At 42.4% G+C, this 72,089-nt stretch overlaps 3 protein-coding genes and 1 long non-coding RNA gene across 8 annotated transcripts; 1 reads left to right on the top strand and 3 right to left on the bottom strand.

Moving 5' to 3' along the window:
* Nucleotides 1-16,229: 16,229 nt before the first annotated feature.
* Nucleotides 16,230-17,165, bottom strand: LOC120942814 (olfactory receptor 1052-like). The gene has a single exon (XM_040355739.1). The coding sequence runs from the start codon at nt 17,163-17,165 to the stop codon at nt 16,230-16,232; it is 936 nt and encodes a 311-aa protein (XP_040211673.1).
* A 15,521-nt stretch (nt 17,166-32,686) lies between these two features.
* Nucleotides 32,687-39,463, top strand: LOC120942906. 5 transcript variants are annotated; one of them, XR_005750261.1, is made up of 6 exons: nt 32,688-33,075; nt 33,165-33,272; nt 33,667-33,824; nt 36,610-36,732; nt 37,182-37,485; nt 39,245-39,463. It is a non-coding gene; the product is annotated as an uncharacterized LOC120942906 (long non-coding RNA). The 5 variants fall into 5 exon arrangements; XR_005750260.1 differs by having other exon boundaries at nt 32,689-33,272; nt 37,182-37,253; nt 37,379-37,485; XR_005750259.1 differs by having other exon boundaries at nt 32,688-33,272.
* LOC120942905 lies at nt 35,605-40,027 on the bottom strand. Its single transcript, XM_040355858.1, has 5 exons — nt 39,641-40,027; nt 39,239-39,408; nt 39,036-39,104; nt 37,392-37,451; nt 35,605-36,273 (listed from the first exon to the last, which is right to left on the bottom strand). Exons 1-5 carry the CDS (start codon nt 39,880-39,882, stop codon nt 35,897-35,899), a joined length of 918 nt encoding a protein of 305 aa, XP_040211792.1. The 5' UTR covers nt 39,883-40,027; the 3' UTR covers nt 35,605-35,896.
* Nucleotides 40,028-51,692: 11,665 nt separating this feature from the next.
* LOC120942552 (mas-related G-protein coupled receptor member H-like) lies at nt 51,693-52,861 on the bottom strand. The gene has a single exon (XM_040355527.1). It carries the CDS (start codon nt 52,827-52,829, stop codon nt 51,849-51,851), a length of 981 nt encoding a protein of 326 aa, XP_040211461.1. The 5' UTR covers nt 52,830-52,861; the 3' UTR covers nt 51,693-51,848.
* Between the last annotated feature and the right edge of the window lie 19,228 nt (nt 52,862-72,089).

Below are 72,089 nucleotides of genomic sequence, written 5' to 3'. Positions count from 1 at the left end.
CAATATAAAAAAATATATATATTTCATTGCATTTCAGGGGTTCAGACACTACCCCTTCTTCTGTGCTAAAACAGCACAATAATAGAAAAGTTTATAATAAATAATACCATAAAAAGGATTTATAAAAAAATAAATAAACCTAAACTATTTCATATTTGGTAAAAAGGGGGAAAAAAAAAGCTAATAACATTTATACAGTAAAATGATTTATTATTAAAGAAAATAAAATATTTGAAATTTGATAAAAAAGGAAAAAATTACAAAAAAACTATGGGCCAGATTCACAGCGGAGATACGCCATCAGAGTATCTATGCGGCTGGTTCATAGAATCAGTTACGCATAGATATCCCTAAGATCCGACAGATGTAATTGTTTTACACTGTCGGATCTTAGGATGCAGTACCGCGGCCGCCGCTGGGGGGAGTTTGCGTCGTAAACCAGCGTCGGGTATGCAAATTTGGAGTTCCACGACGGATTTTCACGTTCGCTACGTCGCCGCTAGTCTAGTTTCCCGTCGCAAAGTTAGTCGTCGTTTTTGGTGCCCTAACTTTACACAGCAATCGTATTGCTGTATAAAGTATGTCCGTCGTTCCCGCGTCAAAATTTAAAAATGAACGTCGTTTGCGTGAGCCGTCCGGGAATACGGAATTACGCTACGCGCGTCGCCGCTCGGAAAAATTACGTCACTGCGCGCAAAGCACGACGGGAATTGCGAAACGGAGTTTGCACAAAAGGTCCGGCGCGGGCGTGGTCTAGCCGGGACTGAAGATGGCTGCTTAGTTTGATAGCTCCCGCTACTACGGACCTAAATTAGCTGAAAGGAGCGCCGGTAAGCTGCTTTTTTGGGTCGAAAAGACTACGTCGGGGACCCGACTACTCCCAGGCACAATTTGAGTGATTAGCGGCATTTTCTGGGAAAAATTGATAGAGATACAGCTTCTTGTTACATTACTACGGAAGCACATTGACTTTAATGATGGAGACCCAGTTGGGATTATCACACCCGCAAACTATTCCCGAGGGAATACTACCCTTGAATAATGACCGCGATATCGGTACATTTCAGGATTTGACACAAAGACCCAATCTGGGTGATCTCCACTCGATAGCAGCTGATATAAAAACGACGTTGACAGCCGCCATTGCTGAACTTAGCATTGAAGTACGCGCAGTCACAGCGCGAGTTGTAGAGGTAGAGAAAACAACTGCGCAACAGGGTGCTGCACTGCGACATGTAAACCGCAAAGTGGACAATCATACCCTTCACCTGAGAGACCTCCACCGTCAGGTGGAAGATTTGGAGAACCGAAATCGACGCCATAATTTGAGGATTCGGGGTCTTCCAGAAAGTGTGGAAAATGATAGACTTACACCTGTCATTTTGAGCATATTCAATAATCTTTTGGGACGCCCCCCGATAACTGCGATTAAAATGGAACGCATCCACAGAGCCCTCAGACCCAGAGGAAGAGCTGCTGACCCGCCAAGGGATGTTATCTGCTGCTTATGCGATTTCCAGCTCAAAGAAGAGATTTTAAGGAATGCCAAACTCCGCTCCAAATGTATATATGAAGGCACATTAATCCAAATATATCAGGATTTATCGCATATAACACTCCAACATAGAAGAGATTTGAAGCCCCTTCTTGAAGCACTGCGCAGCAAAAATATTATCTATCGCTGGAAATTCCCATTTGGTTTACTGGCAACTAATCAGGGTCAGTCAGCCCTGTTAAAAGTGCCTGAGGATCTGATTCATTTCTGCGCTGCAATGAATATCCCTTATTTGGATGTACCCGATTGGTACGCGGACTTCAGATTTAAATCTTACAGAAAGGACAATACATGTGATGAACCGATGGATGCTGCTCCAACCAGATTCAGAAGACGTCGCTCATTGTCTGCAGAGAAGATAAACACCTCTTCACAGGCTCAGCCCCCTGATATTCAATCACCCAGCTCATCGGAAATCTAGGAGGGAATATTGAGGACTTTCTCTGTATTTTTATTTAATATTTTTGCATATTGTCTTTTAAGATGCTTTCGGAAATGCTGCCTTAATTGTTTTAGTTATTCTCTTTTACCTAATACTACTATATTTATAGACACTAGTATGCCTAAGTTACATATTGATGTCTTGATCTCACTCCTAGATATGTAATTGCTCTGTTACATGAGTGAAACTCTGTAGGACGCATCTAATGTTAGAAATCTTTTTCTGTTATAGTCTTGGATAGCAATATTTACTATATATACAACAGGGAAGTATGTTTCACAAAGATACATGATCTTATTGTTGTTTAATTTGCCTCCTTGTTTTTGTAATTGATACATTAAATTGTATCTTTATTGGTGTTAGAATTTTGTTTGCAGCCGATTACAATTCTTTGCTTGTTATTCTGTTATAAAGTAACAGGTCCTATCTCTAAGAAATGTCATGAGGCAATGATTTTTGTGTAAGTTTCAGTCATATTTAGTAGCAGTGATTTTTCCACAATGTATCTAGGCTCCTAGTAGTTTAAAAACATTGGTGCCAGACTAAATATTACTGTGCCCTGTACGCTTCTGTTTTTTTGAAAGGTATTTACACCGGTCTCTTTTTTCTTATTAATAAATAACAGGACGAGTCCGTAGGGGCGGGTAGCTTGACGATTCTGCGATCTGTTTTGGTCCAGTTTCATTCCAACCCCCAAATAGCGGAATCCTCCGTCCTCAGTCCTATTGGATTTGTGACGGGGAAATTCCACTATATCTTTAACTAGTTCTACTTCCCTAAAGGGTAGTTTTTGTTTAATCTTATTTATATATTTTTTGTTTTTTTTATTTATTTATTTATTTATTTTTCTATTTTTGTTTGTTATTCGGACCACTTATATATTTACATTACTCTCGTTTCAAACCGGTGGTCATCTCCAAAGGGTTTTTTTTTTTTTTTTCTCAATCTCAATACCTAGCTTAATTACCCCCCGTTGATATTTCTTTCCTTGTAACGCCTACTCCTTCTGATATAATGGCTACTTCAGATAAAATCTCATCAAACCAGCTACAAAAAGTTAAATTTTATTCCCTGAACGTAAAGGGCCTTAATGTACCTGAAAAAAGGTCAAAGTTGTTATTGATGCTCAAAAGATCAAAAGCTGATATTGTACTGATCCAAGAGACTCATTTTAAGACTAATGACTTGCCAACGTTTACAGATAAAAGATTCCCTCAAATTATTAACTCTACCACAGCAGACTCTAAAACGAAAGGGGTATCTATTTTAATTTCTAAGAGTTGTCCTTTTAAATTACTAGACACAGAAATTGACAAAGAAGGCAGGTTCCTATTTATCAAGGGATCTCTTTATAACGCACCTATCACAATTGCCAATATATATGCTCCGAATAAGCTACAAGCTCCTTTCTTTGTACGAACATTAGAACTACTTGACTCTTTTGCGGCCGGCATGCTCATTGTCGGGGGAGATTTTAATTTAGCTCTTAATCCCCTTTTAGATACTTCTTCTGGATCCTCTAAAATTTCTTACAAGACTTTGAAAGTAATTAAAAATGCTTTGCACAAATTATCACTACACGATACATGGCGTACCCTGCACCCAGACTGTAAAGATTTCACATTTTATTCAAATCCCCACAATACATATTCGAGGTTGGATTATTTTTTAATTTCTCAAAAACACCTAGATACCCTCTTGGAGGCCACGATAGAACCTATGGTTATTTCTGACCATAATCCAATAACTATGTCTTTAACCTTCAAGGAAAAACCTGTAGTCCCTCCACTTTGGAAACTTGACAACTCTCTACTTAATGACGCTGGCAATGTATCGATATTGGGTACTAGAATTGCCCATTATTTCACTGAAAATGATTCAGAGGATGTTCATCCTATGAACGTATGGTTGGCTCACAAATGCGTGCTTAGAGGGGAATTGATTTCTATGGCTGCTAGAAGGAATAAATTAAGACAGGCTTGCATTAAAAATCTCACGGACAGAATCAATTACTTGGAAAGACAACATAAGCAATCATTGGCTATGGATTCTCTCTCTGAACTTTTGAAAGTTAGGGAAGAGCTTCTTTTACTACTGGAAAAGAAGATAAAACGTAACTTGAATTTCTCACGTAGAATCTTTTATGAATTTGGCAACAAAAGCAGTAAACTTCTGGCTAATTCTATTAATTCAAAAAATGTGAATAAACACAATAACATATATTCTGTCTCGGATTCTACGGGGAAATTACATACTAACTCCGCTGACATAGCACACCAATTCCAAGTATTTTATTCAAAACTATATAATTTACCCACAGTTCCGACACCACAAGATTCACCTGATAGGCATGACTTGATCTCTGATTTTCTGAAATCATATAGTCCTAAACCCATAAATTCGGAGTTAGCTAGTGATCTGGAAAGACCATTAGATTCCTCTGAAGTCTTTTCTGCTCTTAAACAGCTTAACACGGGCAAGAGCCCAGGACCTGACGGTTATACAGTTAATTATTATAAAACTTTCCAAGATATAATTATTCCGAATTTTTTAAAGGCTTTCAACTCAATTCCTGCTCCCCCAACTATTACTAAGAATCTATTAGAAGCCCACATAGCAGTAATCCCTAAACCTGATAAGGATGCAAAGCTAGTTTCCAACTATAGACCCATTTCACTCCTAAATGTGGATATTAAATTGTACGCTAAAATAATCGCCAATCGCTTACTGCCCCTATTACCTGGTCTTATCTCCCTGGACCAGGTAGGATTTATACCTGGCAGGGAGGCAAGGGACAATACCACAAAAGCAATTCTAATTCAAAATTGGCTTCAGAACACTAAATCACCAGGATTTTTGTTGTCCCTTGACGCAGAGAAAGCCTTCGACAGGATAGCGTGGGATTACATGCATGCAGCTTTAAAAGCTCTAGGCATAAAAGATCGTTTGCTTCAATTTATTCAATTACTGTACTCATCACCAATGGCCAAAGTTAAAGTTAATGGCGCACTGTCGGGGGCTTTCTCTGTGTCAAATGGTACAAGACAGGGATGCCCACTATCTCCAATAATTTTTGTGCTTATTTTGGAACCTTTTTTATGTAAATTAAAGGAGAATACGGATATTGTGGGTATTAATATTAAAGACAAGACCTACAAACTAGCAGCATTTGCAGACGACATCCTCTTATTCCTGTCCAACCCGATCATTACAATTCCCAATTTACTGAAAGATCTTTCCCTGTTTCACAATATCTCTAATCTGAGGATTAATTTTTCCAAATCAAGAGCATTGAATGTCTCTTTACCTGTATCTCTGGTATCCCTTTGCAAGCAGAACTTCCCTTTCAGTTGGGAGGAGGATTGTTTAACATACCTTGGAATTAAGTTGACATCTGACGTGAATAATCTATATAACAAAAACTTTATAACTCTGTTTAATACTATCAAAGAAGATCTACTCAAATGGGGATCTGGTTTTTTCTCTTGGTTTGGGAGGGCGGATATAATCAAAATGAACGTTCTCCCACGGTTTTTATATTTGTTACAAACGATCCCCATTAAGATCCCACAAACTTTTTTCAGGAACTTTAGGCAAATGTGTCTGAAATTTATTTGGAATATGAGACAGCCGAGAATTAAGTGGGATAAACTCGTCATCCCCAAACTAATGGGTGGGATAGGATTACCGGACTTACAAAAATATTACTGGGCATGCCATATGACCCGTATTGTAGATTGGCACCTTCATGCTACCCTTAAAGACTGGATTAATCTAGAAGAATCCTCCTACACTCCCTATCTCCCATTGAAACACTTGCCTTGGATCCAACCCCGCAAAATCCCAAAACAAATAAATTCTCACCCGGTCACTGGCAATACTTTAAAAATATTTAGGTTTCTTTGCAAAAAATTTAATATCTCCTCTGTATATGGCCCTATGACCCCATTAGTCCACAACCCGGACATACATTTAGATTTGCTCGCTAATATCCCTACTGCTCCGCATATTGATGACATGCTGAGGGTCAATATGCTCTTCAAGCATGGTTCCATTATTACATATGAATCATTCACTGATAATCACCCTGATACTGGCATTTCCCAACATGACTTTGAAACTATTACACAGTTCGTACACAAACCTAATCCTTGCTATGATTGGCTAAGACCTAAGACTCCTTTTGAAAATATATGTCTTGGAACTTCCCCTCAAAAACATTTAATTTCAATATTGCACTCTTTATTGTACGCAAGTTTTGATTTAAAAACAGATACAGCAAATCTAAAATGGGAAGAGGAATTAAACATATCACTTTCAACAGATCAATGGGAAACTATCTTCCGTAGGTTACATAAAGGCTCTATGAACGTATTGACACAAGAAAACGGCTATAAATTGTATTCGAGATGGTACAGGACACCTCATGTTATTAATAAATATAACCCAAATGTATCAGCATTATGCTGGCGTTGCAAATCTGCTCCCGGAACATTTCTCCATTTATGGTGGGAATGTAATGACATTAAACCTTTTTGGGAAAAAATCCATGAACTGATTTATGAGATCACTACATACGCTCCAGATTATACTGCCCAACAATTCTTATTGCATCATTCATCCTTACCCAACTATGTATACAAGAATTCAATAATCCTTCACCTCATAAATGCTGCGAGACTCTGCATCCCCGCTAAGTGGTTACAACCTTCTCCCCCCTCTATTTCTGATTGGCTATTAAAGGTGCAACACATTGCGAATATGGAAAACCTAATCCATCAATCTTCTGATTCTTCCATAAATTTCCACAGCAAATGGGCATGTTGGTCGCATTTTTCAGAATCCAATAAATTCAAAACTTTACTGAACAACTAGTTCTGGAAAGAATTAGTTCATTCGACTTTTCTTAATGTTTTCAAATTACAAAAAAAAAAAAAAAAAAAAAAAAAAAAAAAAAAAAGGGGAATTTGGATAGAGGAAACCATTCTTATTCACTTATACTCTTGTTTTTATCTGTGAACGCCATTCACACCCACCCCTTATCTTCGTACCCCCATATGTCTCTTTCCTTTCATGTCTAATCAATTAATTTCTATGATTTTATCATACTTATAATTAACCATTATTCTAACATTGGTTGATTGTTTTGTTGTTCTGTTTTGTTTTATAATGTATCCTTTTGTATTAATACGACTTTACTGGATGCAATGTTGTAATATGTTTATATCTTTTGAAAAATCCAATAAAAATACTTTCAAAAAAAAAAAAAAGGTCCGGCGCGAGAGCGCGCCTAATTTAAATGGCACACGCCCATTCGAATTGGCCCGCCTTGCACCGGACGTATTTACGATACACAGCCGCAAGTTTCCAGGTAAGTGCTTTGTGGATCGGCACTAAAACTAAAAACTTGCGGCGGTGTAACGTAAACGGCTTACGTTACACCGGCGCTAATGTACCTGAATCTGGCCCTATGTGAGAATATTTAAGAAAGTCACACAGTATTTTAAATGAGTCTAAAATTGCATTTTTATGAGACAATCATTTAAAAAAAAAAAGAAAAGAAAATGCCAATGTGTTTCAGGGATTCCGATACTCACCCATTTGACAGCAAGATGATATAGAGTTCATAATACATAATAACATGCATAAAAGGGATTTATAAAAAAAATAAACCTAAACTATTTCAGATTTGATAAAAAATCTAATGGTGTGACATTTCCACATGAGGGGCAATTCTAGCACTATTAAAACACAAAATAATAAAATAGTCTCTAAAACATCCAATGGCATCTGCAAAAAAAAAAAAAGGGAATTTGGGAAAAAAGGAAAAAAAAGACAAATAAAAAAAGTCATATAGTAAAAGGCTTTATTATTAAAAAGCTATTTTAAATTAGGAAAAAAGGCAAGAAAAAGTCAAAATGACCAATTAAAAAAAAAAAATCATTGCATTTCATTGGGTTCAGACAATACCCCTGCTTTGGTGCTAAAACATCACGATAATAGAAAAGTTTATAATAAATAATAAGTGATAACACTGAGCAAAAGGATTTTTAAAAAATAAATAAACCTAAACTATTTCAGATTTGGTAAAAAAAAGTAAGAAAAAGTCAAATGATAAAATGTATACAGTAAAATGATTTATTATTAAAGAAAATTAAATATTTGAGATTTGATGAAAAAAGGAAAAATTACAAAAAAACTATGTACAAATATTTAAGAAAGCAACACTGCACCCCTGAAACACATTGGCATTTTCTTTTCTTTTCTTTTTTTTAATGATTGTCTCATAAAAATACAATTTTAGACACATTTACAATACAGTGTGTCTTTCTTAAATATTCTCACATCGGTTTTTTTGTAATTTTTTCTTTTTTATCAAATTTCAAATATTTTATTTTCTTTAAAAATAAATCATTTTACTGTATAAATGTTATTATCTTATTTGTTTCCCTCTTTTTACCAAATATGAAATAGTAAATAGTAAATGAGTCAGTTAAAAAAAAAAATAATAATAATAATAATAATATTAAAATGCCAATGTTTTTCAGGGATTCAGATACTCACCCATTTTCAGGGCTACAACAGCAAGATGATATAGAGTTCATAATAAATAATAACATTCACAAAAGGGATTTATAAAAAAAAATAAACCTAAACTATTTCAGATTTGATTAAATTGAATCGAATTTGATCGAATGTTGTGATACTACCATATAAGGGGTAATTCTAGCACCATTATAACACAGAATAATAAATTGGTCTCCAAAACATTAAAAAAAAAAAATAATAATAAAAAAGAGCAATTATAATAATATGCTTCATTATTATATAGTCGTGGCAAAGCGGACAGTCTCTGCTCACATGATAAAATAGTATGAAACAATATGACCGACTGCATCACAAACACAACAAAACAGTTTGAGACTACATGACCAATTCCCACCATCACATAAATATTTAAAGATATTACTAAAGTTGAGTAAAGGATAGTAAAAAAAAAAATAAACAAAAATAAAGAAAATAAATAATAAAAAAAACTGAAAAATTAAAAGAGTTATTCCTGCATCCTCAAAAAAAATATTTTAAAATATTTTCCTAAATATTCTATAATTTTGTGAAATCTGAGGATCTCAACTTGTGGACCAGGACCTTAAATTTGGCTCCCAGAGACTGACCTCAGTGTTTAATAATGAACCATTGAATGACTTTTCTCCACACAGAGCCTAGATCGCTGCAACCGCTGCCAGAAAGTGAGACCTCACTACAGTAAATTATTATTTTGTGCTGCCTAAATACATATATATATTTTTTTGTTTCAGCCTCTTCTCAGATATTGTCTGATAAATGCTGATGGAAGAGAGGAGGGGGATCGTCCCTGGAAGGGTCAGTTCAGTAGCAGCAGATCTCATATGGAGACAATTTGCTGAACATTTTTACTATTAATATAATAAAAAAAATCAGAGTGACATTTAAATTGTAATCTCTTTTATTAGCTTCACATTCTTATATTTATAATGCAGAAATCCCCCCCTGACATCCCCGGAGCACACAGGGGAGGATATTTTCTCTAAATGATTCCAGACTCATTTTAAATCTTAAAACTTCTTAGTAAATTAATCTCTACAGAAAACAGAACATTACATGAAATAATTTATCCCTCAGCGGAGTACAAGTTAAGTCAATTATTTTATATTACTACATTTTCTAATAAATGTTTCTCCTGAGTTTGAAAGAAAAAAAATGTGATGCTGAACTTCAATTAAATACATTTAAAGGAACTCCAATGTCATTTTTTTTTATAAAATGCAATAAAAAATTGTCATAATAATAATAATAATAATAATAATAATAATAATAATAATAATAATAAAACAATATTATTATTATTATTATTATTATTATTATTATTATTATTATAATTATTATGACCATTTTTTATTGCATTTTATATGTAAAAAAAATGACATATTATTATTATTATTATTATTATTATTATTATTATTATTATTATTATTATTAATAATTAAAAATAATAATGACAGACAACAATTAATTTTTTTTTTGGTTTTCCAGCAGAACTCCATTAAAAAGAGAAGATTACTCTGACCTTAAATCTGTGCCGATGATGGCCGGTATTTTTAATTTGTAAATAAAGACAAATAAATACATTATTGTTGTCTGAAAAATATATATATTTTTTGGGGGGTGGACAATTTAAAAATAAGTAAATAATTTTGTATTATCACATTCTCTGAAAAAAGTTTCTCCCAAGTTTGAAAGGAAAGTATGTGGTACCAAAGTACACTTGAATAGATGTAAAGTAAATTGAATGTCAAAAAAGTAAATAAAAAAAGGTGAATCAATATTGGTTGAGTTGGCTCCACCCTTCAACTCTTCTGGGAAGGCCATCCACAAGGTTTAGGGGTGTGTCTATGGGAATGTTTGACCATTCTTCCAGAAGAGCATTTGCGAAGTCAGGCACTGATGTTGGATGAAAAGGTCTGGCTCGCAGTCTCCACTCTAATTTATCCCAAAGGTGTTCTATTGGGTTGAAGTCAGGACTCTGTGCCGGCCAGTCAAGTTCCTCCACCCCAAACCCCCTCATCCATGTCTTTATGGATCTTGCTTTGTGCACTGGTCCAAATCATTTGGAGGAGGGGGGGATTATGGTGTGGGGTTGTTTTTCAGGGGTTGGATTGGCCCCTTAGTTCCAGTGAAGGGAACTCTTAAGGCTTTGTGGGAGGAGTTTGGGGACGGCCCCTTTCTGTTCCAACATGACTGCGCACCAGAGCACAAAGCAAGGTCCATAAAGACATGGATGAGCGAGTTTGGGGTGGAGGAACTTGACTGGCCTGCACAGAGTCCTGACCTCAACCCGATAGAACACCATTGGGATGAATTAGAGAGGAGACTGTGAGCCAAGCCTTCTTGTCCAACATCAGTGCCTGACCTCACTAATGCTCTTCTGGAAGAATGGTCAAACCTTCCCATAGACACCCTCCTAAACCTTGTGGACAGCCTTCCCAGAAGAGGTGAAGCTGTTATAGCTGCAATATTCAATATTGAACCCTACGGACTAAGACTGGGTAGGCAATAAAGTTCATGTGTGTGTAAAGAGAGGTGTTCCAATACTTTTGACGATATAGTGTATTTTTGGTAGTCCTACAATAAGATGAGTGACGCCATAATGTACAAAACCAAATGATTCCCCCAAACTTTACTCTTATGCCGTGTACACACGCTCAAAATTTCCGACAACAAATGTTCGATGGGAGCTTTTTGTCGGAAATTCCGACCGTGTGTAGGCTTCATCGGACATTTTCTGTCGGTATTTCCGGCAACAAAAATTTGAGAGCCGGTTCTCAAATTTTCCAGCAAAAAAAAAATCAGTTCTCGTAAATTCCAATCGTGTGTAGACAATTCCGACGCACAAAATTCCACGCATGCTCTGAATGAAGTACGAGATGGGAGCGCTCGGTCAGGTAAAACGAACGTTCGTAACGGAGATAGCACGAGGCTGAAAAACGCGAATCATCTCTCACCAAACTTCTACTAACACGAGATTAGCAGAAGGAGCCCAAAGGGGTGGCACACTTGCTATGGAACTTCCGTTTTATAGTGCCGTCGTACGTGTTGTACGTCACCGCGTTTTTGACGTTCGCAATTTCCGACAACATTTGTGTGACCGTCTGTATGTAAGACAAGTTTGAGCCATCATTTCATCGAAAAATTATCCCTGGTTTTATGTCCGATCGTGTGTACGCGGCATTAGAAGCAGCTGACTTCCTCACCGGCATCCCAATCGAGAGCATTCAGCTCATGCCTATAGTCACAGTCCTAGTGTCATTCTAAAGTGTAGTTAGTGTACGCCCCCCCCCCCCCCCCTCTCGTTTTCCACCTTGTAGTTTAGGAACCCTCCACAGAGGATCCATCCAGTTATCTTCTTATATGATGTTGTTTATTATCACTCCTGTTTTACAACCCACCCATGTAAACAACGCCTAGTCAACATTGTATATGCCTAGCCAAATATGAAAATGTCTTATCGTGTACAGCCCAGGGGCAATTTAGTGTACAGCGAAAGACTGTCTTCCAGGGGCAATTTAGTGCACAGCGAAAGTCTGTCTTCCAGGGGCAATTTAGTATACAGCGAAAGGCTGTCTCCCAGGGGCCATTTAGTATACAGCGAAAGGCTGTCTCCCAGGGGCAATTTAGTGTAGAGCGAAAGGCTGTCTCCCAGGGGCCATTTAGTATACAGCGAAAGACTGTCTCCCAGGGGCAATTTAGTGTACACCGAAAGGCTGTCTCCCAGGGGCAATTTAGTGTACAGCGAAAGGCTGTCTCCTAGGGGCACCTTAGTGAACAGCGAAAGACTGTCTCCCGGGGGCAATTTAGTGTACACCGAAAGGCTGTCTCCTAGGGGAAATTTAGTGTACACCGAAAGGCTGTCTCCCCGGGGCAAATTAGTGTACAGCGAAAGGCTGTCTCCTAGGGGCAATTTAGTGTACAGCGAAAGGCTGTCTCCTAGGGGCAATTTAGTGTACAGCGAAAGGCTGTCTCCCAGGGGCAATTTAGTGTACAGCGAAAGGCTGTCTCCCAGGGGCAATTTAGTGTACAGCGAAAGGCTGTCTCCCAGGGGCAATTTAGTGTACAGCGAAAGGCTGTCTTCCAGGGGCAATTTAGTGTACAGCGAAAGGCTGTCTCCTAGGGGCAATTTAGTGTACAGCGAAAGGCTGTCTCCCAGGGGCCATTTAGTATACAGCGAAAGGCTGTCTCCCAGGGGCAATTTAGAGTACAGCGAAAGGCTGTCTCCCAGGGGCAATTTAGTGTAGAGCGAAAGGCTGTCTCCCAGGGGCAATTTAGTGTAGAGCGAAAGGCTGTCTCCCAGGGGCACCTTAGTGAACAGCGAAAGGCTGTCTCCCAGGGGCAATTTAGTGTACACCGAAAGGCTGTCTCCTAGGGGAAATTTAGTGTACACCGAAAGGCTGTCTCCCCGGGGCAATTTAGTGTACAGCGAAAGGCTGTCTCCTAGGGGTAATTTAGTGTACACCGAAAGGCTGTCTCGCAGGGGCAATTTAGTGTAGAGCGAAAGGCTGTCTCCCAGGGGCACCTTAGTGAACAGCGAAAGACTGTCTCCCAGGGGCAATTTAGTGTACAGCGAAAGGCTGTCTCCTAGGGGCAATTTAGTGTACACCGAAAGGCTGTCTCCCCAGGGCAATTTAGTGTACAGCGAAAGGCTGTCTCCTAGGGGCAATTTAGTGTACACCGAAAGGCTGTCTCCCAGGGGAAATTTAGTGTACAGCGAAAGGCTGTCTCCTAGGGGCAATTTAGTGTACAGCGAAAGGCTGTCTCCCAGGGGCCATTTAGTATACAGCGAAAGGCTGTCTCCCAGGGGCAATTTAGAGTACAGCGAAAAGCTGTCTCCCAGGGGCAATTTAGTGTAGAGCGAAAGGCTGTCTCCCAGGGGCACCTTAGTGAACAGCGAAAGACTGTCTCCCAGGGGCAATTTAGTGTAGAGCGAAAGGCTGTCTCCCAGGGGCACCTTAGTGAACAGCGAAAGACTGTCTCCCAGGGGCAATTTAGTGTACAGCGAAAGGCTGTCTCCCAGGGGCAATTTAGTGTACAGCGAAAGGCTGTCTCCCAGGAGCAATTTAGAGTACAGCGAAAGGCTGTCTCCCAGGGGCCATTTAGTATACAGCGAAAGGCTGTCTCCCAGGGGCAATTTAGTGTACAGCGAAAGGCTGTCTCCCAGGGGCCATTTAGTATACAGCGAAAGGCTGTCTCCTAGGGGCAATTTAGTGTACAGCGAAAGGCTGTCTCCCAGGGGCCATTTAGTATACAGCGAAAGGCTGTCTCCCAGGGGCCATTTAGTATACAGCGAAAGGCTGTCTCCCAGGGGCAATTTAGTGTACAGCGAAAGATTGTCTCCCAGGGGAAATTTAGTGTACAGCGAAATGCTGTCTCCTAGGGGCAATTTAGTGTACAGCGAAAGGCTGTCTCCCAGGGGCCATTTAGTATACAGCGAAAGGCTGTCTCCCAGGGGCAATTTAGTGTACAGCGAAAGGCTGTCTCCTAGGGGCAATTTAGTGTACACCGAAAGGCTGTCTCCCAGGGGCAATTTAGTGTACAGCGAAAGGCTGTCTCCTAGGGGCAATTTAGTGTACAGCGAAAGGCTGTCTCCCAGGGGCCATTTAGTATACAGCGAAAGGCTGTCTCCCAGGGGCAATTTAGAGTACAGCGAAAAGCTGTCTCCCAGGGGCAATTTAGTGTAGAGCGAAAGGCTGTCTCCCAGGGGCAATTTAGTGTAGAGCGAAATGCTGTCTCCCAGGGGCACCTTAGTGAACAGCGAAAGACTGTCTCCCAGGGGCAATTTAGTGTACACCGAAAGGCTGTCTCCCCGGGGCAATTTAGTGTACAGCGAAAGGCTGTCTCCTAGGGGCAATTTAGTGTACACCGAAAGGCTGTCTCCCAGGGCAAATTTAGTGTACAGCGAAAGGCTGTCTCCTAGGGGCAATTTAGTGTACAGCGAAAGGCTGTCTCCCAGGGGCCATTTAGTATACAGCGAAAGGCTGTCTCCCACGGGCAATTTAGAGTACAGCGAAAAGCTGTCTCCCAGGGGCAATTTAGTGTAGAGCGAAAGGCTGTCTCCCAGGGGCAATTTAGTGTAGAGCGAAATGCTGTCTCCCAGGGGCACCTTAGTGAACAGCGAAAGACTGTCTCCCAGGGGCAATTTAGTGTACACCGAAAGGCTGTCTCCCCGGGGCAATTTAGTGTACAGCGAAAGGCTGTCTCCCAGGGGCAATTTAGTGTAGAGCGAAAGGCTGTCTCCCAGGGGCAATTTAGTGTAGAGCGAAATGCTGTCTCCCAGGGGCACCTTAGTGAACAGCGAAAGACTGTCTCCCAGGGGCAATTTAGTGTACACCGAAAGGCTGTCTCCCAGGGGCACCTTAGTGTACACCGAAAGGCTGTCTCCCAGGGGAAATTTAGTGTACAGCGAAAGGCTGTCTCCCAGGGGCAATCCTAGATCATTCCAGTGTTGAAATCACCCCCTTATGGGTATTCCATGCGGATGGGTATATAAAACACCATATCAGCATTTATGAGCTGCTGCTTTGTAATCCCTAAGTGGACTCTGGCTCTGCAGCATCAACACTTCTTAGCATGGCTATCTGTTTTATGCCATCTTTGTGTGGCGTCTGCCTTGCCCCTGGTTGGAAACGATCCAATCATTATCCATCTGTGCCAAGTTAGCTGCTTCTTGGTCACCTATATGCAGTCTCTTGGAATTATTCCATTTGTTGGATACTCTTGGTGAACTTCTCTGCTATTGGATATGTGTACACAAGGCCTAGTCTACTACAAGACAGTGAGATCCGTTTTCTCTTTTTTCAATTTCTCTATTGTTTTCTATTCTATTGTCTCTAAGGTCCGGCATATGGGTTACTCTTTGAGTACCCTTTTTTGTTGTTCCCTCTCAAACTTACGGATTTGGCGATGTGAGTGCTCCCCCTTCTATTTTCATTGTTGTCATTATCATATCCTGTAATGCAATTGAATTAAAATGCCCCCCTCGGGTTATACTCAAATCACCTTTTTGCGCCTGATCTCCCGGACTTTGGGGACCCAGTATCGGCCGATCGTAGGTCTCCTGGACCCCAAACTTGGCATACATGTCTTCCTTTACAAGCGTGCAAAGCTTATTGTCCGGAGGACCTACGGCCGGGGTGCACCGATTTCTCAAATCCGGGCACCCCTTTCATAGACTCCCATGTTAAATGGTAATTTCTCTGGTGATTTTGGGGACTCGGTACCGGCTGGTCGTAGGTCTCCTGGACCCGAAACTTGGCACACATGTAGCCCCATTTTTCCTCTACAAGTGTGCAAAGTTTGTTGACTGAGGGACCTACGGCCGGGGAGCACTGATTTTTCGAAGCCAGGCAAAGCCCTTCTATATACTCCCATGTTAAACGTCAGTTTAGTCATGGACACAGTGAGGCATGGGCACAGTGAGGCATGGACACAGTGAGGTATGGGCACAGTGAGGCATGGGCACAGTGAGGCATGGGCACAGTGAAGCAAAGTGAGGCACAGTGAGGCATGCAGATGGACACCCTAGGCTTATACTCGAGTCAATATGTTTTCACATTTTTTTGTGGTAAAATGAGGTGCCTTGGCTTATATTCGGGTCGGCTTATACTCGAGTATATACGGTAGGTTTAGTTACGGTGAATTCTATACTGCGTTGGGGAGGATCTTCTTTAAAACATCTCGGGACGCTTTTCTGATATCCTGGTTCCTCAGACTGTAAATCAGAGGGTTGAGGAGTGGAAGGATCACCGTGTAAAACACAGAGACCCCTTTGTTACCGGCAAACCGATGACTTTCATTTAGCTGAAAATAATTAAAAAATACGGAGCCATAAAATATAAACATCACAGTGAGATGAGGGGTACATGTAGAGAATACTTTACGTCTACCGCCCCCAACTTTCATTTTTAGGACGGTTTTGAATATATAGACATAGGACAGGAAGGTCAGCGTCAGACACCCGATAGTAATGGAGCCACCAAAGATAAAGAGGAGAAGAACGTTGATGGAGATGTCACTGCAGGAAATCTGAAGCAACTGAGGAAGGTCACAGAAGAAACTTTCTATAATATCTGATCCACAAAATGTTAAATTGCAGGTATAAAGTGTGTGAACTAAAGAGTTGGTAAAACTGAGACACCCCACGATGGTCATCAACTGACCACACACTTTCCAGCTCATGATCTGTGTGTAATGTAACGGCTGACAAATGGCAGAAAATCGGTCATAGGACATGACAGCCAACAGAGAAACCTCAGAAGTAGTACAGAAAGTGAAGAAGAAGACTTGGGTTATACAAGCTGATATAGTAATTTTTCTTGTCTCGGTGTGAAGGTCAAATAACATCCGTGGGACGGTTAATGAAGAACAACAGAGGTCCAAACCGCCCATGTTCCCAAGGAAGAAATACATAGGAACATGGAGGTGAGATTCGGTGACTATGAGGACAATGATCAGAGAATTCCAGATTAATGTCAGAAGGTAGATGAGGAGGAAGAAGAGAAACAAAGGGAGCTGTAGAGTCGGGAGGTCAGATAATCCGGAGAGAATTAGATCCTTCAAAATGGTCTGATTTCCCATTGTAACAGTACGGCTCTCTTTTGTTAATTTTAAGTAATATAGAATATATAGTAATAATATACAGTTCACTTTTTGTTGCAATTTAGAGAATTGATTTATTACAAATTCAAAACATTTAATGATACATTTATAAAAACAAATTGTAAACTGGAGATTCAAAACTCAAAATGTTTGCAGAAAACTCGAGTCCCTTATTAATTATAAACAAATGTTATCATTTTTCTCAAAAAATCTCAGATGTTGGTGAAAACATCACATTTTCTGTCCAATTTGTGGTTAAGAAAGTGACCAAAAAAATAAAAGAAAACTATACAAGAAGCATCAAGAGAGCGGAACCAATGGTCAATAAGTCTGAAATGGTATTTTATAAGATAATCAGAAAAATAATAATAGTTGTAATGCATTTCGGAGGTTCAGGCACGGCCCCTTCTTCTGTACTACAACAGCAAGATAATAGAAATATTATTCATAATACAAAAATAATAATAAAATTCATATAGTAAAATTATTTATTTAAAAAAAAAATGGTAAAAAAAGGAAGAAATGTCAAGTAAAAAAATTCATATAGTAAAAGGCTTTATTATTAACCACTTAAAGACCGAGCTTGTTTTTTAGACTCAGTGTTTACAAGTTAAAAACAAGTTTTTCTGCTAGAAAATTACTTAGAACCCCCAAACATTATACATTTATTTTCTACCACCCTAGAGAATAAAATGGCGGTCGTTGCAACACTTTTTGTCACACCGTATTTGCACAGTGGTCTTACAAGCGCCCTTTTTTTTGGAAAAAACACATTTTTTAAATAAAAAATAAGACAACAGTAAAGTTCACCCAATTTTATTTAAATTGTAAAAGATAATGTTACGCCGAGTAGATTGATACCCAACATGTCACGCTTCAAAATTGCGCCAGCTCGTGGAATGGCATCAAACTTTTACCCTTAAAAATCTCCATAGGCGACGTTTAAAAAATTCTACAGGTTGCATGTTTTGAGTTACAGAGGAGGTCTAGGGCTAGAATTATTGCACTCGCTCTAACGATCGCGGCGATACCTCACATTTGTGGTTTGAACACCGTTTTCATATGCGGGCGCTGCTCACGTATGCGTTCGCTTCTGCACGCGAGCTCGTAGGGACGGGGCTCTTTAAAAAAAAATACCTATTTATTTTACTTTATTTTATTAATTTTAAAACAGTTTTTTTTTTTTAATTGGGTCATCTCTTGTAATAGAAAAAAAACATGACAGGTCCTCTTAAATATGAGATCTGGGGGTCAAAAATATGTCACATCTCATATTTACACTTAAATGCAATAAAATAAAATAAAAATGTCATTTGAAAATATTACAAAAAAAATTTACCTTTAAGAGATATGGGCGGAAGTGACGTCACTTCCGCCCTGCTTCGGTATACAGGTGGGGGCCATCTTCCCCTCACTCGTATCCATACCCAGCAATGTGAAGGAGAAGGACCTGATTAGGGTCGACGGAGCCATCGGTAGCGGCGGAGGGAGCGAGAGAGCGGTGGGAGGGGGCCCCCTCCCGCCGCCGATAACGGTGATCTTGCGGCGAATCCGCTGCAGAGACCACCATTATCGGAAACAGAACCGCCCACTGAAAATATGGATACCTTGGTTGTGGCAGCAGCTGCTTCCGTTACTGCGATATCCATCTTTAAAATGCTGAAGTATATATACAGTGGGCGGTCGTGAAGTGGTTAAAAAGCTATTTTAAATTAGGAAAAAAGGCAAGAAAAAGTCAAAATGACCAATATATATATATATATATATTTATATATAAAATATCTCATTGCTTTTCAGGGGTTCAGACAATATCCCTTCTTTGGTGCTAAAACATCACAATAATAGAAACGTTTATAATAAATAATAACACTGATTAAATGGACTTATAAAAAAAAAAAAATAATAATAAACCTAAACTTTTTCAGATTTGGTAAAAAAGTAAGAATGTATACAAAAAAAATTGGTAAAAAAGGTAAAAATTGGTAAAAAAGGAGGAAAAGTCAAATAAAAAAAAGTCATATAGTAAAAGGCTTTATTATAAAAAAAACTATTTTAAATTTGGAAAAAAGGCAAGAAAAAGTCAAAATGACCAATATAAAAAAAAAATCATTGCATTTCAGGGGTTCAGACACTACCCCTTCTTCGGTGCTAAAACATCACGATAAAAGAAAAGTTTATAATAAATAATAAGTAATAACACTGAGCAAAAGGATTTATAAGAAATTAATAAACCTAAACTATTTCAGATTTGGTAAAAAAGTAAGAAAATGTAAATAATAAAATGTATACAGTAAAATGTTTTATTATAAAAGAAAAAAAATATAAAAAAATTTGATAAAAAAGGAAAAATTACAAAAAAAACTATGTAAGAATATTTAAGAAAGCCACACAGCATTGTAAATTAGTCTAAAATGTTATTTTTATGAGACAATCATTAAAAAAAATAAAAATAAAATGCCAATGTGTTTCAGGGAATCAGAAACTCACCTATTTTTCAGCAAGAAGATAGAGGGGCAGATCCACAGTGAAAGTACGCCGGAGTATCTACTGAAACGCTGGCGTACTTTCAAATTTCCTGCGTCGTATCTTTGGTTTGAATCCTCAAACCAAGATACGACGGCTTCTGGGTTAGAATCCGACAGGCGTACGCCTTCGGATCTTAGATGCAATACTTTGGCGCCCGCTGGGTGGCGTTCACGTCGTTTTCCGCGTCGAGTATGCAAATTAGCTATTTCCGACGATCCACGAACGTCCGCGCGGCCGTCGCATTCTCTTACATCATCTCTAGTCGGCTTTTTCTGGGGTATAGTTAAAGCTGCTATTTTGCAGCGTATAGATAGACTTGCCATGTTAAGTATGGCCGTCGTTCCCGCGTTATTTTGATTTTTTTTTTGCGCAAGTTGTCCGTGAATCGGGATGGACGTAATTCACGTCTAAGTTAAAAAAAATGACGTCATTTAGCACAATGCACGGCGGGAAATTTAGGGACGGCGCATGCGCAGTTCATTCGGCGTGGGGACATGCTTCATTTAAATTAAACACGCCCCCCTACTCGCCGATTTGAATTAGGCAGCCGTTACGAGGGATACACTACGCCGCCGTAACTTACGGCGCAAATTCGTTGAGGATTCGTTGAGGATTCAAACCAAAAAAAGTAAGTTATGGCGGCGTAGCATATCTCAGATACGCTGCGCCGTGAGAGTTCATAATAAATAATAACATTCATAAAAGCGATTTATAAAAAAACAAACCCAAACTATTTCAGATTTGATAAAAAATCTAATGCTGTGATACTACCATATAAGAGGCAATTCTAGCACTATTATAACACAGAATAATAAAACAATCTCTAAAACATCCAATGGCATCTGCTAAAAAAAAAAAAAAAAAAGAAGAATATTTGGTAAAAAAAAAGTCATATAGTAAAAGGCTTTATTATTAAAAAGCTATTTTAAATTAGGGAAAAAAAGGCAAGAAAAAGTCAAAATTACCAATCTAAAAAAAAAAAAATGTCATTGCATTTCAGGGGTTCAGACAATACCCCTTCTTCGGTGCTAAAACAGCACGATAATAGAAAAGTTTATAATAAATAATAAGTGATAACACTGAGCAAAAGGATTTATAAAAATAAATAAACCTAAACTATTTCAGATTTGGTAAAAAAAAAAGTAAGAAAAAGTCAAATGATAAAATGTATACAGTAAAATGATTTATTATTAAAGAAAATAAAATATTTGAAATTTGATAAACAAAGGAAAAATAAAAAGTAAAAACAATATACAAATATTTAAGAAAGCAACACTGCACATTAAATGAGTCTAATATTTTATTTTTATGAGACACTCATTAAAAAAAAAGAAAAGAAAATGATAATGTGTTTCAGGGATTCAGACATTTTCAGGGTTATAACAGCAAGAAGTTATAGGCCGGGATTCACGTACGACTTACGCCGATGTATCTACTAATACGCCGCGTAAGTCCACAGATGCGCTGTCGTATCTCTGCGCCTGATTCAGGAAACCAGATACGCCTGAATTTTGGAAAGATACGACCGACGTAAGTCTCCTACGTCGTCGTATCTTGGGCGCATATTTACGCTGGCCGTAAGGGGCGCTTCCATTGATTTACGCATTGAATATGTAAATGAGCTAGATACGCTGATTCACAAACGTACTTACGCCCGTTGCAGTAATCTACGCCGTTTACGTAAGGCGTACGTCCGGCGTAAGTTTACCCCTCATAAAGCAGCGGTAAGTCATGTTAGGGTATGGACGTCGGAACAGCCGCCGTAGTTTACGTAGTTCGCGTAAGTCGTACGTGAATGGGGCTGGGCGTAGGTTACGTTCACGTCGTACGCATTGAGGGGTCGTATCTTAGGGAGTATATGCGACGTGATTCTGAGCATGTGCGCGCATGTGCCATTCGTTCGGCCCTTCATTTACATGGGGTCACGGTTAATTTTAATACAACATGCCCACTTCCCTCCTAATTTGAATAAGGCGGGCTTACGCCGGCCCATTTACACTACGCCGCCGTAACTTATGCCGCGTACACACCATCACTTTATGTGATGAAAAAAATTGACGTTTTTAAAAACGTCACTTTAATTGACTGTGTGTGGGGGAAAACGTTGTTTTATGTCTTGTAAAAAACGACCAAAAAAAATTGAAGCATGCTTCAATTGTATGTGTCGTTTTTCAAAAGTGCACTTTTTACTTCACAGAAATTGACCGTGTGTAGCAAAAAACGTCGTTTTCTAAGACGTTTTTTCATCCACGCATGCCCAGAAGCTACTTATGAAGCAAGCTTCAAATGGTAAAACGTGGTGGAACGTAACCTCACTTTGCAAGAACATTGTGAGAAAAACGATGGTGTGTAGGCAACTTCGTCTTTGAAAATTGAAGTTTCAAAAACGTCATTTTTTACTTCACAGAAAGTGTCGTTTTTTTTCATCACATAAAGTGATGGTGTGTATGCGGCATTAGGGAGCAAGTGCTTTGTGAATACTGGTCTTGCCTCTCTATGTTACGTCGGCGTAGCGCATATGAGCTGCGCTGCGCCCGCTCAAACATACGCCGCTGTCTGTGAATCTGGCCCATAGAGTTTATAATAAATAATAACATTCATAAAAGGGATTTATTAAAAAAAATAAACCTAAACTATTTCAGATTTGATTAAAAAATCGAATGTTGTGATACTACCATATAAGGGGTAATTGTAGCACCATTATAACACAGAATAATAAAATAGTCTCTTAAAACATCCAATGGCATTTGCTAAAAAAATAAATAATAATAATTATAATAATAATAATATGCTTCATTATTGGCTAAGTCATGGCAAAGCGGACAGTCTCTGCTCACATGATAAAATAGTATGAAACAATATGACCGACTGCATCAGAAACACAACAAAACAGTTTAAGACTACAGTACATGACCAATTCCCACCGTGCCATAAATAGTTAAAGATATTACTAAAGTTGAGTAAAGGATAGTAAAAAAAAAAAAAAATAAATACAGAAAATAAATAATAAAAAAAACTGAAAAATTAAAAGAGTTATTCCTGCATCCTCAAAAAAAATATTTTAAAGTATTTTCCTAAATATTCTATATTTTTGTGAAATCTAAGAAGCTCAACTTGTGGACCAGGACCTTTGACAGAGACTGACCTCTGTGTTTAATAATGAACCATTGAATTACTTTTCTCCTTTCTCCACACAGAGCCTAGATGGCTGTATCGGCTGCCAGAAAGTGAGACTTTACTACAGAAAATTATTATTTTGTGCTGCCTAAATATATATATATATTAATTTTTCTTGTTTCAGCCTCTTCTCAGATATTGTCTGATAAATCCGGATGGAAGAGAGGAGGGGGATCGTCCCTGGAAGGGTCAGTTCAGTAGCAGCAGATCTGATATGGAGACAATTTGCTGAAAATTTTTACTATTAATATAATAAAAAAATCAGAGTGACATTTAAATTGTAATCTCTTTTATTAGCTTCACATTCTTATATTTATAATGCAGAAATCCCCTCCTGACGTCCCCGGAGCACACAGGAGAGGATATTTTCTCTAAATGATTCCAGACTCATTTTAAATCTTAAAACTTCTTAGTAAATTAATCTCTACAGAAAACAGAACATTACATGAAATAATTTATCCCTCAGCGGAGTACAAGTTAAGTAAATTATTTTATATTACTACATTTTCTAATAAATGTTTCTCCTGAGTTTGAAAGAAAAAAATGTGATGCTGAACTTCAATTAAATACATTTAAAGGAACTCCAATGTCTATTTTTTTTTATATAAAATGCAATAAAAAAATGGTCATAATAATAATAATAATAATAATAATAATAATAATAATAATAATAATAATAATAATAAAAAAAACAATCTCTCAGGATACAGAAAATAAACAATATTAAAAGAAATCCAACATATTACTAAATACAAACAATGAGAAAGGAAATACATAAGATAAACATTTATATATAAGTGTCAGGATATATTCCATAATTACCATGGAGATGTGCATGAGGGCCCCATTCTGGTCACTGATGTTCCAAAGAACCCCCTTCCCCCTTTCTTCATCTAGTGTGTATTTTATTATAGGCCTCTCCTTCATTGGTTTATATGGAGTGGCTCTGATTGGTGGGCATCTATATTCCCTCTATTCAAATCATACTCATACTTTCTAAGATTGTATAATTTCCAATCTCCGGTATTTTGCATAAATCAGCTCAGATTTTGTTTGGTAGAGACAACTAATTAATGCCGAATCATGGAGAGAAATTAAGTATTCATGACATCAGAGATGTGCAGCTTGTCTCCAATTATTATAAATGAGTTGCATTGTTTTAGGATTTGTTTCCTTATTTGTTGGGCCCGTCATTGAAGATATCTTCCTCTTTCTGCAGCCAAGCGCTCCTCGTTCACCAGGAAATGAGGGATGAATGTTCCTTCTGTCCCGGCTTCTCCTTCCTTATGTAATGTACTTCAGGTTGGACCCGTCACTCTCTTCTCTCTCTCTCTCTCTTTCTCTCTTCTCTCTCTCTCTCTCTCTCTCTCTATTTCTCTCTTCTCTCTCTCTCCTCTCTCTCTCTCTCTCTCTCTCTCTTTCTCTCTTCTCTCTCTCTCTCTCTATTTCTCTCTTCTCTCTCTCTCTCTCTCCTTCTCTCTCTCTTCCCTCTCTCTCTCTCTCTCTCTTCTCTCTCTCCTCTCTCTTCTCTTCTCTCTTCTCTCTCTCTCTCTCTCTCTCTCCCTCTCTCTCGCTCCTTCTCTCTCGCTCCTTCTCTCTCGCTCCTTCTCTCTCTCTCTCTCTCTCTCTCTTTTCTCTCTCTCTCTTCTCTCTCTCTCTCTCTCTATTTCTCTCTTCTCTCTCTCTCTCTCCTTCTCTCTCTCTTCTCTATCTTCTCTCTCTCTCTCTCTCTCTCTCTCTCTCTCTCTCTCTCTCTCTCTCTCTCTCTCTCTCTCTCTCTCCCCTCTCTCTCTCTTTCTCTCCTTCTCTCTCTCTCAAATTCAAATACGCTTCATTGGCAGGACCAAATACATGTTAGCATTGCCAAAGCAGTTGAGTTTGTATAGGAAATGGGGGTAATATAAAGGGGAATGGACATAAGTCTGTGAAAAGTCCTCTCTCTCTCTTTCTCTTCTCTCTCTTTCTTCCTCTCTCTCTCTCCCGCCCTCTCTCTCTTCCCATCTCTCTCTCCCTCCCTCTCTCTCTTCCTCTCTCCCTCCCTCTCTCCCCCTATCTCTCTCTTCCTCTCTCTCTCTTCCTCTCTCCCTCCCTCCCTCTCTCTCTCCCCCTATCTCTCTCTTCCTCTCTCTCTCCCTCCCTCTCTCTCTCCCTCCCTCTCTCCCTCCCTCTCTTCCTCTCTCTCCATCCCTCTCTCTCTCTTCCTATCTCTCTCTCTCTTCCTCTCTCTCTCCCCCTCCCTCTCTTTCTCTCCCCTGTCTCTTTCTCTCTCTCTCCCTCTCTCTCCCCTCTCTCCCTCTCTCTCTCTCTTCCTCTCTCTCCCTCCCTCTCTGTGTCTCTATTCCTCTCTCTCCCTCTCTCTCACACCCCCTCTCTCTCTCTTTCTCCCCTCTCTCTCTTCCTCTCTCTCTTCCTTTCTCTCTATCTCTCTCTCTCTCCCTCTCTTCCCCCCCCCTCTCTCTCTCATTCTCTCTCTCTCCCCCTTTCCTCTCTCTCTCCCCCCCTCTCCCTCCCTCCCTCCCCCCCTCTCTCTCTCTCTCTCTCTAAATGAATCCTGAGAACTGCCAGCCAACAGAGGAAGTGACACTAAAACCTTCTTCTAGTTATAAAATAAAGAGCGAGATTTCTGAGGCATATAATAAATATATATATATATATATATATATATATATATATATATATATATATATATACACGTGAACGATGTAAAGTTGGCTTCTACCTCCCCGTATGAGAGGAGGACCGACATTGGAATGTGTATGGCACTGAGCAATGATTACTAGGAGGTCACCCCCGGACCTTCTTAAAGGCACAGTACATTTCACATAATGCAGATGAGGGACTAGCAACAATGTCCCCCCCCCCCCCCCTGAAATAGTTGTCTTCACCCATCTTCTCTGGTTCTTGTATAAACGATGGGAGGTGTGCGCACACCTTGTCTCCAAATATTATAAACGAGTTGCATTGTTTTCGGAGTTATTTCCTGATTTCTGAGTTCCGTCACCAGACACAGCTTCCTCCTTCTGCAGCCAAGCGCTCCTCGTTCACCAGAGAATGAGGGATGAATGTTCCTTCTGTCCCGGCTTCTCCTTCCTTATGTAACGTACTTCAGGTTGGACCCGTCACTCTGCTAGATGAATCCTGAGAGCTGCCAGCCAACAAAGGGAACGACATGAAAACCTTCTTTTTATTCTGAAATGAAAATTAAAAGTTTCTGTAGCAAACAATAAATATTGTCAAAAGCGACATACCACTCCAAAAAAAAATCGTATATATATTTTTCCCAGTTAAAGTGTATATATATTAGCTCTGTGTGAATGGGTTGAACATATTTTTTGGGCGATTTCCTATGCTGGACGAATGTTTTTCATTGATTTTAAAAGAAAAGTACCACATTCGCCACTTAATGGCGCTAAGTATTATGAGAATTTATTGTGATTTTAGGCACCATCTAGTGGCCAAATGTGGTATATTACATTTTAAATCAATGCATTCAGCCACTAGATGGCGCTAAGTATCATTTGAATTTATTATGCTATTAGCTCCATCTAGTGGCTAAATGTGGAATTGTATATTTTAACCTCTTGAGGACCGCTCCACGTACTACCTCCCCATATGAGAGGAGGACCGCTACTCGGCTCCCGCTGTGTTCAATCCTAGCAGGAGCCGGTCGCCGGTGGCATGCGATCGCGCCCCAGACCCGTAATAAAAAAAACATGTACAGGTATGTGATTTTACGAACCCTGCCGCAGACTGCGGCAGGGTTCGTAAAATCACATACCTGTACATGTTTTTTTTTATTACAGTCCCATGCCACTGGCGACCGGCTCCTGCTAGGATTGAACACAGTGGGAGCCGAGTAGTGGGTCCGGCGGACCCGATATCTACTGGGACCATAGGCGTGCCAAAAGGGTGTGCCAGGTGTGCCTGGGTACACCCTAATCCTGGATTTGGCAACCCATAAATTGTGGGCAGGTGACAGGTTAGCCGCGATCCTTACTTGCCTGGACAGGATAGGCGGCCGGAGTGGAAATTAATGGACCGATCTGTATTTTCTTCTGCAGCAGATGAAAGTAGGCTTCTCCTCCTCTTCCTCTCGCCGGTATTCAGCTGCTAAAGGAGGAAAATACAGGGGATTGGTACCAATGTATGCCACCCCTCTTGTCCCAATTCCTTTTCTTTCTGCTGCCCAGGTCCCCCTGTACACTCACCTGCTCCCCCCCCCATTGTTTTAGGATAGTGGTTCTCAACCTTCTAGTGCCGTAACCCCTTGATAACATTTCCCAAGTTGTGGGGGCCCCTAACAGTAAAATTATTTACGTAGCGTGGGTTGTCAGCACCCAAGGCAAGACAAGGATTTTCCACCCTTAACCCATGGATATTTAGCGCTCACTGAGTCCCTTCCACTTGTACAGTATGAGCTGATAAAAGTGATAACAGATTAGTTGGAGGCGTGATAGGCTTCCCTGAAGAGATGTTAGAGTAGGAGATAGCCGGACAGATTGAGATGGAGAGTTCCAGAGCATAGGAGAGGCTCTGGAGAATGCCTGGAGATGATCATGGGAGGAGACAAGGGAGCTAGAGAAAAGGAGGTCTTGAGAGGAGTGGGGAGGAAGTAGACATGTGCAGTTTTTTAAGTTACGAATACGTTTTCCGTTATTTTTCGTTATTTTCGTTGATTCGGTAACCAACGAATGAACGAACGGCTTAGCTAAAATTATAACGAATAACGATATTTCCCTAGTTAACGAATATGGAAAACAACGAATATACGAAACTGTTAAATGTAAAAAAGCAGAAACAACGAAAGAAAAAATGAACGAAAACACAGAATTAACGAAAACACCGAACACCCCCCATAAAATCATAATTACGAAAAAATAAACGAAAATGCAAACTTACTATTGCTAATAGTCGAATAACGAAATGAAAACAACTAAAATGCCGAACAAAGAATAAAATACGAAAATCGAATCTAACGAAAAATAACTTACGAATCTTCGTAAAACGTAAATGAAAACAACGAATTTTAATAAATAAGGTAATTTCAGTTTCGTTTCTCCTAAAATACTTCTGGACATTGACCAATAGCCACTAAGCCCTGTCCCTTCCCCTGAAGAGGTTTGTTCCTTCCCCCAATGAGCTTCTTTCTCATTATCTAGTGGCTCCTTGACCTTGTGTCTTTTTCTAGGCTAGACTGCATTTCATTCCATCCAGAGTCCAGATAGGGTGTCTTTGGGTAGGTTGCACCGGTTTTGTGGATCTTAGAGCTAATTTGTAGTTGTTATAGAGAACTTCTTAAGCATACTCTAGATTCTCATTCCTAGATTTGTAATTGTAAATATCTCTGACATATTTTAGTTTTCTCCTACGTCAGACTGCATTCTAGACAGGGTGTGTGTGGTGTTGGATTTGTGACTCAGTGACTCACTCATTGGTGACACTTAGAAATTATACATTTATACTTATTATGCAGTGCTCACTGATTACTATTCATTTTTTCTCATATTTTCTGCAGTTATTTTTTCCCCTTTTGTGAGACAGTGTAGGACTGTGTTTTATTATCTTGCCTATATATTTTTTTTACTTTAGCATAGCCACCAGTGCCATTATAGTCTAGTACTAGGCCAGCCCAGGCAGCAGCCAGTACTCTACTAAGATATAAATGGTGGTGGTAGAAGTTGATTAGTAGAGCTTTGTTGCATTTTAATCCTGACCAATTGTGTAAGGCCTGATAAATCAACAATCATACTCCGTCCTCAATACCTTTATTTTTCAGAATACATTATCATTTGTATTTTTTTCTGAAAAAAAACACAATAATAATATTTCTAATATAAAAATTTTTTGTACTTTTCCCACTTATTCTCACATTCTCACCATGAGGAAAGCAACAGAGGAAAAAGTTGAGTGTGACACAGCAACAACAACTTCTGAATATAGGCCAACTGTAACCCCAGATGTTTTTTACAAGACATGCCGGTCACGGGCAGTTCCTGCAAAGGTTGTTGCTAGTGTCCATAATTTTAGGCAGCCAAAACTTGAAATTTTACAGCTTGAGGAGGAGCAAATTGCTCAGCCTCCAGATGTAAAAACAGCACACAATATATTGGAAACAGATAATAGCAGCATCTTTTTTCATTCTCATAGTTCAGTATCTAATCCTAATCCAAGTAGGCACCTGGCAGAACAGGATGCTGCTAAAGTAGAATTACCTGAGAGTCTGACCCTTGAAGGCCTTGACCTTGAAGGAATTGATTTAGATTTTAATATAGAGGATAATGCACAACTTGTAAACCAAATTCATGAGGATATTATATCTATGAGTCCTTACTCCTCTGCCCCTGAGTCCCCTCTGTTATTTCCCGACTCCTCACCTTCAAAAAAAAAATTGCCTGCACCATTACAAACCTCTTCAGGCTTAGTTGTTTTGCCTAAATGTCTTTCATATCCAAGTAGTGCAACTGCCACCATTGTTAGTCCACCAAATTCCTCCAAAGACACGGAAGCTGCACATACCCATCAGCCAGAGGCAATTGTAAAACAATCCTCACCGGCCACTGGGAACCGCAGATCAAAAATATGGGAACATTTTGTTACTGTTGGTGACGGGCGCATGGTGAAATGCAAATTATGTGGCAGGGAAGTGAGCCGTGGGAGAGACATAGCCCATTTAACCAATGCCGGGATGAATTACCATTTCCGTGCACACCATACACCGGTGCTGCTGAGAGAAGAAAGTGGAGTTGCAGCTCCACCTAGTAAAAAGAGAGGAAGCAGCAACACTACTGCTGCCATTAACCCCAAAAGGCTCAACAAGGGGCAGGAAGATGAAGGGACTTCTTGTGTAGTTGACACATGTCGCCCCATTCCTTTACAGCAGCCCACGCTGCAACAATTTCCCAGTTTCCAATCAAGGGGTATGTCTCGTCAACAGTCCCTTAAAATCACCCGTCTGATAGGGGAACTTATAGCAGTTGGGGGAGCACCCTTTAATATAGTTGAAGGACATACATTTAAAAACCTCATGAAGGTGGTTGCACCTCACTATGTTCTCCCCTGCCGTACTACCTTTAGTAGGAAAATTGTACCCTCTTTATATAATTCCTGTGTTGGATTACTGAAAGAGGAGCTGGGCAGAGCAGCTGGCCAGTCTGTCCATTTTACTACAGACTTGTGGAGCGCTCCCAGTGGGCAACATGCCTTTTTGTCATTGACGGCTCACTGGTGGCAGCCCAAGGAGTCACAACCAAACAAACCAAAAGCAGGAATGAGAAGCACAGGTGCTAAGGCAGCAGAACCTCCTGAGCATGGGCAACGCACATTCTTGTTGCATGCTGAAGTCATGGACGACCAGCACACTGCTGTAAATATTTTACGTGCACTTCAGAAAATGGTGGCGCAGTGGCTTGGGGAGGAGTCAGGCACACGGGCAAAGATGGGCTTTATAGTCACTGATGCTGCAGCAAACATGCTCAAGGCAGTGCGAGATGGCAGATTTGTTGGCATTCGTTGCTCTGCACACGCCCTGCATCTCGTTGTGAAGTCTGCTTTGGACGATGAAAGTGAAACATCAAAATTGTCTGCTATCTTAGACAGTTGTAGAAAAATAGCAGCCCATTTTCATCGTAGTGTGAAAGACAGTCACATACTCAGACTTGAGCAGAGTAAGGCTTGCGTTCCACAGCACCGCTTGAAGGTAGATGTAGCCACCCGTTGGAACTCCACTTTGGAGATGCTCGAACGTATCATGGAACAGCAAAAGCCAATACACGCCATGTCAAATGAACATGTTATTGGTGTAGCAAGGCCAATAAGCAGGGAGGAGTGGAAAATAATTAGTCAGGTGGTGGCTGTGCTTAGCCACTTCCGAGATGTAACAGAAAAATTGAGCCTAGAGAATGCAAGTCTGGCTCAAGTAATCCCTCTCTACATCTATCTTATCACTAAGATGGATGGCTTTCTAAACAAAAGCGAGCCCTTGCCTGGCGGCATAGTTCAAGATGTAGCTGCAATTATAAAGAGACTGAGGGGACAATTGAATAGAAGGATGAACGAGCTCATAGAGGCATGCCCTGAGCTAATGCTTGCCTCTATGTGCGATCCACGCATTAAAGGAAAAATGGCAATAATTCAGAGTTCCCTTACCACCTATAGGGATCTATTAATTCAGAGGGTTTTTGACAGTCACCGAAAATTGTTTAGGCCGGCAGAGGGTGAAGAGGAAGAAGATCAGGAGGAGCCTGATAGTGACATTGTGCCACCATCACCTACTGTTATTAGTACAACCACTGCTGAGCATTCCACTAGAAGACCTGACGTTTGGAGTTTGGCATTACATACTTTAGTTGGACCCACAAAAATGCCCACCATGAAAAGAAGCATTGTGTCAGATCATGTTAAATTATACTTGTCTGAACCCCATTTGGCCTCCACTACAGATCCATTAGAGTATTGGGATGAGAAAAGGGGTATTTGGCCTGCTCTTTCTGTGGTGGCACAAGAGCTACTTTCTTGCCCCCCGACCTCTGTGCAAAGTGAGCGTGTATTTTCTATCACAGGAAATATTCTGTGCCCACAGAGGTCCCAGCTGGCCCCACAGCTGATGGAGCAGATGGCATTTCTGAAAGTCAATCTTCCAAAGCTGGGCTACCCAGAACTAAGCTTTACAACAGAATAATTCTAATTATACTACTTCTTAAGTTCTTATGTTTATCAAATCGATAAAGATATTGTTAATAATTTACCTGTTCCAAGTATAGATGGCGATGCCAAAAAATAAATACAACAAAACCAAATATAGTGCATGTCATGATATACTGTATGTACCAAAAGTAATGTTACATGAATACAATATACGATAAAGTATCAATCACAATGTAGATACAGCAAGCATGAGAAGCTGTGATCAGCCACAGTCTATATAATTCAAAGATTTATTTTTTGTTGGGTGGGCAACATTGATTACCTCAACATTTTATTTACTATTTTTTTTTATAATTTCCTGACCCCAGGCCCCCCCCCAAATAATTCAGAGGTTGTAAACATGAAAAAAGAGTTTATACTGTAAGGGTGATCCTAGCTTGTTAGGCTCTCAATCTCTAACTTTGAGATTTTAGCTTTTGAAATACAAATATTTAATAATGTGGTTGCAAGCCCACTTTAAATAAAATACAAAAATAAAATACGTGCAAGACAAAGGCAAATACCTGCATACTATATCATAATGAGCTAGTATGCATAGCATACTAGCTCATTATGTAATACCACTGATCGGCGAAAACCTCGCTGCGGTGGCCGACACAACGGCTGGCGACATGTAATCCCGCTGTTAAACGTGCAGGTTTAGCGTCTCTGGGCAATCACAGCGCAAAACCCGGAAGTAACTCCGGGCCTACATGCTGCTGCCCGATGATGTGTCGGCCACTGCAGCGGGGGCTTTGATCGCAGGTGAGTATTACATAATCAGCTTCTATGCTATGCACGCAGGTCTGCCAGTCCTGGCATGACCACCTTAAGAAAATGCACGATCGTTCTAAATTATCCCCTAAACCATGAATGGAGGTATTTCAAGCACCTACATACAGGTAAGCATTAATATAGTCTTCCAGGTAGCTAAAAGTACTATATATTTATGCATTTCTGTTGATATATCTATTTTGAATCCTGACATGCACTATGTTTGTTTTTGTTGATTTTATTATTTCCCATCACATCTTACAACTTGCAAACGTTTGAATTGAAGTAGATCTATGCATAAGGGTAATAATAATAATAATAATAATAATAATAATAATAATAATAATAATTAATAAATAATAATAGTTTTTGTTTACATTCACAAATCCAATATCTACTACCACCGTTTGCAAGAATGTTATCAACCCAAGCTGGGGTTAGTTTGTTTATTTTTCATTCGTTTTTGGAGTAATGTTTTGACTCCTTGGCTCTGAAATTAAGCCACAAAAAAAAAAAGCTACCATTCCATAAAGAAACCTACTCCACAATTCCACGGCTCGCAATACTCCCACAAACACTGGGGCTCTCCTCCTACTGTGCTCTTGCTGCAGTGCAGACTGCTGCCACCTGCCCTCAAAGAAGAAATATTACAGTTCACGTTTGGAAGACATCTCACCACACTATGGATTTAATCCTGGTTAAGTATGTTGCCTGTGGCACCCTTAAACACGTGAGTGGCTTATCAATTTTCCCCTACTCACCTTCCATCATTCCATTAATTATTTCTTCTAATTTATATCCCTCTCTCTTTTTTTGCAGTTGCAATTTACTGACGTCATGTCTCACATGCATGCCTAACATTGGACCTGGATGTGGATGAGGAGGAAGCAAATAGAAAAACACATGAGGTTTTTTCAGCACTTCATAGTAAGTATTAAGACTAAGAGTAAACCCCACTTAGGATGTTATAATGATATACTTGTATGACTTTTTTTTTTAAATAAATCACATTTATTTGTCATTGTGTGTGAGTGAGTATGGGGTTAGTCTGTGTGTTTAAGGGTCAATGTGAGTATGTCTGTGTTTTTCTGTGATTAAGTGTCTGGGTCAGTCTGGCTTTGTTTACAAGGCACTTCATTTATTGGCCAGTGTGTCTGTCAGTTAAAGTGTGTGTCGTCTTTATGGGTCAGTGTGTGTCACTGTGTATATGTATATTTTAAGTGGGTGTGAGTAAGTATATTGGTGTGTGTCATGGAATGCATAATGTGCAAAAATGTTATTTTGATGTATATATGGAATACAGTTGTGTTACTTATTTTAGGTTTTTTGACATCGAAATAATTTCTTCTATGCCATTGTCAGTGTATCACCTCCACACTTCCCAGAGCTACAAATCTAAACTCATGCTTTATCTTGGCCCTGGTATTTTGATTCCATTCTGACCACCAGGGATCTGAATGCTGCTCAGCTCCATGCAAGGTAAGAACAGGGAGACTGGGAACTGTATTATCTTTTGGAATAGTGATTAAAATTCCATTGCAGCGAAAGCAGATATTTTCTCATTAGTTTACCGATCGGCAGGGATGGACTGGCCATTGGGACTACAGGGAGTTTCCCGGTGGACCGATGGCTCAGTGGGCCGGCTTCAGTGACAGCAGACCGCCGCCCCCCTCAGCTCCTCTGTCTCTCCCTACCCACAGCGCTCACCTGGGGGGGAACAAAGAAGCAGAGGGAGGACCAGAGGAGCAAGGGGGAACGACAGAGGAGCATGGGGGAGGGGACGGACAGCTGATTTAACAGCTATGGCCTGGGAGTTTCTCACTTCTGCCTAATCTTGTCCCATAAGGGGGGGGGCACCAAACTGATTCTTTGCCCCGGGTGAAATAATGTCTAGCTTCCCCAGTGGTACTGCCTAATAAAGTAGAACGGCTAGGGGCTAGTGAAGGGGGAGAGGGGGCTTGGGTGGCCGGGGGGGGGGGGGTTGCGGGAGTTGTCCTGTCAAAGTGGGCCAGTCTGGATGAAGTCCAGGGCCAAATTTTTGTCCCAGTCCATCCCTGCCGATCGGGTACATTCTCTGCCTAACTCAGCTCTGCTGCATACCATTTGAAGATACAAAATTGCAAAATGCCTCCACGTGTCTTTACAAGATGTGATAGTGGGATACATGTTTTTCCCTAATGTCTACTTATATTGTCCTCCGCTACCTCCCTAGCCCCTCGGTCTATAATTTTTCACCCTGGCTATCTTATTCCAGTATCCACACTCCCACTGCTGTTAGTATCCCCCCCCCCCTGCTTCCTGTGTTGTTTTACTGTCCAGTGTCCACTAACAGTGGGGAAACATTAAAATATAAATGAATAGTTTAAGGTAGACTGTGTGGGCCAGATTCACATAGAAGAGCGGCGGCGTAACGTATCATAGATACGTTACACCGCCGCAATTTTTCATCGCAAGTACTTGCACTTGCGATGCAAACCTACGCCGGCGGCCTCCGGCGCAAGGCGGGACAATTTAAATGGGCGTGTGCCATTTAAATTAGGCGCGCTCCCGCGCCGGACCTACCGCGCATGCTCCGTTTCCGAACTCCCGTCGTGCATTGCGCGCCGTGACGTCATTTTTTTCGAACGGCGACGCGCGTAGCGTAATTCCGTATTACTGGACGGCTTACGCAAACGACGTTATTTTTAAAATTTCAACTCGGGAACGACGGCCATACTTTTAGACAGCAATACGCTTGCTGACTAAAGTTAGGGCACCAAAAAAAAAAGACTAACTTTGCGACGTGAAACTGTGGGAATGGAGTTGGGTGTATAGGATTTTACTGTGTTTTTTATTTTTGTTTTTTTATTTTTTGTGGTTGAACTGGATGGACTTGTGTCTTTTTTCAACCTGACTAACTATGTAACTATGTAACTATGTAACGCGAAAAACCGCCGTCGATCGCCGTAACTCCTAATTTGCATACCCGGCGCTGGTTTACGACGCAAACTCCCCCCCAGCGGCGGCCGCGGTATTGCATCTTAAGATCCGACAGTGTAAAACAATTACAGCTGTCGGATCTTATGGCTATCTATAGCATAGATAGAACAACAGATACAACGGCGAATCAGCAGATACGCCGTCGTATCTACTCTGTGAATCTGGCCCTTAGAGTTTGAAGTTCGGAATAAAATACTATTGTGTGTGGGAAATGAATACATAATAATTTAGCAGATAATGTGATGATGTATATAAATAAATAATAATAATAATAATAATATTAGACCAAAAATAGTTTTATATTCACAAAAAAAAAAATATTTTCATAGAAATTACAAACACACATGCTGGGTAGGTGTAACTTGGCAGCATAAGAAAACGTTTCTACCAAAATCAAGGAACAGTAAAAAGATCGATTCTGCATAATAATTTGCGATGAGATGGGCAGAGGAAGGTCTAGCCTTCATTTTTCAAAACGTCTTTGTTGGTTATATGTTCATCGTAGCTCCCAGGCATTGGAGCAATGTGTCTGGAAATATCTTCAAGTAAACAAAATATACTCTGTCCAATGCCTAATTGTGTTGTTGGCTTGCCCGGGCCAAAATTATTTCAAAACTCTCAGTTTGCTGCCTGCTCAACTGATGGGTAAGCCGGGTAAGCCTTTTGACCTTTCGTTGTAGTTTTCGGTTGTCACACCTTAATTCTATAAGCTCCCTCAGAATGATCTCCTGCACAGTTGGGAAAGGCGGTACAGCAGTAGGTGGCATCAGGGCATGGGGTGGCTGAATGAATGAACCTTGTCCTCTGTGCTCCTCCTCTGGGCCGGGGGAGAAATCAGGAGTCTGGGGAATGATAGGGGTAATCTCTGGCTGAATCTCCAGCCTCTCCAAAAGAAGAACAGGAGAGTGCGGGCTGCACTGTACTCTCCTCTCAGGGTGGTATTGCTGATCTGAAATAGATAAGATAGGCAAAGTTTGATGAATGATGAAAGCGTTCATAGTAATGAATTTATTCAGATTAGACTTTTATGTAGTAGTAATATTGAATAATGGAGCAAATGAAAGATTGAGTTGGGGAGGGGGGATAAGTTGTATTAATGATTGAGAGAAAACAAAAAATCAATTTAAACTTATTTAGGTAAATCTACACATTGCATTTATATCCTAAAGTTAAAAAAAATTAAAAGGTTATTTAATAAAATAACCTTTATAGAAGTAAATAAATACAATATAAAAATTGCAGAAACAGAAAATGCCTTAAACAGAAAATCTTTTTTCTTTATTAGATAACATATTTATCAGCATATGACACGCACATTTAACTCCTGAAAAGCTTTCTGTTAAAGACGGAAGAAAGAGTGAAGATAATGTTGAAGATAAAGTTCTTAAAGGGTCCCAGTAGGTTGCAGGTAAAAAGGGCATATGTCTTCTAAATTTATTATCGTAGTATTTTTGATATCCTACTGCAAAAACCTTTGTAGCGCTTTTATACCCACTAAAAGATAAAAAAATACCTGTAAAGCAAAGGCATAATGAGCTAGTATGCACAGCATACTAGCTCATTATGAGCTAATAACCTTGTAAGTAATTTAGTGTGCCGTGCTAGGTTTGCAGGGCGAATATCTTCTAAACCATACAGGTTATAGAGATATTATGTATAGATATTATAGGCTTAACGGTAGTTTAAAAAAAAAGCGCAAAAGAGCTGTTGAACACCTTTCAATAAGGGCTACTAAATTCAAAATCATTAAAAGAACCAAAGGCAGAAAAAAAATTTCAACACGGTGGAGTTCAGCAAAAAATCTTTGTGATAGGAATGAATCTCTGACATCACAGCCACTCTCATTTATTTCCACAGTTTGCGCAGTCCTCCTTGATATATCAATCCCCCTTCAAATCACAGTGTCCCTTTCACAGTCACGTTCTAAAGGTATGAGGTGTCATTTTTGTACGAATTTTTAAATTGAACTTTTAGGTGTATTACATGAAAATGCCTATGTGTAAATAGGGTACATGATGATAATGGAGTTAGTGCTGTGTCCTGTTTCTTCCCAGATCATGCACTTACCCTGAGGAGGAGCAATGGTCCTGCCAGAAGCCGATGCTGGAGGGTCTTGAATGCAGCTTTCTGTTAAAGACGGAAGAAAGAGTGAAGAGTCAAGGTAATGTTCATGAAAAAGTCAACAGCTGTATTTACAATTTTTGCCTGAGATATGTCGTATAACTACAATATTTTCTACTATGAAATCAAATATTCAACCAAAAATGGACTGAGGAAATGTAAAATATAATCAGAAGTTGCTGATGTGTTAAAACAGATGTTACATTTCTGGCAATTTTTAAGATTAACAAAATATATGTAAAATATGCTATCAAGTATCTACATATCATTTACTACAACCCCCATATACATAGTACCAGGGCTAAATTAGCTACTAGCCAGGCCTCAAGGGTTACTAGCCAACAGTTAGTTGCCACACCCAACCCTTAGCTTGCCCCACCCCTAATTCAACCCCTAAACACGCCCTCATAAATTATCTCATTAAATGACACAAAATTGTTTTATGCAGAATAAAATATTAAAAAAAAATATTAACACCAACTTTATCCAAAACCACCAATGAAGCCTGCCTGTGCCCACCTATGTAGCCTGTGCCCACCAATGCACCCTGTGCCCACCATGCAGCCTACATGTGCTGCAGGTAAAGAGCGATAAACGCTTTCATTTCAATTGATGTTTTCCCGCTACTAAACAGCCCTGCCCCATGGCCAGGAAACTTTAATTTACAGATCGCCCGTCCTGGGATTGGACAGGATAAAAGTCCCGGAGGAGGGGATGTATGTGGCAGCAAGCGGCGGGGAACACGGCAATGTCAAATCAAAGCTGTTATCGATGTGTTCTCCTCTCTCTTCCCCCCCTGTGATCGATGAGAGAAGGACTCCCTTTCAAACTATGCTGTTGGCGGAGCTCTCACCCCTTTCTCGGCATCCCTCAAAATCTAGTCACAAAATGAAAGCAGGCAAGTTTGAATTTGGAAGGGTGCATACATACTACTACTATACCCACCTTTTGATTTAAAAATCACATTTCTTACATCAGCTTCCTCAGAAGCTGATGTAACCTTCAGAACCTTCAGAACCTGATCAGAACCTTCACATGACAGTTTCCCCTTCACAATTATGTTCTGATCTGAACCCCCTTCACAGTGGTAAATTTCACCCACCTTCACAGCACATGTGAACAGCTGTGTTCTCTGTCCCACCCTGCAACTTGACCCACCTTCACCTAACAGCCCCACGCAGCTCTGCCCCCGTCACAATTCAGCATCCACAGCTCTGACCTTGCTACCTTGCTTGGGCACACAGAACCGTAGACACAATAAATACTATAGTGGGTGGAGCAGAAGTTGCTGAAGTTATCCAGCATAATGTTGTTTGTTAGGGCCGCATAGCAACCAACCAATCACCTGCTGGTTAATTTTAAAAAGTTCTCTTCAGCTGCTCTATTGCTGCCCACTATTTTGCATTGCTATTTTTTCGGCTCACTGTGCATAACGAGCCTTCTGCTCTCGACTGTGATAGTGAAAGCTGAGTAGCCAGGGAGACAGAAACGGCACCTAATTGTCTCAACTGTGACGGTCTGCATGGCACAGTGACTTGGTCCAAGTAGTAAATAGCAGTTCATTAGATATCCTTTGTGTTGGGTACTCACCACCAGAATGTTGTTGATAGGATGTACTTGGAGTTGGAGCTGATCCTTCCAAGGATGATGTTTCTTGATCTGGAAAACATGAATGTAAAAAAATAAAAATAAAAGTCATACATGTGTAGTCATCATAAACAATAAGATAGCTTTACAAATATATTATAACTGCAATATATATAAATTATAATGATATATTTAATTTTCCTCACCACCAGCTCTATGATTTTGACCCCTGCTGCTGAATCCAGGGACATCCTCTGCCAGAAGGACATCTCTTAGCTCCGCCTCCCACTCTCGCAACTTGATAGGCTTTCCTCGGTTTTGTCCTAGTCGAAGCCTCTGCATCTTCTTTGTAACCGTTGCCCGACAATCATAGAACCTGCAAATGTACATAAACATTACAATTACATTAATAAAAAAACAAATACTTAGATTAATGTTTTTTGAAAACCACATTTCTTTTCACATTGTGATGGTTATATGTATACTGTTCAGCATGTGGCTGTGACAAATACATTTTTTGGTTACGTTGAACTGTTACTTTTTTGTTATTGACTACAAAACTGTGTATTTTTTACACAAGAGTGAAAGAATATTTTAATATTAATTACCTGTGTCTGACGCCATTGGTGGGCCTGTGAAACTTGGAGACCGCATTCACGGAGTCCCGGACTCGTTCCCAGGCTGCTGACTTCTCAGATGCTGGCACGGATTGGCAGAAGAGTGTCACTTTTTCTTTTGATACTGCAGCAACCAATGCAGCATTCTCCTCTTTGGTATATATGGGTCCCCTTGATTTCTGTCTCTTGGTTCGCTTGTTCTGCTGCACATCTGAGTCCGCACTATCTGACATAGGAGGGGCCACATGTCTCCTTTCTTTGCCATGCTCCCGCTCCACTACACCTCCACATTCCCTTCCATGCCTCGGCTTCACTCCACACCAATCCTCCCCTCCCCGCCTCCTCTCCCCTCCATGCCTTTCCTCCACTACCCTCCTCTCCTCCCTTTCACGCCTCTTCTCTCCTCCACGCCTTTCCTCCACTACCCTCCTCTCCTCCCTTTCACGCCTCCTCTCTCCTCCACGCCTTTCCTCCACTACGCTCCTCTCCTCCACTCCACTACTCTCCTCCACGCCACTCCTCTCTTCCCCTCCATGCCTCCTCTTCTCTCCATGCCTCCTCTTCTCTCCATGCCTCCTCTTCCCTCCATGCCTACTCTCCCCTCCATGCCTCTCCTCGACTCTACTCCTCTCCTCTCCTCCACACCTGTCCTCCACTCCACTCCTCTCTTCCCCTCCACGCCTCCTCTTCCCTCCATGCCTCTTCTCCCCTCCATGCCTCTCCTCCACCACACTCATCTCATCTGCTCCACACCTCTCCTCCACTTCACTCTCAGTCACACCAACAAGTCTCACATCAACACACTGACTAACACCAACATTCTCACTCTCAGTCTCAACACTCACATGTCCATTCTCACTCCTATACATGATTTTAATTGCCCAAAAGATAGCAAACCAGTGAAACCACCACACAAAAACAAGTCGAAATTCGACAAGCCCACCTCTGCCCTGCTCTCTGTTCCTCCCTCGCCAAACCACGCACTCATACACCGTCTCAAAATGGAGTCCAGGGGCGGAGGCTATAAGCCGCGCATCGAAAACGAAAGTAAAGTATGACATTTTCGAATGGTTAAGATTTGCTGCGATGTACTTACGAAAGTACGAATGATTTACAACACACATTAGCAGCGTTAGCGGAGCAATTCTGACACATTGCGTAAAATAACGAATTAAGGCCCGATTACAAATTTACTCAAACAATCTTACGAAAGTAATAATCAGTCAGTATCAGTAAGACCGTCAAGTAGTCTATCGCAGCCAAGTTAGATTTACAAAATTACAATGAGTAGTGTGTTGAATCAACGTAAAATGTATTTTAACTGAATTACGAATGCACTAAGATCTACTAAAGCACGTTTTTACAATCGAATGAAACAAGACACGAAAATACGAATGATGATAAAACAACGAAGATCTATTTCCTACGAAAATACGAATGCGGCACGATGGTAAATATAATGTAAATACGAATCTAAAAAAACGAAAAATATACCAACGTAAAAACGAATAAACAAATAAATTCATTCAAAAAATACGAACGAAGCAGAATACAAAACATAACGAAAATACGAATCTCGATTCAACGAAAAATAAACTAACAAAAAAAAACGGAAACGGAAAAAAGAGTGTTACGAAAATACTAAAGAGTACGAATACGATAACTAACGTCTTACGAAATTACGACTCGTTACGAATCACGATAAACGAACAGAAACGAAACAGAAATAAACGAAAATTTTTGCTGTGCACATGTCTAGGAGGAAGGTTTGGGGGATATTTGGAGACAAGATAGGTGATGTAATGTAGCTTGGGGGGAATAGCTGTAAATGGCTTTCTATGTTGTAGTCAATATTTTGAAGTTAATTCACTGAGTAATGGGAAGCCAGTTTAAGGATTGGTGGAGAGTGGTGGCAGACACTGAGAGGAGGCCAGTGTAGGGATTGGTGGAGAGGGATGGAAGACACTGAGAGGAGGCCAGTGTAGGGATTGGTGGAGAGGGATGGAGGACACTGAGAGGAGGCCAGTGTAGGGATTAGTGTAGGGATTGGTGGAGAGGGGTGGCAGACACTGAGTGGAGGCCAGTGTAGGGATTGGCGGGGAGGGATGGAGGACACTGAGCGGAAGCCAGTGTAGGGATTGGCGGGGAGGTATGGATGACACTGAGCAGAAGCCAGTGTAGGGATTGGCGGGGAGAGATGGAGGACACTGAGCGAAAGCCAGTGTAGGGATTGGCGGGGAGGGATGGAGGACACTAAGCGGAAGCCAGTGTAGGGATTGGCGGGGAGAGATGGAGGACACTGAGCGAAAGCCAGTGTAGGAATTGGTGGGGAGGGATGGGGGAAACTGAGCGAAAGCCAGTGTAGGGATTGGTGGGGAGGGATGGAGGACACTGAGCGAAAGCCAGTGTAGGGATTGGTGGGGAGGGATGGAGGACACTGAGCGGAAGCCAGTGTAGGGATTGGTGGGGAGGGATGGAGGACACTGAGCAGAAGCCAGTGTAAGGATTGGTGGGGAGAGATGGAGGACACTGAGCGAAAGCCAGTTTAGGAATTGGTGGGGAGGGATGGGGGACACTGAGCGAAAGCCAGTGTAGGGATTGGTGGGGAGGGATGGAGGACACTGAGCGAAAGCCAGTGTAGGGATTGGTGGGGAGGGATGGAGGACACTGAGCGGAAGCCAATGTAGGGATTGGTGGGGAGAGATGGAGGACACTGAGCGAAAGCCAGTGTAGGAATTGGTGGGGAGGGATGGGGGACACTGAGCGAAAGCCAGTGTAGGGATTGGTGGGGAGGGATGGAGGACACTGAGCGAAAGCCAGTGTAGGGATTGGTGGGGAGGGATGGGGGACACTGAGCAGAAGCCAGTGTAAGGATTGGTGGGGAGAGATGGAGGACACTGAGCGAAAGCCAGTGTAGGGATGTCGGTGATGATGGTCAGATGTCGGTGATGATTGTCAGATGTTGGTGATGATGGTCAGATGTCGGTGATGATGGTCAGATGTTGGTGATGATGGTCAGATGTCGGTGATGATGGTCAGATGTTGGTGATGATGGTCAGATGTCGGTGATGATGGTCAGATGTTGGTGATGATGGTCAGATGTCGGTGATGATGGTCAGATGTTGGTGATGATGGTCAGATGTTGGTGATGATGGTCAGATGTTGGTGATGATGGTCAGATGTCGGTGACGATGGTCAGATGTCGGTAATGATGGTCAGATGTTAGTGACGATGGTCAGATGTCTGTGACGATGGTCAGATGTGGCTGATGATAGTCAGATGTCGGTGATGATGGTCAGATGATGGTCAGATGTTGGTGACAATGGTCAGATGTTGGTGACGATGGTCAGATGTTGGTGACGATGATCAGATGTTGGTGATGATGGTCAGATGTTGGTGATGATGGTCAGGTGTTGGTGACGATGGTCAGATGTTGGTGATGATGGTCAGATGTTGGTGATGATGGTCAGGTGTTGGTGACGATGGTCAGATGTTGGTGATGATGGTCAGATGTCTGTGACGATGGTCAGATGTTGGTGACGATGGTCAGATGTCGCTGATGATGGTCAGATGTTGGTGATGATGGTCAGATGTTGGTGACGATGGTCAGATGTCGGTGACAATGGTCAGATGTGGCTGATGATGGTCAGATGTTGGTGACGATGATCAGATGTTGGTGACGATGATCAGATGTTGGTGATGATGGTCAGATGTCAGTGATGATGGTCAGATGTGGCTGATGATGGTCAGATGTGGCTGATAATGGTCAGATGTCGGTGACGCTGGCCAAATGTTGGTGATGAATCTGATGATTGATGATCTTTTTAGGAGTCTTCTGGTCTTCGGATAGAGGTATTCTTTAGGTAAGAACTATGTATTAAATATCTGCATTTATTGTTTGAGTAAACTTTGGTTAAAATTATAACCAGATGACTGTTGCACAACAGATCATAAAATCATCAACTATTTCTAGGGAAATACAGGACAAAAACCAAAATAATCAGTTCTCAGAAGACAGATAATTAAGATGATATCCAAGTGGTCAGCGTGTCCTAAAAATTGTTTTATTAATATATTCCAAAAACATATACTAAGAACTGTTAAATCCTAACACTGAATATTCTTGATTTAGACTTTTATGGTTCACCATCCTAGAACCCAGCATGGGCCCTCTGTGGTCACGGGTCGCCCTCAAACATCTCATAAGTATATATTTGTATTACACATAAATAGAAGTAGAGCAAAGGTTTGTTTCATAAGCTGCCTTATAATTGTAAAATAATCAGTAACTATTGTGAAGGTGCGTCTTGTCGCTACAAACGTTGGTGTAAGATCTTATTACAACACTTGGTGGAGGAATTGACTCGTCATTTACCGGTTTGGTGATTTACAAATGATAGGAGATGATGAATCTTCATTATCTGGAAGGGCCGGAATTCACTGAGGATTATCACTAATTACTCCACAACTCCCCACCCACAAGCATTCCACAAAACTATTTTCACGCTGCCAAAAATAATAAAGTTTAAATTGGCAACTCTACACCCTGAAAACTCCCTCCTATGGGACTGTTTACATATCCAGAAATAAAGTTTATATTAGCAATTAAATCCATGGATAGGTCTGGAGCAATGAGGTGTCACCAGCAAGAGGTGTGTCCAATGAAAGCCAAACTCATAATCAAGCAATTTTCAATTATACACTTGAAGACCCGGTCTTGTCTGAAATGTTTTGTTTACTAGTTTAAATCAGTGTGTTTTGCTAGTAAATTACTTACTGTATATACTTGAGTATAAGCCGACCCGAATATAAGCCGAGGCACCTAATTTTACCACAAAATTCCTACTGCGCATGCGCGATTAGCGCGGCACTTTGTGAGCAGCCAGCTGTCTTTTGGGACGCAGACAGCGGGGGGGGGGGTCATAATTTCCCAAGAGCACAGGCGAGGGAGGAAGTGAACTAGGAGCTCCGCGGGAAAGGAAGTGGCAGATTAGGAAGACTGCCTAGCAACAGGGCGTTTCTGGTAAGTAAAAAAAAAAAATTCTTTGAATGTTTTTTAATAGGTTTCAAGGAGACTGCTAATGTAATTTTTTGTAGGGTGGACCTCCGCTTTAACATTTTGCAGCAGAATTATAATATTAGTGTCATTTCAGTGATGTTATAAACAGGACAGAGAATTAAATAAAATATATGCTTTTTCATTTAAAGCAACCTGATTTTTTTTACTTTTTTGTCTATGGATTCCATAAAAAAAATACATGTGTTGATTTATTTTTAGCAATGACAAAGTTATAGTAGAAAAAAATAATTGAATTTTAAAAATTGCTCTGCTGCAAAGGCGGAGTGGAGGCGCCCACGCAATTTTTACATTTCTATTATGTTTTTTTTTTCTACAATTACTTTTTCATTACTTAAAATTAATCATTTCCATTTTTTTTATGGAATCCATAGACAAAAAAGTAAAATGCGGGGGTTAATAATATACTGCTCCAAAATAAAATGTGGCTCCACCCACCACCCTGTGCAGTGATTGGCCTGAATGTTGTATTGTCTAATGCTGTGCGTCAGTCTGGATGATCTGGGTAGTCAGCGTGTGCCGGGGAATGAAACAAATAAATAATATCTATATATATATATACATTCCTCACATTTATTACACACGCTGTATTCCTTCCCGTAAGCTGGGAACACCCTCTGGATCCCCGCCAAATATAATCCGTATAATAATCATCTCTGTGGAATTTATACACAAGCTTGCCAGACACAACTATAAATGCCGATACCCACCTGATTGTTACTGTACAATATACACCTTGTGTCAGCGGCACATACGTGGGCGCCTCCACTCCACCCTTACTGTATACAGCCCTTGGATCTGGGACAGTGGCGTCTGGTGCTCAAATTATTTTTTTTGGGGGGGGGGGGGCGCAAACAAACTGAAAAAAAAACCCCATCAATTGCCACCTCTGTGCCCATTAAACGTCGCCACTGTGCCAATCAAACGCCACCAGTTTGTCCACTCAAATGCAGCCAGTTTGTGCCCCCAAATGCAGCCAGTTTTTCCTCCCCAATTTCTGCCAGTTTGTCCCCCCAATTGCCGCCAATTTTTGCCCCCCCTAATTTCCGCCAGTTTGTCACCCAAATTGCCGCCAGTTTGTCCCCCCAATTTATGCCAGTTTGTGCCCCCAATTTCTGCCAGTTTGTGCCCCCAATTTCTGCCAGTTTGTGCCCCCAATTGCCATCAGTTTGTGCCCCCAATTTCTGCCAGTTTGTCCCCCCAGTTTGTGCCAGTTTGTCCCCCCAATTGCCGCCAGTTTGTCCCCCCAATTGCCACCAGATTGTCCCCCCAATTGCTGCCAGTTTGTGCCCCCAGTTTGTGCCAGTTTGTTCCCCCAATTGCCACCAGTTTGACCCCCCAATTGCCGCCAGTTTGTCCCCCCAATTTATGCCAGTTTGTGCCCCCAATTTATGCCAGTTTGTCCCCCAATTGCCGCCAGTTTGTGCCCCCAATTTCTGCCAGTTTGTCCCCCCAATTACTGCCAGTTTGTCCCCCCAATTTCTGCCAGTTTGTGCCCCCAATTGCCGCCAGTTTGTGCCCCCAATTGCCGCCAGTTTGTCCCCCCAATTTCTGCCATTTTGTGCCCCCAATTGCAGCTAGCTGGTGCCCCCAATTGCCGCCAGTTTGTTCCCCCAATTTCTGCCAGTTTGTGCCCTCAATTGCCACCAGTTTTCCCCCCAATTGCAGCTAGTTTGTGCCCCCAATTGCCACAAGTTTGTGCCCCCAATTTCTGCCAGTTTGTGCCCTGAATTGCCGCCAGTTTGTGTCCCCAATTTATGCCAGTTTGTGCCCCCAATTTATGCCAGTTTGTGCCCCCAATTGCCGCCAGATTGTGCCCCAAGTTTTATCACCAAGGGCAGCTCCCCAGATAGCAAGCAATTGAGCTGCAAGTGTGAAAATGCATTTCTAAGCTACTGTATTGCTAGACTTGCTGGGCTTCACATATTTGAACACAGCATCTGCTGGGATGGGTGAGGGTGAGAGAATGTTTGTGATAGGCGTTTCTCAGCAAACAGAGTTCCGCCTATCACGCCTCTCAATAGCTTCAGGTACACTGACTCGAGTATAAGCCGAGGGGGGTATTTTCAGCCCAGAAAAAAGGACTGAAAATCTCGGCTTATACTCGAGTATATATGGTAAATGCGAACTGGATGTGGGTTTTCGCCATAGCCAATTCACATGAAAATGGAACCGGCTCACACAGCACCGGGGGGCAGCCACGGTCCGCATTTGGAAAGGGTCTTGTGCGTCTTCTGGTCCGACTCAGGTGTAAATTCAGGCAACCTCAGCCTGAACTCCAGCCAGGACCCTCTCCCCAAACGCTTTTCACTATGCCCCCCCTCAGTGCTCACCCATGGGGATACTCCTGACTAAACTCCAAGGGGCAGAGCAAAACACGTAGGTGGCATGGCCTGGCTGGAGTGCAGGCTGAGGTTGCCACTTACTACCATATCTTAGGATGATATAGATATGGGGTCACAGGGACATCTTCCTTCATACAGGGGGTGGGAGGAGCCCAAGATAAGTAGAGCCAGGTGTGGGTGGAGCCAACTGTCACAAATAATATTTAATATGTTAATTTTCTTTGATTTTCACAGGGACACCCCGGCGGCTCTTCTGCGATGCTGGACGTGGAAAGCACCTACCCTTAGTAGCACTATGTAAGTGCACCTTATACTGACAACTATTTTTTTGTATTTTAACCAAATAAAATAACGCTGCACTAGGAATTGCTTGGCGCTTCTCTTTCTTTTTTCTCATACATTATTATACCTGGCGGGGATCCAATGGGTGTTTCCAGCTGATGGGAAGCCGTGTCCCAGATCCAGAGGAATACATACGGTGTGTATAATAAGTCTCAGGAATGTACATTAGATAATAGTATATAACAAAATCATTCATTAGGTAATTTCCTGGCCCACGCTGACTAACGAGGTTATCCAGTGTGACACGTAACTCTTACATAGTAGAGCACATCCCAAGCAATGTCTGCAGAAGTGGAGGACTGAGTGATAATTACAAGGAGAACAGACAAGTTGGGATAAATCTGAGCTGGACGACACTGCTCCGTGTCATAAACTAAACTAATGTAAACATCCCTTGTAATAGGAATATGACATGACAGGACCTCTTTACAGTGAGATATGGGGGTCAATAAGACCCCAAATATCACCTCCTGGCTGGGAATCCTAAACTAAAATATAAAATAAAAAACGATCACGGCATCCCAGCCGAGACAGCGCAGTTTTTTTTTAATGCAGAGGCCAGGCATGACGTCATAACATCGCGCCAGGCCTCCGAACGATCATAGAGACTCCGGCGACCATCTATGGTGAACATCCGGGGGCGGCGTATCAGTTCTCCGACTCACCGATCGCAGCAGTGAGTCGGTAGAAGCACCGGAGGGCGGCGGGAGGGGGGAGATGTCCCCTTTTGCCGCCTGTAAAAATGTTCAAGCGGTAGGGAATCGCCGGCTGAAAATGCCGATATCTGAATGATGCCTGTAGCTGCACCCGTCATTCAAATATCACCGCACAAAGCAGCAGCACCCCCCAATACTCAATGTCATTTTTGTCAGAAGCCCCCCCCCCCTAGGCGGGGGGCAGCATTAAAGGACCCGGCCTTGGGGCGGCAAAGGGAGTAAATCCGGCCCTGGTAAAGTCCCCTATGATATCTAATGCCCCGTACACACAATCGGAAATTCCGACAAGAAAAGTCCAATGTGAGCTTTTGGATGGAGATTCCGACTGTGTGTAGGCTCCATCGGACTTTTTGCTGTCGGAACAACTTTGCTGTGGCAAACAAAAGATTGAGAGCAGGTTCTCTAAAATCCAATCGTCTGTAGCAATTCCGATGTGCAAAATTCCAACGCATGCTCGGAAACAATTGGCCGCATGCTCGGAAGCATTGAACTTCATTTTCTCGGCTCATCGTAGTGTTGTACGTCACCGCGTTCTTGACGGTCGAAAGTTCAGAGAACTTTTCTGTGACCGTGTGTATGCAAGCCAAGCTTGAGCGGAATTCCGTCGGAAAAAACATCCAAAAAACGTTCACGGCATCCCAGCCGAGACGGCGCAGTTTTTTTTAATGCAGAGGCCAGGCATGACGTCATAACATCACGCCAGGCCTCCGAACGATCATAGAGACTCCGGCGACCATCTATGGTGAACATCCGGGGGCGGCGTATCGGTTCTCCCACTCAACGATCGCAGCAGTGAGTCGGTAGAAGCACCGGAGGGTGGCGGGAGGGGGAGATGTCCCCTTTCGCTGCCCGTAAGAACAATCAAGCGGTAGGGAATCGCCGGTTGAAAATGCCGATATCTGAATGATGCCTGTAGCTGCACCCGTCATTCAGATATCACCGCACAAAGCCCAGGACGTCATGTGACAGCCTGGGGGCGCCAAATGGTTAGGAGGAAAGGTAAAGTCCCCTATGATATCTAATGCCCCGTACACACAATCGTAAATTCCGACAAGAAAAGTCCAAATTGCTGGCGGTGCAAATCCGCCAAAGGAGATTTTCTCCACGTTTTTTGGGCTTGTCAAAAGGTCCAATCGTTCTGGATTGACGTTTTTAGTCTCTTGTCCACAACCATTGGATCTGCGGTTACGCCCACTCCAGAATTAGCATTATTAAACCTGACAATCAAAGATATTCCTCCCCCCGCCAGATACATTACATCTCTTCTAGCCTCCAGACTATGTAAGACACGCATGTGGCGTTTGGAGACGTCCCCGGTAGTCGCCCAGACAATAGACCTGGTTAACCTGCAATACTCTTATAAATGCATTATGGCTGCTACTACGGGCCAAACCTGAAAAAAATGGAAACCCTGGCTGCCATGGTCCTCCGGACCCAGAGCTGTCCCTCTGCTGTGACACACCTATCCTCTATATAACCTTCTTGACCGAGTACAATGTGAACCCTTCCTCACCGCCCATATATGAGATTGCTGCACTATGATGGCGACTGTTACTGGAGATGTATCTCACTTGTTGGTGCATGTATACCTAGTGCTCTCTCCTGTTGGGTCACAAAAATGCTCCCGGTTGGGGTGACCCATCAGGAGCGAGGTCATCGGCTATGCTCTTGCAACATCTTCTACATGTACCACCGAGAATGACAAGATAGTCGGGTTCTATCTCTAGTTATTCAATATCGCTGCACATTGTTTACAATATTTGTACCTTGCATTTTATTAAGTCTTCTATACTTTTGCTAAAACTAATAAAAACTTTTGAAGGAAAATCCAATCGTCTGTAGTAATGCCGACTCACAAAATTCCGCATGCTTGGAAACAATTTGACGCATTCTCGGAAGCATTGAACTTAATTTTCTCGGCTCGTAGTGTTGTACGTCACTGCGTTCATGACGGTCGAAAGTTCAGAGAACTTTTCTGTGACCGTGTGTATGCAAGCCAAGCTTGAGTGGAATTTCGGCGGAAAAACCATCCAAGGTTTTTTTCCGAAGGGAAAATCCGATCGTGTGTACGTGCCGTTAGACTCGATTCTTTCACCGATTGTTATAAATCTCACCAGTGGTGTTTAGACTGAGAACAACATCCTTTTGCAAAGGTGTTACCACCCGCTGCTATGCCAATGTCTATATCCAACATGGATTCATGAAAGACAGAAGTTGTCAGACAAACCTGATTTCCTTTTATGAAGAGGTAAGTAAAACCCTGGACAGAGGCGTGGCTGTGGACGTGATATATTTGGATTTTACAAAAGCGTTCGATACAGTTCCGCACACACAGCTCATGTGTAAGGTAAGGTCTACAGGATTGGATATATCAGTTTGTAAATGGATAGAAAACTGGCTGAAAGACAGAATTCAGAGAGTCGTGGTTAATGATTCTTACTCTGAATGGTCCAATGTTATCAGTGGTGTACCCCAAGGTTCAGTGCTGGGACCCTTACTTTTCAATATATTTATAAATGATATTGGGTCTGAGATCAAAAGTAACATTTCTGTCTTTGCAGATGACACCAAGCTATGCAGTGGAATAACGTCCTTACAGGATGTCTCCAATTTACAAGCCGACCTCAATGCTCTGTCTGATTGGGCGACTAAGTGGCAGATGAGGTTTAATGTAGATAAATGTAAAGTTATGCACTTGGGGGCTAAGAATATGCATGCATCATACATACTAGGGGGAGTACAACTGGGGGGGTCTGTAGTGGAGAAAGATCTGGGGGTTTTAGTTGATCATAAGCTCAATAATGGCATGCAATGCCAAGCTGCGGTTTCCAAAGCGAGCAAAGTCCTTTCTTGTATTAAGAGAGGTATGGACTCCAGAGACAGAGATATAATTTTGCCCCTGTACAAATCATTAGTAAGACCTCATCTGGAATATGCAGTTCAGTTTTGGGCACCAGTTCTCAAAAAGGATATAGGAGAACTGGAGAAAGTGCAGAGAAGAGCAACCAAACTGATAAGAGGCATGGAGGAGCTCAGCTATGAGGAAAGATTAGAGGAACTAGATTTATTCACTCTTGAGAAGAGGAGAATAAGGGGGGATATGATCAACATGTACAAATATATAAGAGGTCCATACAGTGAACTTGGTGTTGAGTTATTCACTTTACGGTCATCACTGAGGACAAGGGGGCACTCTTTACGTCTAGAGGAAAAGAGATTTCACCTCCAAATACGGAAAGGTTTTTTCACAGTAAGAGCTGTGAAAATGTGGAACAGACTCCCTCCAGAGGTGGTTCTGGCCAGCTCAGTAGATTGCTTTAAGAAAGGTCTGGATACTTTCCTAAATGTACAGAATATAACTGAGTACTAAGATTTGTAGGTAAAGTTGATCCAGGGTAAATCCGATTGCCTCTCGGGGGATCAGGAAGGAATTTTTTCCCCTGCTGTAGCAAATTGGATCATGCTCCGCTGGGGTTTTTTGCCTTCCTCTGGATCAACTGTGGGTATGAAGTTGGGTGTATAGGATTTTACTGTGTTTTTTTATTTTGTTTTTTGTGGTTGAACTGGATGGACTTGTGTCTTTTTTCAACCTGACTAACTATGTAACTATGTAACTATGTAACTATGTTACCAAACCACCAGAAGCATTTCTCAGTGAGCATCTCCTTTACTTTTTTTGGACTTAGTGGAAAGTTGCGGTGGAATATTTGTAAACCAGTCTACAAAGTTTTGTCACCATCGATCTCTACAGCCTCCGATTTGTCTTCAGTCTCAGTCTGTTGACTTCCCATTGTGATGTTCTCCTCAGACGTCTGGTTTGAGTCCTCCTGGAAGGCCAATTTCAAGGCCTGTGCCGTGGAGATCCTCCTCTTCCACCTCCCCACAATGATATAGATGTAGGGATTGGCAGCAGAATTGAATGCGGAGCACAGGAAGATCACAATGATGGAGATGAGCCTCATGTAGGCTGTGGGCACCACAGCAAAGAAATACACCATCCTTAGAACTCTGGATGGAGCCAGTGAAATGAGATAGTTTACGATGGCGGCAACGACCACAATGTAGAGCTTCAAAGGGCGGCACTCTACAGACGACTTCTGGATCTGGATGAGAAGGACCACGCTGGAAGCAACCATGAGAAGAGTGACCAGGAGGAAAACAGCAGAGGTGACGATGTATACGGTAGAGCGGTGCTCTGGGATCACCAAGCGTTCCAGTATAGATATCAGAAGGGACAGGATCCACATCACCCCGCTCAGTACGGTGGACAGGTGCGCCGGCCGCCGGCATTTGTACCAGAGGGGAAAACAGACAGACAGGCACCGTTCACAGCTGAGAGTCGCAAGGAAAAAGAGGCTTGCGGTAAATGTTAAACTGATCAGCAGTTCTCCAAATATACTGATGCCCCGCTTACTTTCACTGGTGGTGGGCACTCCATTCATCGCGCACGCAAGATACAGAAAAAAGATGGCGCATCCCACCGAGAACAGGAAGTCGGCCACCGCCAGGTTCAGGATGTAGACCGTCGACTGACTGAGTTTAATTCTGAACCAGAAGTAGAAAATGACGATGGTGTTTCCAACAAGTCCAACGAGGCAGAGGAGGACGATGACCCCACACAAGGCCGTCTCTGTACTTTTCGGTGTGAGGCTTGTAAGGTTAGATGGAGGAGACGTGTCATTTGACGTTAGATTGGACATCTTGTCACGTTTACCGGTCTAGTAGAGATCATTCTCCTCTGCAAAGCAAAAAATGAGAAGAGAAGGAATTATTTGTATGTGGTGTATAAAGAGAGTCAGACTTAGGTTCTCAAATTTACCACCTTTGCGTCTTGATTCGATTTAGTTCACATTTGTTAGCGTTATACAGGGCCACCATCAGGGGGTACAGGCAGTACACCTGTAAGGGGCCCAGATGGCAATCCCCATTTTTTTTTTTTTTTTTTATAAAAAAAATATATATATTTTTTAATATATTTTTATTTTATTTTTTATTAAAGGTCCAATTTTTTATTTTATTTTTTAGGGGTCCGGAGGTCCCCAGGGGCCCGGATGACAACCCCCCTTTTTTTATAAAAATAATAATATTTTTTTATTTATTTTTTATTTATTTTATTATATATATATATATATATATATAAAATCTTATAATTATTATTATTATTATTAAAGTGCCCCAAGGTTCCCAGGGCCCCGGATTGTAACCCCCCTTTTTTTATTAAATTTTTTTTTTTATTATTTTATTTCTTTTTTTCTTTTTATTTCATATATATATATATATATATATATATATATATATATATATATATTTTTTTTTTTATTATTAAAGGGCTCAGAGGTCCACAGGGCCCAACATGGCAACCCCCCCTTTTTTTTTATTTTTTTATAAATGTCTATTTTTTTTATGTTTTATTAAAGGGCCCAGAGGTCCCTAGGGCCCTGGATAGAAACCCCCCCTTTTTTATAAATGTTTATTTTTATTTATTTTTTTATATCTTTTTTTTTATTTTATTTTTAATTAAAGGGCCCAGAGGTTTATTTTTGTTATTTTTTATTAAAGGGCCCAGAGGTCCCGGATGACAACCCCCCTTTTTTGTAATTTTATTTTGTAAAGAAAAAAATATATGTATATATTTTTTTTTTCATTATTAAAGGGCCCAGAGGTCCCCAGGGCCCCAGATGGCAACCCCCCTTTTTAAAAAAAATATATATATTCTCAATTCCAGGTGGCAGCCCCCCCCCCGCTTCTCAATTTCAGGTGGCAGCACCCTCCCCCCGGTTCTCTGCTCCAGGGGGCCCATGCCTGAAGCTGTGTAAGGGGCCCCATAATTCATGATGGCGGCCCTGGCGCTATATAAGTTACTCACTCACAACGAAGACAATTGTGATCGATGTGTTTGTGAAGGTCCTTCCTTGTAGACTCGGAGAAGGACATCGTGTATAGAAATCATGAAACTCGAAAAATTTGAATATTATTATTTCACTAATGCAACTTAACCACTTCAGCCCCGGAGGATTTGGCTGACAAAAGACCGGAACACTTTTGGCGTTTCGGCACTGCGTCGCTTTAACCACTTAAGGACCCGCTCACGGCTATATACGTCCTCTTTTTAAAAATCAGCAGTGAAGAAAAAAGTCAAGTGGAGAAGGGAAGGAAGGAGTTAATTGGGGCTAATTTGGGAAATCGAACGGTCAATACTTAATAAGTTATTATATTATATTACATGGATAATATAATCATAATAATAATAATAATAATAATAATAATAATAATAATAATAATAATAATAATAATAATAGTATTGATAATAGTAATAATAGTAATACTACTACTACTACTACTACTAATAATAATAATAATAATAATAATAATAAGAAGAAGAAGAATAATAATAATAATAATAATAATAATAATAATAATAGTAATAATAATAATAATAATAATAATAATAATAATAATAATAATAATAATAATAACCATATCATAATAATAATAGTAATACTACTACTACTAATAATAATAATAATAATAATAATAATAATAATAGTATTGATAATAGTAATAATAGTAATACTACTACTACTACTACTACTACTAATAATAATAATAATAATAATAATAAGAAGAATAATAATAATAATAATAATAATAATAATAATAATAATAATAATAGTAATAATAATAATAATAATAATAATAATAATAATAATAATAATAATAACCATATCATAATAATAATAGTAATACTACTACTACTAATAATAATAATAATAATAACCATATCATAATAATAGTAATAATAGTAATAATACTTCTACTACTACTACTACTACTACTACTACTACTACTACTACTACTACTACTACTACTACTACTACTACTACTACTACTACTACTACTACTACTACTACTACTACTACTACTACTACTACTACTACTACGAAGAAGAAGAAGAAGAAGAAGAAGAAGAAGAAGAAGAAGAAGAAGAAGAAGAAGAAGAAGAAGAAGAAGAAGAAGAAGAAGAAGAAGAAGAAGAAGAAGAAGAAGAAGAAGAAGAAGAAGAAGAAGAAGAAGAAGAAGAAGAAGAAGAAGAAGAAGAAGAAGAAGAAGAAGAAGAAGAAGAAGAAGAAGAAGAAGAAGAAGAAGAAGAAGAAGAAGAAGAAGAAGAAGAAGAAGAAGAAGAAGAAGAAGAAGAAGAAGAAGAAGAAGAAGAAGAAGAAGAAGAAGAAGAAGAAGAAGAAGAAGAATTACTATTATTATATTATAAATAGATAGTTTTTTCGCCTTGTCGGGTTGTTATAAATGATCTGCAGATAAATAGAAATGATTTGATAGAAAGTTGTTACTTTGTATCTCTATTAGGAATGAAGAAATGTGAGTTGAGATTCCTGATCTCTCTTCCCCGGGAGCTGTCCTGGCGCCTCATTGGCTGAGGAACTCTCTGCTCTGCAGCCGCACTTCCCCATGTCCTGTATGTAGAGCGGGGGATAGAAATGCCTCTGTGCTGATCATGGCTGTGATAGTGACAGGGCTTTCTGTATATGTGGCTTGAAAAAGTATTCATACCCCTTCTATATACAGTGTCAGGAAAAAGTATTCATACCCCTCTATGTACAGTGTCAGGAAAAAGTATTCATACCCCTCTATATACAGTGCCAGGAAAAAAAGTATTCGTACCCCTCTATATACAGTGTCAGGAAAAAGTATTCATACCCCTCTATGTACAGTGTCAGGAAAAAGTATTCATACCCCTCTATATACAGTGCCAGGAAAAAAAGTATTCATACCCCTCTATATACAGTGTCAGGAAAGGTGTAGGAGTGCCCCTTTTAAATTCCCATAGACACCCTCCTAAACCTTGTGGATGGCCTTCCCAGAAGAGTTGAAGGTGTTATAGCTGCAAGGGGCGGGGCCAACTCAATATTGAACCCTGCGGACTAAGGGCCAGATTCACGTAGGTGAGCGGCGGCGTAACGTATCGTAGATACGTTACACCGCCGCAAGTTTTCATCGCAAGTGCCTGATTCACCAAGCACTTGCACTCCCGCACTGATTCACCAAGCACTTGCACTCCCGCACTCCCGGACGGCTTACGCAAACGACGTTCATTTTTAAATTTCGACGCGGGAGCGACGGCCATACTTTATACAGCAATACGTTTGCTGACTAAAGTTAGGGCACCCAAAACGACGACTTTGCAACGGGAAACTAGACTAGCGGCGACGTAGCTAATGCGAAAATCCGTTGTGGATCGCCGTAACTCCTAATTTGCATACCCGACGCTGGTTTATGACGCAAACTCCCCCCAGCGGCCGCGGTACTGCATCCTAAGATCCGACAGTGTAAAACAATTACACCTGTCGGATCTTATGGATATCTATGCGTAACTGGTTCTATGAATCAGTCGCATAGATAGAAACAGAGATACGACGGAGTATCAGGAGAAACGCCGTCATATCTCTTTTGTGAATCTGGCCTTAAGACTGGGGGGCCATTAAAGTTCATGTGCGTGTAAAGGCAGGTGTCCCAATACTTTTGGTAATATAGTGTATATTGCTGAATAAACCAGTCCATAGCCTTGATGTAAAACTGCTCAGCTCTATGGGGGTGTATAGGAGGGAGGGGGAGGGGTTAATCAGCTGAGGGGGTCCCTACACAGAGGGGGGGTCCCTACACAGAGGGGGGGTTAACCCTTTCCTGGAACACACACCTTCATCCATCACATCCTTCGATCATCACTGCAGAATTCTCCATACCAGACACCAGTGTGTACAAATCCAGACACGTCCCTCCCCTCCCCCTCCCATCCCATAGAGAGACCTTCAGGCAAGACGCCCCCCCCCCCTCCCCCCCATAACACTCACCATCAGCCAAGCCACAGAGGGACAGGCAGCGCAATCAGCACCATCCAGACGCTGGCAATGAACTGAACACCTCGGCTGCGAGTCACACAGTCCTGGGCGGGCGGGAGGAGGATGCCAATTACAGGAACTCTCCATGAATAATCTGTGGAATGATGAAATCCCGACTCCTCGCCGCCCTCACCTGAAATAAAAGAGCCAGGAAAGGGTTAAAGGGAAGTTCCGTTCGGAGGAAGCCGAGGATCGACGTGAAGACTCCTTATACACTTCAAGGTTTAATGTTCACATTGGAATTTAAAGTGATATTACACCCGCAGTTCCTTTTTAAGCCCACTGGGTGAAATGCGTTAGAGAGGCCAATCCTAGGGGGCGGGGCTATGAAGCTTCTTTGCATATAGTCCTGGTCTGTGTTCCAGTTTGAGCCGGTCACATGACCTCCCCGATTCCCTGTCTCAGGGTTGCCCATTTCTCTTTCAGCATCCTATGGGGCCGCTGTTATATGCAGAGACTAAGAGTTGTGTCTCCTTACACTGTGTGTGTCAATAGAAACACACTCCCCTATTTCACCCCGCCTCCTCCCCCTCTCTTCCCCAAGCTGGCTAGAGACTGCATTGTCCACCGTTAAATCAGGACTCCGGGGTTTTGTTTTCTCCATGCAGTGGAGCTGTGCCTGCACGGCAGAGTTCACATAGCTGGTTTTGTTCCGGGGTGCTCAGAAAGACTACTTACCTGATCCCTTGGAAAACAGCACCCCCCACATGATCCAGCGGTGGACTGTTCCTGACGTTCTCACATCCAGGGCCGGTCTATGGCCATGATGACGTCAGGAACAGTCCATGCACAAGAGTACATGTTTTGGGGCTCTGCCTCTTTGTCAAACCCAATTGGGTCTGACAAAGGGGCAGAGCCCCGAAACATGTAATCATTCCCTGTGAATGTAGTGACATCACCCCCGACATCTCCAAGTGCAGACAGTCCTTGCCAAGCGGGTCAATGACTCCATAAGCTGCCAGTACAGTGTGACAGCCTGCATTTCATCTCCAAGCACAGCAGTGGTTCCTTTACCTTCACCATTCAGCCACTTTCCAGACTAACTCTACTTATACTAGCTGATTCTCTTTCCTGCCGATCTCTTAAATCACCAGCCACTTCCCTGCCGACCTCTGCATTCACCAGCCACTTCCCTGCCGACCTCTGCATTCACCACACACTTCCCTGCCGACCTCTGCATTCACCACACACTTCCCTGCCGACCTCTGCATTCACCACACACTTACCTGCCGACCTCTGCATTCACCACACACTTACCTGCCGACCTCTGCATTCACCAGCCACTTCCCTGCTGACCTCTGCATTCACCACACACTTACCTGCCGACCTCTGCATTCACCAGCCACTTCCCTGCCGACCTCTGCATTCACCACACACTTCCCTGCCGACCTCTGCATTCACCACACACTTCCCTGCCGACCTCTGCATTCACCAGCCACTTACCTGCCGACCTCTGCATTCACCAGCCACTTCCCTGCCGACCTCTGCATTCACCAGCCACTTAACTTACCGATTTCTGCAACCTTAAACTCATCGGCCACTCTCCTGCCGACTTCTACACTCACCGGCCGCTCTCCTGCCGACCTCTACACTCACCGGCCGCTCTCCTGCCGACCTCTGCACTCACCCGCTGCTCTCCTGCCGACCTCTACACTTCATGGCCGCTCTTCTACCGACCTCTGCACTCCATGGCCGCTCTCCTGCCGACCTCTGCACTCCATGGCCACTCTCCTGCCGACCTCTGCACTCACCGGTCGCTCTCCAGCTGAACTCTGCACTCACTGGCCACTCTCCTTCCGATCTCTGCACTCACCGATCGCTCTCCTGCCGACCTCTGCACTCACCGGCCGCTCTCCTGCCGACCTCGGCACTCAACGGCCGCTCTCCTGTCGAACCCCAAAACACACACCGACCGCTCTCCTACCGACCTCTGCACTCACCCGCTGCTCTCCTGCCGACCTCTGCACTCACCGGCCACTCTCCTGCCGACCTCTGCACTCACCCGCCGCTCTCCTGCCAACCTCTGCACTCACCGGCCACTCTCCTGCTGACCTCTGCACTCACCCGCCGCTCTCCTGCCGACCTCTGCACTCACCGGCCACTCTCCTGCCGACCTCTGCACTCACCCGCCGCTCTCCTGCCGACCTCTGCACTCACCGTCCACTCTCCTGCCGACCTCTGCACTCCCCCGCCGCTCTCCTGCCGACCTCTGCACTCACCGGCCACTCTCCTGCCGACCTCTGCACTCACCCGCCGCTCTCCTGCCGACCTCTGCACTCACCGGCCACTCTCCTGCCGACCTCTGCACTCACCCGCCGCTCTCCTGCCGACCTCTGCACTCACCGGCCACTCTCCTGCCGACCTCTGCACTCAACGGCTGCTCTCCTGCCGACCTCTGCACTCACCGGTTGCTCTCCTGCTGACCTCTGCACTCAACGGCCGCTCTCCTGTCAACCTCTGAATTCACCGACCGCTCGCCTGCAGACCTCTGCACTCAACGGCCGCTCTCCTGCCGACCTCTGCACTCACTGACCGCTCGCCTGCCGACCTCTGCACTCACTGGCCGCTCTACTGCCGATCTCTGCACTCACTGTCTGTTCTCCATCTGACCTCTGCACTCACCGGCCGCTCTCATAATGATCTGATAAAGGGTGATGATGAAGAGTATTCATAGATACAAAATGTTATCATTTGTTATTTAGATTTCTTATTGTTGAGTGTTTTACTCTCCTAATAAATGTACAAGGTGATTTATTTCCGTTTCCTTAATCCTAGGCACAAAATGCTGTCATTGAACACACTATTGTGTTTAAAGATAATATAAGGGCCCCATAGAGGTAAAATTATCACATATATAATGTTCAGTATTGTGGAAGGAAACCCAAACTATCCAATCAATTCTCATATATTGTATATTTCTATTCATATTGATACGGGATCCCCGACAGAAGCAAGAAATAATGTTATGTCATAATCATTTATGTCCACCAGAGGGAGCCTGTGAGTCACACATCTCTATTCTAGTCTATGTGAAGAGCCACATATCCACCGATCATGGGAATATAAACTGTATACTGTATATACACACCGATCATGGGAATATAAACTATATACTGTATATATATACATATACACCGATCATAGGAATATAAACTATATACTGTATATAAGCACCGATCATAGGAATATAAACTATATACTATATATATATACACCGATCATAGGAATATAAACTATATACTGTATATAAGCACCGATCATAGGAATATAAACTGTATACTGTATATACACACCGATCATGGGAATATAAACTATATACTGTATATATATATATACCGATCATAGGAATATAAACTGTATACTGTATATATATACACCGATCATAGGAATATAAACTATATACTGTATATAAGCACCGATCATGGGAATATAAGCTATATACTGTATATAAGCACTGATCATAGGAATATAAACTATATACTGTATATACACACCGATCATAGGAATATAAACGATATACTGTATATAAGCACCGATCATAGGAATATAATCTATATTAGGGTTGGTGGGGATTCCCCTGTGTGGTTACACCCTGCTGTTGTTGTATATTCACATCCAGCTTGATGAAGAGCAGGGACGATTGTACAGTCGCTGTGCTGCGATCACACACTTCTGTATGAAGATGAAGTAAATATTTTTCTATTGGAGATCAGTGGCAGCCCGCCCATTAGGGGTTCATGCCACCGCCCCTCCCATCCATGCGTCCAGCCCCCTGATCTACATACAGGGCACCAGACACGTGGATTCCAATGGGGGGGGTGTGTTTTTTTTTTGAAGCACGTGAGTCGAGCCTGAGGCTCTAATTGGCTTTAAAAAAAAAGGTGGGCTTGGGGTGCAGAGCAGTGTGCCCCGAGACCACCCAGTTCACACTTATCCTCCTCCCAACCAATAAGGCCATTGACTTTTTAGGCCATTGACTTCGAAAGAACTGATGTCGGTATGTTGACATAATGGACACCTAACAAGTTTTGGACATTTCCCTCACTCTCTATTGCCCTGGGGACAGGTTCACTTTAACCACTTAAGGACCGCCTCCTGCAAGATATACGTCGGCAGAGTGGCACGGCTGGGCACATGTACGTACAGGTACGTCCTCTTTAAGGGCCCAGTCGTGGGTCGCGGGCGCGTGGCCGCGACCCGGTCCGAAGCTCCGTGACCGCGGCCACGGGAACCGCAGACCCAATCGCCGCTGGAGTCCCGCGATCGGTCCCCGGAGCTAAAGAGAAAGGGAGAGCTGTGTGTAAACACACCTTTCCCGTTCTTCACTGTGGCGCCGTCATTGATCGTCTGTTCCCTGATATAAGAAAAGGCGATAAATGACGTCACACGTCCAGCCCCACTCCCCTACAGTTAGAAACACATATGAGGTCACACTTAACCCCTACAGCGCCCCCTAGTGGTTAACTCCCAAACTGCCAGTGTCATTTTCACAGTAATCAGTGCATTTGAATAGCATTTTTTTGCTGTGAAAATGACAATGGTCTCAAAAATGTGTCAAAATTGTCCGATGTGTCCGCCATAATGTCGCGGCCACGAAAAAAAAAATCGCTGATCGCCGCCATTAGTAGTAAAAAATAAATTATTAATAAAAATGCAATAAAACTATCCCCTATTTTGTAAACACTATGGGGTAGATTCACTAAGACTTACGGCGGGCGTATCAGTAGATACGCCGTCGTAAGTCTGAATTTGCGCCGTCGTATATTTAAGCGTATTCTCAAACTGAGATATGCTTAAATGTTGCTAAGATACGACCGGCGTAAGTCTCCTACGCCGTCGTATCTTAACTGCATATTTACGCTGGCCGCTACGGGCGTGTACGCTGATTTACGCCTAGAATATGTAAATCAACTAGATACGCCTATTCACGAATGTACGCCCGTTTACGTAAGGCTTTTTCCGGCGTAAAGATAAACCACCAAAAACATGGCACAGCCAATGTTAAGTATGGACGTCGGAACCGCGTCAAATTTGTAAAATGTTACGTTGTTTGCGTAACTCGTCCGTGAATGGGGCTGGCCGTAATTTACGTTCACGTCGAAAGCATGACGATTTGCCGACGTCATTTGGAGCATGCGCACTGGGATACGTCCACGGACGGCGCATGCGCTGTTCGTTAAAAACATAAAATACGTGGGGTAACTAGTATTTTACATAGAACACGCCCCCAACCAGCCTATTTTAAATTAGGCGGGCTTACACCGGCCCAGTTACACTGCGCCACCGTAAGTTTCAGCACAAGTTCTATGTGAATACAGGACTCAAACTTACGGCGACGTAGTGTATCTGATATACGCTACGCCGGCCAAAATCTACGTGAATCTACCCCTATAAATTTTGCACAAATCAATCTATAATTGCTTATTGCGATTTTTTTTACCAATAATATGTAGAAGAATACGTATCGGACTAAACTGAGGGGGAAAAAAAGTATTTTCTATATATTTTTTAGGAATATTTATTATAGCAAAACGGAAAAAATATTGCATTTCAAAATTTTCTAAATTGTCGCTCTATATCGAGGTGATCAAATACCACCAAAAGAAAGCTCTATTTGTGGGGAAAAAAAATTTGTTTGGGAGCCACGTCGCACGACCGCGCAATTGTCAGTTAAATCGACGCAGTGCCGAATCGCAAGAACTGGCCGGGTCCTTTACCTGCATTTTGGTCCGGGTCTTAAGTGGTTAATGCCTGTGATTTTTTTTTTTTACATTTTGAATCTGGATCTGATTGCTGTACTCGAGGAGGCAGCGCGTGTTCCACTGGTTTGTCAAAGCCTTAACACGAGCTTCACAGATGCAAATCCTCAGAGCTGCCGTGTTGACATAGCTGAGCAGAAGCTGAGGTGAGCGGTGAGCGTGTTTGGTCGGGACTTTGCATGTTTCCAAACCACCGCTCAGGAGAGAAAACACATTCACAGCCACAATAGTAACAGGTGTTTGTTTTGCGTAATGATCTGTAAACCTATAAATGTTTAAAGTATATTTATTTATAGAAAAAGGGAAATATACAGGAGAGAACTCAGAGCAGTCACTCCATAGAGGCCAACCATACGAAGAAAGTGTAGATACAGACGACTATGGAGGGACCCACCATAGAAAATATACAGGACAGAACTCAGAGCAGTCACTCCATAGAGGCCAACCATACGAAGAAAATGTAGATACAGACGACTATGGAGGGATCCACCATAGAAAATATACAGGACTAAGGATGAGCCGATCACCCCCCTGTTCGGCTCGCACCAGAACTTGCGAACACACCAAATGTTCGTGTAAACTTTAGAACCCCGTTAAAGTCTATGGGACTCGAACATTTGAAATCTAAAGTGTTAATTTTAAAGGCTAATATGCAAGTTATTGTCCTAAAAAGTGTTTGGGGACCCGGGTCCTGTCCCAGGAAACATGTATCAATGCAAAAAAAGCTTTAAAAACGGCCGTTTTTTCAGGAGCAGTGAATTTAATAATGCTAAAAGTGAAACAATAAAAGTGTAATATTACTTTAAATTTTGTACCTAGGGGGGGTGTAAAGTCAGCATGTGAAAAAGCGCATGTTTCCCGTACATAGAACTGTCCCTGCACAAAGTGTCATTTCTGAAAGAAAAAAAGGCATTTAAAACCGGCTTTGCGGCTCTAATGAATTGTCGGCTCTTTCAATTACAGAGATGATTCATTCATAAAGGAAAAAAAAATGTGTGGGGGTCCCCCAAATTAAATTACCAGGCCCTTCAGGTCTGATATGTATATTAAGGGGAACCCCGCCATAAAAAAAATGACGTAGGGTTCCCCGCAAATATCCATACCAGGCCCTTCGGGTCTGGTGTGGATTTTAAGGGGAACTCCACCCCAAATTTAAAAAAAAAATGGCGTGGAGTCCCCCTAAAAATCCACACCAGACCCTTATCCGAGCACGTTAACCTGGCCAGCCGCAGAAAAGAGGGGGGGACAGAGTGCGCCCCCCCCCTCTCCTGAACCGCACCAGGCCACATGCCCTCAACATGGGGAGGATGTCCCCATGTTGATGGGGACAAGGGCCTCATCCCCACAACCCTTGCCCGGTGGTTGTGGGGGTCTGCGGGCGGGGGGCTTATCAGAATCTGGAAGACCCCTTTAACAAAGGGGACCCCCAGATCCTGGCCCCCCCCTATGTGAATTGGTAATGGGGTACACTGTACCCCTACCATTTCACGAAGGAAGTGTAAATAGTTAAAAAAAACCACACAGACACCGTAGAAAAAAATCCTTTATTAATAAAAAAATAAATAAAAAAATCCAGCGATGTGAATCCACTGTCTTCTATCCAGCGACGGATGATCTCTCCAGCAACGGATGAACAGCGGTCCGGTCCAGCGATGCAGAAGATCCATCCGTCCAGAGCGCAGCAGGGGAGCTCCACTCTCCGCTGGACACAGCCCAGCGGAATGACGCGCTGGAGCTGTGACATTACTTATATAGGGGAAGCGCTGGCCACCCGTCACATGACCCCGCCCCCTCTGACGCACCCTCGTACGTCACTGGGAAAGCCCTGTCTTTCAGGGTCTTTCCCAGTGACGTACGAGGGTGCGTCAGAGGGGGCGGGGTCACGTGACGGGTGGCCGCTTTCCCTATATAAGAAATGTCACAGCTCCAGCGCGTCATTCCGCTGGGCTGTGTCCAGCGGAGAGTGGAGCTCCCCTGCTGCGCTCTGGACGGATGGATCTTCTGCATCGCTGGACCGGACAAGGGTTGTGGGGATGAGGCCCTTGTCCCCATCAACATGGGGACATCCTCCCCATGTTGAGGGCATGTGGCCTGGTGCGGTTCAGGAGAGGGGGGGGCCGCACTCTGTCCCCCCCTCTTTTCTGCGGCCGGCCAGGTTAACGTGCTCGGATAAGGGTCTGGTGTGGATTTTTAGGGGGACTCCACGCCATATTTTTTTTTAATTTGGGGTGGAGTTCCCCTTAATATCCATTCCAGACCTGAAGGGCCTGGTAATTTAATTTGGGGGAACCCCCACACATTGTTTTTCTTTATGAATGAATCCTCTCTGAATTGCCGGAGCCGACAATTCATTAGAGCCGCAAAGCCGGTTTTAAATGGCTTTTTTTCTTTCAGAAATGACACTTTGTGCAGGGACAGTTCTATGTACGGGAAACATGCGCTTTTTCACATGCTGACTTTACACCCCCCCCAGGTACGAAATTTAAAGTAATATTATACTTTTATTGTTTCACTTTTAGCATTATTAAATTCACTGCTCCTGAAAAAACGGCAGTTTTTAAAAAAAATATTTGCATTGATACATGTCCCCTGGATCAGGACCCAGGTCCCCAAACACTTTTTAGGACAATAAATTGCATATTAGCCTTCAAAATTAGCACTTTAGATTTCTCCCATAGACTTTAACAGGGTGTTCCGCGGCTTTTCGAATTTGCTGCGAACACCCATAATTGTTCGTTGTTCGCCGAACAGGCGAACAGGCAATGTTCGAGTCGAACATGAGTTCGACTCGAAATCGAAGCTCACCCCTATACAGGACAGAACTCAGAGCAGTCACTTCATAGAGGGCAACCATACGAAGAGAGTGTAGATACAGACGACTATGGAGGGATCCACCATAGAAAATATACAGGACAGAACTCAGAGCAGTCACTCCATAGAGGCCAACGATACGAAGAAAGTGTAGATACAGACGACTATGGAGGGATCCACCATAGAAAATATACAGGACAGAATTCAGAGCAGTCACGCCATAGAGGCCAACCATACGAAGAAAGTGTAGATACAGACGACTACGAAGGGATCCACCATAGAAAATATACAGGACAGAACTCAGAGCAGTCACTCCATAGAGGCCAACTATACGAAGAAAGTGTAGATACAAGACGACTACGGAGGGATCCACCATAGAAAATATACAGGACAGAATTTAGAGCAGTCACTCCATAGAGGCCAACGATACAAAGAAAGTGTAGATACAGACAGATACGGAGGGATCCACCACAGCTACTGGGAACATCAAAGCCTCCCACACGCGATCGGACTTCCATCAGACTTTTCCGTGGATTTTGGTCCGAAGGGGGCGTTGGCTATGAACTTGTTTTGCAGACACGCGGCAGAACATTTTCAGCCAACATTCACCAAATCACGTAGTTTTTAAGCTCATTACCGCCACCCTTCGGGCAACTTCTGCTATTGTAGTCTGATGTTTATCATTGGTTCTGAGCATGCGTGTTTGTACTTTGGACTTGTGTACACACGTTCGGATTATCCTGCATCAAACATTTGTTGTCGGAAAGTACGATGGTGTGTATGGGCCTTTAGAAGGAATTTCTTCATTTTTTTAAATTGTTAGCCTACCACTAGAAACATTTTTTTTTTTAATTTACAAAAAGTGAAAGTTTTTGGCACCTAACATGCCTTGTGTTCTTCTTTTGCTTTGGCAACAAGATCTCCAGATTTTAAATTTAGTTACTTATCCCTAATCTCTCAATGTTTACACATTTGCCGATCACCCGGTGTCCTTCAAGCTGACCAACTATCATGTACTTGGTACTGGAGGCCAATGGAGAGAGAGGTCTTCCCTTGTGGCTAATTTCCAGACCCCCCTGAGGGTGAAAACAGGAAAGGTCAGGCCCAAAGAAGCACGGGTCACCTGCTGTACTGTATGCAGGAGGTTCTTGAGTACAGCTGGTGTGCTGAAGTAGAATCAATAGACAGGTGGCACCCATGAGGATAATGCTGCGACTGTAGTGTGGTCAGAAGGAAGCCTAGGTCGTGAGCTAGGTTGGTATCAGAGCAGACGTGGTCAGGTGGATAGCTGAAATCGAAGACAGGAAGCAAACAGGAGACAAGTCAAGGACAAGCCGGATCGGTAACGGGAGACACAGGAACAGGAATATCACAAAGATAACACACAGGAGGAGCCGAAGATCAACCAGAAAATGCAGACACTAACCGACTTCCTTATATAGGCCCATGTGACCTGCTGGTAGAGATACTGGTTCCCAAAGTCCTTCTCCTGCCAGAGATGCTGGGTCCTAAAGTCATTCTCCTGCCATAAGTGTTGGTAGAGATGATGGGTCCTAGAGCCCTTCTCCTGCTGTTGGTTCCCTGACACCAACTATACTGACCACGTAAGAGACAGGGGATTACCGCTCAAGGTAGGTCAGAGCTGAAGCAACAGGTTACTGGCAATGCATCTAGCAATTGGATGAGAGAACATTCTGGACATCACCCCAAAAAAAATTGCCTTTTATTCGTAGAAAAAATGTATCAAGCAGAACACAGGACAAAAAGAGCTGACGCATTTCACACTATCAACCAGTGCTTAATCATAGTTTATATACTGACCACGTATCCCTATCAATGTAGGTTCATGGATCTTAACCGACTTTACCTATAGATATCATGTAGTTTATGCTGATTGGTGGATTGGAGGTCTTGTGACGTCCATTTGGTTCAGCTTCTCATTCTTATCCAGTCAGCTGCCGCACTTTTTAGTGCTTCATGTACAAGACAGCAGACCTCAATAACGGCGTAACTTTACTGCGTCGGCCGCGCGTACGTTCATGAATTCGCGTATCTAGCTAATTTGCATACTCGACGGGGAAATCGACAAAAGCGCCACCTAGCGGGCAAAAAAAAATGCATTTAAGATCCGACGGCGTAAGAGACATACGCCTGTCGGATCTAAAGGCTATCAATGCGTTACTGATTCTAAGAATCAGTCGCATAGATAAGGCGGCCCAGATTAGGACTTACGACGGCGTACATGGTGCTGCGCCGTCGTAAGCCCTTTGAGAATCTGGGCCAATATATGTATTACTTTTTTATCCTAGGAAATGATAATATTATTAGCAAATAATTACTGTACATCAAGTGTGGATATAGAATTGGGTATATGGGATTGTATGATATTTTTTATTTCATTTATTATTATTTTTTATGGTTGCACTAGATGTCTTTTTTCAACCTGACTAACTATGGGCCAGAATCGCGTAGAATCGCGGCGGCGTAACGTATCGTAGCCAAGCACTTGCGTGAAAACTTCCGCCGGTGGCCTCCGGCGTAAGCCCGCTTAATTCAAAGGGGCGTGTGCCATTTATATTAGGCGCGCTCCCACGCCGGACCTACTGCGCATGCTCCCTTTTTAATTTCCCACCGTGCTTTGCGCGAAGTGACGTAATTTTTTCGAACGGCGACGTGCAGAGCGTACTTCCGTATTCCCGGACGTCTTACGCAAGAAGCAAACATTTTAAAATTTCGACGCGGGAACGATGGCCATACTTTATACAGCACATACGTGTGCTGTGTAAAGTTAGGGCACCTAAAACGACGACTAACTTTGCGACGGGAAACTAGACTAGCAGCGACGTAGCGAACGCGAAAAACCGTTGTGGATCACCGTAACTCCTAATTTGCATACCCGACGCTGGTTTACGACTCGAACTCCCCCCAGTGGCGGCCGAGGTACTGCATCCTAAGATCCGACAGTGTAAAACAATTACACCTGTCGGATCTTAGGGCTATCTATGCGTAACTGATTCTATGAACCAGTCGCATAGTTAGGAAGACCCTAAAACAGAGATACGCCGTCGTATCAGGAGATACACCGTCGTATCTCTTTAGTGAATCTGGGCCTAAGTAACTATGCAATAGGTCCCTAGCAGAGATGTAAAATTAGCTCTGGCCCATAGGGGTGTCAAGGTGTGAGAGAGGAAATGGTTATTGATCACCGGCTCTATTATCAGCTCAGTGCAGCAATCAATCGGTACCACAAGCCCTTCCAATGATCCTACATGAGTCTCGTTTGTGGATTCTGCTGCAAAGCCTAAAATATCTTCAACGTAAATGCAAATGGAGCTGACAGTCAGAGAACATTTCACAATTTGCATAGATTTTAGCCCGAGGATCAAAGAATAATCCCACAATCCACCCAATGACGTCATGGAGAAGATCGGAGTGAAAGAAGATTTAAAGCAAAAAGTCCCACTAGTCCGGTATTTGTTCTCTATAAAAAAATAAAAACAAGTGAAGTTAATTTGAGAAGGAGCTAAAATGGACCAAAACTAGCTAAGAAGGAAGGGGATGGGGGGGGGATGGGGGGGGGGTTGCTTTGCTTAGAACAAGGGGTCTCCAAACTTTCTAAACAAAAGGACCAGTTTACTGTCCTTCAGACTTTAGGAGGGCTGGACTGTGGCCATTGGGAGTAAACAACACCATATCTTTGGTGTCAGTGGGAGGACTAGTGCCCCATTGTTGGTGTCAATAGAAGGAATTGTACCCCTTTTATAATATCAGTTGGATCATGAATAGTGCTCTATTGGTGGTTTCAGCAACAAGAATGATTCCCCATTGTTGGTGTCAGTGGATGGAAAAGTGCCCCAAGGGCCGGATAAAGACAAGCAAAGGGCCGCATCCGGCACCAGGGCCGCAGTTTAGAGACCCCTGGCTTAGAATAACCAATCATGTGTAAGTAAAATTTTTAAAATAACGATTTTTGCTTTCACATATTTGAATAAAAAAATCTGTAAAACCTCACCTCATTTGATAAGCTAGGAGAATTTTCTCTGTGTGAGGTAAATTTTCTCTTTGGAAATTTTCACTCATCCAATCATGTACATGTAGTACCCTGGTCCTAAACAGGGCTGCTCAAAAATGTAGTTTGCTGGGTGGTAACTAGCCTAGGGTGATCCACTGACTTTTGCCCTTAACCTGAATTTTGTGCGCCTCTCTCTCCTGTCGGTTTCCAGGCTGAGTTAGCTCAGCTGGCATAGTGAATTCAGGTTAGGAGTGAATAGGTTGTCCCAGCCAATTGGTAGAAGCCTTTTTGGCCCCATGGCCTGCTGGGACTGACTATGGCCCGGATTCACATACATCGGCGCATATTTATGCCGGCGCAGCGCAGAGAGGCACGTACCGAATTCACAAAGCCTCCGCTGCCCAAACTGCGCTGGTTTCTTTCGGCGTAAGCCGTCGTAGGTGGAAGTGGGCGTGAGCCATGCTAATGAGGCGTGACCCCATGTAAATGATGGGCTGAGCGCCATACAAGTGCTTAAAATGAACGGCGCATGCGCCGTCCTCTGGACGCATCCCAGTGCGCATGCTCAGAATCACGTCGGAACTATTTCCTAAGATACGTCGAATCACTGCCTACGGCGTGAACGTAACCTACGCCTAGCCATATTCACGTACTACGTAAACGACGTAAAATACGACAGCTGTGTTCCCTGGTGCAGCCATTTGCATGGATGCTGCTGACTTACACCTGCTTTATGGGGAATAACTTTACACTGGATGTACGACTTACGCAAACCACGTATATTATAGCGCAACTACGTTCGTGAATCAGCGTATCTTCCTCATTTGCATATGTGCATAGAAAATCAATGGGAGCGGCAAATGCGACCAGCGTAAATATGCGCCCACGATACAACGGCGTGGGCAAGTTACGTCGGTCCTAGGAAGCCTATTTTTAGGCGTATCTCAGATTGTGGGCACGGCACATAGATACGACGGCGCATAGTTATACTTACACGGCGTATCTCGAGATACGTCGGCGTAAGTGCTTTGTGAATCCGGGCCTATTTATTCAGGAGGAATCAGGTGATCGGGGTTCTGTGCCACCTGGACGGCTGTCTGGGTGGATGTGTGTTGTGTTGCTCTCAGTTGCTAGGCCAGAGGCCTGAGGCTTATCTGGGACCACCTGGCTGCTAGGCTGTCTGAGGCCTATCCAAGACTGTGAGAAGCAGTGCAGGTTTGGGGCTTCAAGTTGGGAGCCTTACCAAGTTTCAGAGGTTCAGCCAGACGGGGAATCGCATGTTGCCAGAGGAGAAGGAGAAGCAGTTGCCATAAGGGACAACCACTCCTGTTACCAGAGGCAAGTGAGGATCAAGGTCAGAGGTTAAGGGGAAACAGTTGCCACCAAGGGACAACCTATACTGTAATCATGAAGTCTGAAGAAGTACTCCGCAGCTCCGCCTGACAGGGACAGGAATGCCGGGTCCTTTGCTTGTACCGTTGTGCAGAAGCACATTTTTGCAAGCAGGCACAGCTCTGCAGTGTTGTAGGGGTGGCTGGCGGTAGTCACTTGTTACCCAGAAAGATTAACAGCACACTGTTAGCACTGCACCCCCCTTTCTAAAATAAATTGCTCCACCCAGGGCATCCGCTCCTTCCTCCCACCCCTTGTACCGGCTCTGATTACACCCACCATGCCCAGTGAGCTATACCCTGAGCAGGAATGTTAGCTGCCCCTGACTCTGGAGGTCACCTTTGGGCCATCCTTATTGGATGTTCTTGGCGAAGTGTTGGCCCCTCAGTGGTTTTGCTTCATTTTAGGCAATCTCGCTTCTACTGCAAGACTAGTTGAACTTTATGCTATAGATAATGGCGTTCCACTCTAATCTACTCCATGACATCATTGGGTGGACGGTGGGATCATTCCTTGAGCCTTAGGTTAAGTCAGATGCAAATAGTGTCACGTTCTCTAAATGTCAGTGATATTTGCATTTATCCTCAAGACTGTGTTAGTCTCCTCGCGTATTTTTTAGGCTTTTTTGAGTTTTGTGTTGGAATTACTTGGAAAAGCCCTAAAACATCTTCAACGTAAATGCAGATGAAGCTTCCAGACAAAGAACATTTCACTATTTGCATCCGTATTAACCCAAAGATCAAAGAATAATCCAACAATCCACCCACTGACGCCATCAGGTAGATTAAAGTTGAACAAAATTATCTATAAATTCTTCCATACCTCTCCAGTCTTCTCCTATCTCCCTGAAAGATGCCTGAAGATTGACAGAGGTCACTTTTTCGGCATATGGATAATTAGGACTTATCTATAAATTCTTCCATACCTCTCCAGTCTTCTCCTATCTCCCTGAAAGATGCCTGAAGATTGACAGAGGTCACTTTTTCGGCATATGGATAATTAGGACTTATCTATAAATTCTTCCATACCTCTCCAGTCTTCTCCTATCACCCTGAAAGATGCCTGAAGATTGAC

Source organism: Rana temporaria, chromosome 6 (assembly GCF_905171775.1).
Source record: "Rana temporaria chromosome 6, aRanTem1.1, whole genome shotgun sequence".
Lineage (NCBI taxonomy): Eukaryota > Metazoa > Chordata > Amphibia > Anura > Ranidae > Rana > Rana temporaria.
The sequence above is the reverse complement of the archived record's forward strand: the minus strand, read 5'-3'. Positions and strand labels throughout refer to the sequence as shown.

What these genes read in the sequence shown, in the direction of transcription:
- LOC120942814 (XM_040355739.1), bottom strand. Translation starts at nt 17,165, where the DNA reads ATGGGAAATCAGACCATTTTGAAGGATCTAATTCTCTCCGGATTATCT.
- LOC120942905 (XM_040355858.1), bottom strand. Translation starts at nt 39,882, where the DNA reads ATGTCAGATAGTGCGGACTCAGATGTGCAGCAGAACAAGCGAACCAAG. An exon ending in TCAAAATCATAGAGCTGGTG is followed by an intron (nt 39,105 to 39,238) that starts GTGAGGAAAATT and finishes CATGTTTTCCAG; the next exon opens with ATCAAGAAACATCATCCTTG. An exon ending in CTATCAACAACATTCTGGTG is followed by an intron (nt 37,452 to 39,035) that starts GTGAGTACCCAA and finishes CGTCTTTAACAG; the next exon opens with AAAGCTGCATTCAAGACCCT.
- LOC120942552 (XM_040355527.1), bottom strand. Translation starts at nt 52,829, where the DNA reads ATGTCCAATCTAACGTCAAATGACACGTCTCCTCCATCTAACCTTACA.